The 72,089-nt window shown below is 37.1% G+C and overlaps 1 protein-coding gene across 1 annotated transcript; it reads right to left on the bottom strand.

Moving 5' to 3' along the window:
- Positions 1 to 29,233: 29,233 nt before the first annotated feature.
- Positions 29,234 to 52,406, bottom strand: EDNRB (endothelin receptor type B). The gene is made up of 7 exons (XM_084877131.1): positions 51,643 to 52,406; positions 36,000 to 36,112; positions 35,666 to 35,870; positions 34,648 to 34,797; positions 34,130 to 34,263; positions 33,488 to 33,596; positions 29,234 to 31,756 (listed from the first exon to the last, which is right to left on the bottom strand). Exons 1-7 carry the CDS (start codon positions 52,135 to 52,137, stop codon positions 31,622 to 31,624), a joined length of 1,341 nt encoding a protein of 446 aa, XP_084733257.1. The 5' UTR covers positions 52,138 to 52,406; the 3' UTR covers positions 29,234 to 31,621.
- Positions 52,407 to 72,089: the final 19,683 nt, after the last annotated feature.

The following is a 72,089-nucleotide window of genomic DNA, read 5'->3' as shown; positions in this document are numbered from 1 at the left end:
AATTGAGTCACTCTCAGAAAAATTAAGAACTTTTTTCTGCATGAACAAAAGACCTCACAACCCATTCTGCCCCATTTGGGCTCCTCTAGTCCCACCCTCTATCTTTCTCTCTTTGATCACTGTATCTCACCATACCAAACTGCTTCCAGTCCCCTAATACTCCAGCAATTCAGCAGTACTTCAGAATTCACTCTAATAAGCTTGGAGCCAGTCAGATTTAGAATCTACATCCTGCCATTTACCCATTATTAGTTCAACTTTTCTGAACCTTGATTTCCTTGTCTATAAAATGGGACTAATGTTGTCCTCCTGGAGTTTTTTTTTTTTTGTTGTTGTTGTTCTTTTGTTTTTTTTTTGTTTGTTTTTTTTTTGTATAAGAGGAGACAATATATAGAAAACTCCTGGCCAAAACCGGTTTGGCTCAGTGGATAGAGCTTCAGCCTGTGGACTGAAAGGTCCCAGGTTCAATTCCAACCAAGGGCTTGTACCTTGGTTGAGGGCACACCCCCAGTGGAGGTATGCAAGAGGCAGCTGATCAATTTGGGAGAGATGTTTCTAATTCTCTATTTCTCTCTCTTCCTCTCTGTAAAACAATCAATAAAATATATTAAGAAAAAAAAGAAAACTCCTGGGATAGAGCCAGGTTACTGGATGTGCTGAACAAAATTTTCTTCTCTTCTTCGATCTTTTAACTTTATCTTGGTTAATTTTTCCTGTATGTATAAAATTTAAACTAAAGGCTCTGAAATTAAGCTTCCTGAGAATTTATCTCCTCTGCAAAACATACTAGTAAGTAAGTAACTTAGTAAACTAAGATTCAGTTTGCTTATCTGTAAACTAGAAATAATAAAACTATCACCTCATAGCTTTGTTGAGAAAACTACATGAAACAGTGTCTACTTCTGTAAAGGTCTGTCAATTTGTTATGGTGAAAAGAGGCCAACAGATGTCATCTTTAGGGGCTCCTTAATCCAGTGTTTCCCAACCTTCTCTCATGATGAGAATCACCTGGTGGAGTTGTTAAAACACAGATTCCTGAATGCCAACTAAGAAGTGCTAAACTAGAATTTTTGGGAACATATAGGTAAAATTGTATACTTAACTAGTGCTCTAAGACAGATTTTATATACAGAGCACTAAGTTAGGTATGCAATTTTACCTATATGTTCTCAAAAATTCTAGTTTAGCACTTCTTAGTTGGGATTCAGGAATCTGTTTTAACAACTCCACCAGGTGATTCTCATCATGAGAGAAGGTTGGGAAACACTGCCTTAATCAGAAGAAATACAAAAAGAGAAAACGCCAACACAAAATAGCAGGTTATACAAACAGCAATAGTGGGGGTAATAGATTTTAACAGACTGAACCATTTTTACTACTGTTTAAAAAGCCTAAGGGTGTTATAGAATTGGTACTAATAGAAAGATAATGCATGAGTCTGTCTATGAGAATGTTTTTATTATTATTATTATTTAAAAATATATTTTATTGATTGTTTTACAGAGAGGAAGGGAGAGGAGTTAGAAACATCCATGAGAGAGACACTGATTCAGCTGTCTCCTGCACATTTCCTGCTGGGGATGTGCCTGCAACCAAGGTACATGCCCTTGACCAGAATTGAACCTGGGGCCTTTCAGTCTGCAGGCCAATGCTCTATTCATTGAGCCAAATCTGTTAGGGTTATGAGAATGTTTCAAAATGAAACTGCCATTTTATTTTTATTTTTTTTAAAATATATTTTATTGATTTTTTTACAGAGAGAAAGAGAGGGATAGAGAGTTAGAAACATCGATGAGAGAGAATCATTGATCAGCTGCCTCTTGCACACCCCCTACTGGGGATGTGCCCTCAACCAAGGTACATGCCCTTGCCTAGAATTGAACCTGGGACCTTTCAGTCCACAGGCTGAAGCTCTATCCACTGAGCCAAACCGGTCTTGGCTAAACTGCCATTTTAGTCATGAATGGTCCACTATCAGTAATTTGGTCTAGTTAAACATATAAGGTGTTGGGAGCCTTATATTATCAGGAGTATGAAAATTTTTGAGAATGCTTCAAATCTCATTAAATTTAACAATTCAGATGAAGTAATGAGACTGGCTTTTTTATTGGGAGACAGTGTACATGCAGTACTTTAGAGATGGGAATCTGGAGTCAGTTGCCAGGGTACTGGCTCCACTTCTTACCATATACTTTTTGGCAAATAATGTAGCCTGTATCTGATTGTTGCTTTATCCATAAAATAAAGGTATTAATCAATTATATTTTCATGTGAGTTTTAAACTTTGATATGTCCTTTTTTAAATAAAAAAAAATCATTCAACAAGTTTGCACATTTTAAAATTGGATTGTTTGTCTAACTATTGAGTTATAAATGTTCTTTATATACTTTGGATATAAATGGTTTATGAGATGTATGGCTTGTAAATATTTTCTCCCAATCTGGGGCTAATATTTTTTCTTTTTTTATCCTTACCTGAGGATATGTTTATTGATTTTAGAGAGAAGGGGATGGGAGGGGGAGAGAGAGAGAAACATTGATTGTTTGTCTCCTGTGTGCACTCTGGCTGGGGATTGAACCCCCAACCTAGGTATATGTCCTGTCAGGGAATTGCACCTGCAATCTTTTGGTGTATGGGACAATGCTCCAACTTTGCTACCTGGCCAGGGCTCTTTTTATTTTCTTAATAGTGTCATTTGAAGAGCATAAGATTTTAATTTAAAGTTGAACTTATCAAATTTTTTAATGGATCTTGCTGTTTGTGTCATATCTAGAAAATTTCCATATTAGTTGTGCTTGTTCCTTAAACTGTTTAGTTTAAATGTATTGTTAATTAGATAACTTAATCAAATATCTAAAGTGATTAAATGTGAGAAGAAAGATATTTCCTGTGCAAAATCAGTCAGAATATTGGAAAGACAACACAAAAGAGTGATTTTAAAAATTATATTGAGTTAAACATTGGTGAGATAGTTGTCAAATATTGGAAAAAATTAAAATTTATGATTCTGCATTGTTTGCTCTTTGCAAATACTGGTAAGTTCTAATTTGCTTAAAAGAATTTTAAAAATAACCCTGAACTTCTTAGTTAAGTCTTTGTGGAATTATGCAGAGAACAGGTTCAATCAGCACACCCAAATTAAAAAATTCTAAAGACTTTTGTTCTACAACAGAAAACTGGAAAATGAGTGCACAACAATATTAAAGTACAATGTGTGTGTATAAATACACATATATTACTTATGTTAAATAACTTTCTATTAATAATAATCTATTAAAGTACAATGTGTGTGTATATATACACATATATTTCTTATCTTAAATAACTTTCAATTAATAATAATCTATAAATCCCATTTGTGTCATTGTGTCAGACAAAATCTCCTGGTTGGAGGTTGGGAAATTATTTAATTATATCATGTCACTGGCTCCAAAATATGCTTTCATATTGGACATAGAGGCAATACTACAGCATGTGATTCAGAGAAAAAAACAAAAAACTGCGTTATTTCACTTTAATAAGGAAAAATATATTAGGAGAAGTAAACAACTTCTGAGATGTAGCCATGTTTCTCTTAAGGTTAGGGTAGGAGGGAGGGTGTTTTATGACTATGATGAGCTACTGAAGTTTCTTTGTTCAGTCAGTAGTTTCTGGAAACTGTGACAGGAAATAAAATAAGAAGATGTAAAGACCTGAGCATGTGAATAAATGATAAAAGATAGGGTCAATTTTTAATTCAAAACAAGAATCCATAAAAAAAAAATGGCAAAACCAAGTGATAGTCAAGCTACCTATGGTAATAAATACTGAATGAAAAGGAGAACTAGTCCAAGAATCCATTCTTGCATCATTGCCCTATTATGTTGAGAAATATTCATCTGGAACCAGTCCTATTTTCTATGGGTTTGAGCATTCTTTGGCTTTTTGGTAGGGGTATACGCTGGAGGAAAAGACCATTTTGTTAGATGATTTCCTTCCATTTAATTAGGAACCAAGTCATTAGTCTCATTGCAATCTGATTTGACTACTGCCTTAATATGATAAAGATTGGAAATTACTGAAGAAAAAAAAAAGACAAATTGCTGGAGATAAGGAAAGACCCCTTTGCCTGAGTGAAACTTCCATTAATAATGTGTGAAGGAGCAGTAACAAAGCACTCAGTGTTCCCTTAGGGGCTCCTTAAGAGCTGAGTCTATCTGTAAGAACCTCTGTGTGTGTGTGTGTGTGTGTGTGTGTGTGTGTGTGTGTGTGTGAGAGAGAGAGAGAGAGAGAGAGACAGAGAGAGAGAGAGAGAGAGAGAGAGAGAGAGAGAGAGAGAGAGAGAGAGAGAGAGAGAGAGAACGCTGAATAGCTGACAAAGGCTAGTGTTAATGCTTGGTTTCAAGAATCTACAATATTAATCCCTGGAAGGAAAGCATTTCCTTGGATAGCTTTGTAATGTGCTTGTCAAACATTTAAAACCATTTAACAGAAAGAAGCATTGTGATGACAAGACACAACATGGCCAGTTCTTTGGATGCATCTGCCAACAGAGTAATGCGATGATCCTTCGGGCTCCAGTGGCTCAGGCACAAAGGCAAACTTGTGTGAAGTATATCTTTCGACTTGGTTTTGATGTTTTGCCTGCTAACTAATTAGTTTTGACTGGGCTTATTGGCTTCTTTTGCATCTGTTTCCTTGCAAAATATATTATTAATGTTTTGTCCTAAGTAATATCTCCACTAGTTAATCTTGGACTTCTTTTGGAAGGCTAATAAAGTCATGTCATGGTAAGAATGTCTTTTTCCAATCTCAAAACAACACTGGAACATTGAAAAAGAAAACCGGATGGAATCTCCCTTTCTCTTGCCAGTGGAAGATTCATTTTCAGTTATGTCTTTCCAAGCCAAATGCAGTAACTATTCATCTAGAGCAGTGTTTCCCAAACTTTTGACATATGTGTACCCCTTCTATAATTTTCGTAACACTGAGTACCCCTCGTACTAATGAGAACATAGAATTAGGCACAACTAAGCATGGTGCAGTGCATATCCCCACCAAACTCTGGTGCAACGCATACCCCCACCAAACTCTTCCCGTATCCCTGGGGGTACACGTACCACACTTTGGGAAACACTGAACCAGAGTACTGAATCTAATACTAATTTATTCAGGGGATCAATGTACCTATTATTCTGATTTTGCAATGCATTTGCTTTATGATTATCAAATGCTTCTTCATAAATCTATGATGATTGCTGGGCTCAAAGATACAACTCGCCATACCAAATGGCAGTCACTCCTAAGAACTAGAGATGATAAACCTTTTAACCCATCTTTTAAATAAATTGAAAGAGAAAGGTGAGAGGAAACAAAGACTTTGGATTTAACTCAGACCAGGAATTCAGTTCACTTAGACATGTCTATTATCTTGGATATTCTCATATCATCTGTCAGAACCTGTGTTATCGATGGGAAGCCCTCTGTGTCTCCACCTATGACTGGTGGAAATGAAGTTCTTGGGGTGCCATGGGAACAAGAACTTCCTGAGGCCCCCACAGGAGAATTAGGTATTGTGGAAAGCTTTGTTGATGATGTAAGATTAAGGGAGTTCCCCTCCAAGTTCTGGTCTCTCTTTGTTTCTCTTGCCTTCAACAGGGCTAGAATTAAAGCCATTGCAAGTCTTTGCTCCATATAAAGAACAGTCCAATCCAGGATCTGGCTAGCTTAGCTTGTATTCCCAGTTGCAGTCCACTGGATGTGATGTCTGCATGCCCAGGGCCATGTGGCTTTTTAAAGTCACATGGCAGGCGGGTCAAGGTCAAGGTGCAAATGAGTGCAAGGAAGCAGGAGCCGAGCAAGAGGAACAAGAGAGTAAGAACTCTTTGTTTGGGGATTATAATTGGGAGTCTAATCTACTAATTATTCAAGATTTCATGCACTTATCATAGTTCTGCCCCTCCACCCCCCACAGCCAATGGCATTTGTTTCTCAGGCTAATCTGACAGCCAAGCACCTTCCCTATGGCACCCCGACTTCACTGTGCATGCTCCCATCTTCCTTTTTGTTGGATCCTCCCCAAGTGATCTGCAGGGAATGGATTGGTGGTTTCTGGGGGAGTGTAAAGTTGCAGCTTCCTGGTGAAGCTGCCCAGATGACCAAGCTTATAATGTGCAGCCTCCCCTTTGTTCATTTCCTATTATTAATATTAATACCTCACTAAGTATTATTTGGAGGGGGAAGGTAACATTTATTACTTTGTGCTGTTGCTTTCAAAATGCAAAATTAACAGAATAGGGAAGAGGTAGGGGTAGTAAACTTCAGAGTCACAGAGTTTTCAGAAATGCCCTAATATCTGCATTCTTTTCTTTTCTGTGTCCTTCCTTCCTTTTCCCTCTTCCCCTTCTCTTTTATTTCCCCTATTTCTTTTCTTCCCTCCTTTGTGGCTTTTCTTCCTTTCTTTTTTTTTCCCAATGGGACCCCCCTCCACCACTATGTTGCCCATGAGCAATGAGTATTATTTCATCCTTAGTAATACTTAAGACTCAAATGGCCACTGACACTAAGGATTGGACAGCTGTGTACTCTCCTCCTCTTAATCAAATAATCTGTTAACTTTACTTTATGACCTAACAGTTATCATTCTTGCAATTGAGAGCAGTAGGAAAAAGTGCTTTGGGGTCTTTCTAATAAAAGTTTAGTATAGATGTTGGGAAATTATTTACAACTAGAGGACCATTGCATGAAGAGATTTGTGCAACAGGCCTGCCTTCCCTTGGCTTCCAGGACTGGTTTTCCTCTGGAACTTTCATCTTTACTGCAGACTCCAGCTGGAGTCTGCCATCTTTGTCTTTGCTACAGACTCCCACCAGAGTATGCCATCTTCGTCTTTATTGCTGGGCAGGAGTGCTCTCCTATAGATCCCCTAGCTCCTGCCCTCCCTCTCATAGCAGGCATCCTGCCCCACCAAGCCACTCAACACCTGGTGCAGCTAGGCGGCCACAATCTTTCTCCTTCTAATTTACATATTCCCCCCTGATTGGCTGGTGGGCAAAGCGGAATGATGGTTAATTTGTATGTTTCTCTTTTATTAGTGCAGATTGAATGATTAATACTATATCACTCACTAGATTTCTCTTATTTTCCCGAGTAAGAAGCAAGAACTAGAGCTTGAGGACAATTCACAGTTGACCTTATCTATGCTTGAAACCATTTGAGAGCCAGCTACTAATCCATGGCTTTGTGAATATCATATTTTTAAAAATTAGCTTTATTCTCCAAAATTTGCAGAAATGTCCTCAAGATCATAGGGAAGTGCCAAATAGAACCTAGAACAGTTTTGCTTTAAATAGTAAATACTCAATACACATTAACTGATAAAATGGAGTCAACATTCATGTGTTTTGGGGTGAGAATCAAACATGGAGAACTCCTGCTCTATTATGTATCTTAATCATACTTGACTCACATTTATATTAATATCAATTTAATATTCCAAAAATAGACTGAAATTCTAGTTTTTCAAAACTGGGATTGATAGATCAGTGAGGGTGTCACTTGAGGATGATGTCTTCTCTCCCCATCACTCACCAGTGTGAGTGTGTGTGTGTTTTTATGTGTGTGTGTGTGCATGTGGGCACTCTTGTGCGTCTGGTTCATATGCATAGACATAGAACCTGAACTTTGCTGTGAATCCTTTCATGTTTCTTTGTTGGTCTCTTTTGTTAGACTTGGTAGCAGTTTGGGGACAGGAGATGTCTCATTTTTGTATTCCCAAAGCCTACAAGCCAGAAGGAACAGACATTAGTGGTTCATAAGCACTTTATCTTAGAGCCACCTGGCCATATCATTGCATATGCATTTCAATGCATTCATGTTCCACATAGAAATCATTGTTTGTTTAAATTTTTTTTTAAGTTTAAAGTTACTTGGTTATAATAAAATCTAATTTATGGTCGGCTGATAATATTTCCTGATTATCACTGAATTGTCAGAAAGTTGGGTGAAGTACGAAAAACCAATCTGCAAGTTTTTGCAAGTATAATGAATTTTTATGCATATAAATGTACTCGAGCAATTAATTTAAATAGAAACAACCACGGGAGAGAAATGGGCCTTTACTTTAAATTTTATTACTTTAATTTTGGTTTTCCTTTTTGTATCTTGGAGTTCATGATTTTTTTTTCAGGCCTCAAACATTTTTGTAGGTCTTAGCAAGTTCATTGGCCTTAGGCACTGAGCCCAAGGTGCCCAATGGACAGAAGGGGCCTTCGATGCAGGATTTAACAAATAACTGACACGCAAGTTGCTAGCTAGCTGCTCACCAAGGCAGAGTGCTCATGTGTGGTTATTGCTTTTGAGCAGAACATTTGGTGATGGGGATACTCTCTGCACTGCCTTTGAAGCTGGGAGTTTTCAAAGAGATAGCAATTAGTGATGAGAGTGGAGACAGACTTCATTGTCAGAGAAGGACAGCACAATTGCTGAGCATGGATAGAATGAATGGGAAGGAGGTTGGGGGGTTTTCAGTTCCCATCAGGAAGCAATTTCTATAACCACATTTGGATGATGAAATAGCTATGCTATACAGAGAAAAGCCCATCACTGCCATTATTGTTTATCTTAACATCATCTGCTACTTTCAGGATTAATAGAACAGGCTGGGAAGTTTACACTGATGCTTTGATGAGCTTAGACTTTGTTTTATATGACAAATATTAATTGCCTAGTTATTTTTTAAAAATATATTTTATTGATTTTTTATAGAGAGGAAGAGAGAGGGACAGAGAGTTAGAAACATTGATCAGCTGCCTCTTGCACACTTCCCTAACTGGGGGTGTGCCCGCAACCAAGGTACATGCCCTTGACCGGAATCAAACCTTTCAGTCCACAGTCTGACGCTCTATTCATTGAGCCAAACCAGTTTCGGCTAATTGCCTAGTTATAAGAAAGGTAGTACCACAGTTTGAAAAATCTTTACCTCATATCTGGAGTAATGTCATTTTTCTGTTCTTTTTGTTCAGATTATAGAGCTTCATTTATATAGTGATACACTAGTAATTTTAGTTACTATCCAATACTTACTATATGTGAGACATCACAACATGCATTTTACATTTACTTATCTAATCATTACAGCAAACCTATGAGGTAAACAATGTTATTTTCCCATTTTATTGGTAAGTAAACTGAGGCTCAGAGAGATTAAGTGACATAATATCACATAACTAAGAAATAAAAGCAGGGATGCCTATTTATTTATAATAACCAGACCTCTTTTGTTGAAGTAGCTATTATTTATTATTTTTTTTATTTTTAATATATTTTATTGATTTTTTTACAGAGAGGAAAGGAGAGGGATAGAAAGCTAGAAACATCGATGAGATAGAAATATCGACCAGCTGCCTCCTGCACATTCCCCACCAGGGATGTGCCCGCAACCAATGTACATGCCCTTGACCGTAATTGAACCCGGGATCCTTCAGTTCATAGGCCGACGCTCTATCCACTGAGCCAAACCAGTTTTGGCCACTGAACACTTTTTAACACTTAGTAATCACTCAATAAAAACTAACTATTTTTGTGATCATCGTAGATTTCATCATCTTTATCATCACTGTCACTATCATCATCATCATCATCATCATCATCATCATCATCATCCCTGGACTATACTGCAAAGGTTTCCCAGGTACCAAATGAGATAGAACATGTATTTTTGCAGATGACATGATACTGTTACTTAGAAAACCCTAAACACTCCATCAAAAAAATTATTAGGCTTAATAAATGAATTTGGCAATGTAGCAGGATACAAAATAAATGCCAAAAAATCTCTGGTATTTTTATATACCAGTAGTGAACTTACTGAAAGAGAGATTAAAAAACAAGAACCACAATGCCATTTAACATTGCACCAAAAAAATTAAGATACCTAGGAATAAACTTAACTAAGGAGGTAAAAGACCTGTACTTGGGAAACCACAGGACACTGAAAAAAGAGATAGAGGAAGATGTGAACAGATGGAAGAACATACCATGTTTATGGATTGGTAGAATCAATGTCATTAAAATGTCCATACTACCCAAAACAATCTATAGATTCAATGCACTCCTCATTAAAATACCAATGGCATATTTCACTGATCTAGAAAGAACTCTCCAAAAATTCATCTGGAATAAAAAAAGACTCCAAATAGCTGCAATAATCCTGAGCAAAAAGAACAAAGTAGGAGGAATCTCAATACCAGATATCAAACTGTATTACAAATCCACTGTTCTCAAAACTACTTGTTACTGGCACAAGAACAGACATATAGACCAATGGAATAGAATAGAGAACCCAGAAATCTACCTAAACCCTTATGCTCAATTAATATTTGACAAAGGAGGCAAGAGCATACCATGGAGTCAAGACAGTCTTTCAATAAATGGTGTTGGGAAAATTGGACAGATACATGCAAAAAAAAAAAACTAAACCAGACCACCGACATACACTATACACAAAAATAAACTCAAAATTGATAAATGACTTAAATGAAAAATGGGAAACCATAAAAATCTTAGAGGAATCCACAGGCAGCAAAGACTCAGGCATATACCGAAGCAATATCTTTACAGACACAGCTTCTGGGGCAATGAAAACTAATGAGAAAATAAACAAATGGAACTACATCAGAATAAAAAGCTTCTGTACAAAAAAAGAAACCATCAACAAAACAGCAAGAAAGCCCAGTGTATGAGTGAACATATTTGCCAATGTTATCTCTGATAAATGTTTAATCTCCAACATTTATAGGTAACTCACACAACTTAATAAAAGGAAGATAAACAACCCAATCAAAAAATAGGCAACAGATCTAAATAGATACTTTTCAAAAGAGGACATAAGGAAGGCCAAGAAACATATGAAAACATATTCAAAGTCACTAATCATCTGAGAGATGCAAATCAAAATGACAATGTGGTACCATCTCACACCTGTGAGAATGGCTATCATCAACAAATCAACAAAGGAGAAGAGCTGGTGAGGATGCAGAGAAAAAAGGTGTGAGTGCAGCTACTGTGGAGAACAGTATGGAGTTTCCTCAAAAAAAACTAAAAATGGACCTCCCATTTTACCCAGTGATCCCACTTCCAGGAATATATCCCAAAAAACTAGAAACACCAATCAGAAAGGATATGTGCACCTCTATGTTCATAGCAGCACAATTTACAATAGCTAAGATTTGGAAACAGCCCAAATGACCATCAGCAGATCAGTGGATTTAAAAAACTGTGGAACATCTACACAACAGAATAATGCATTGCAGTAAAAAAGAAGGAATTCTTACCATTCACAACACCATGGATGGAACTGGAGAGCATTATGCTAAGTAAAATAAGTCAGTCAGAGAAAGATAAGTATCACATGATCTTTACTCATTTATGGAATATAATGAATAACATAAACTGATGAACTAAAACAGATCCAGAGACAGAGAAGTATTGTTCAGACCCTCAAACCTCAGAGGGAAGGTAGTGGAGGGTGTGGGGAAGAGGGAGAGATCAACTAAAGGACTTGTATGCATGCATATAAGCCTAACCATTGGACACAGACACAAGGGGGGTGAGGGCATGAGTGGGGGGTGGTGGAAAAGGGGTGATAAGGATATATATGTAATACCTTAATCAATAAAGAAAAAAAAAGGAAAAATAAAGTTCACAACAACAATATAAAATAGAACAAATGCCAAATTTTTGTCAACTCATGAATGGCTAAACAAAATTTGGTATATTCATACAAAGGGATGATATTTAGCTATAAAAAGAAATGAAGTACTGATAAATGTAGTATAGCATGGATGGGACTTAAGAACATGCTAAATGAAAGAAGATAGTCACAAAATGCCACAAGTTTATGAATGAATTTACATAAAATAACCAGAATAGGCAAATCTATAGAGACAGGAAGGAGAGAGGAAAGGGGAGTTGTTTCTAATGAATGTGAGGTTCCTTTGTGATAATGAAAATGCTCCGAGGTTATACAGTGGTAACAATTCTATGAATACACTAAAAGCTGTTGAATTGTATAATTAAAAGGAGGTAATTTTATGGAATGTCACTTAACCTCATTAAAACTGTTAAAAAAAATTATAGCATTCCAGAAACAATAGAGTTCTAGAAACTCCAAATTTATTGGCATTTAATTAAATTATTGTGTTTAAATAAACAAAAGAGTGCTTTTCTTTAAAACATAATTCATACTGATTTTACAAATTACTCTGGTAGTTATATATAAATCAATTTTGATACAGAGTATTCAACTAGAACGTATATCTTTTATTCATATTACTATTTAGAAGTTCTAGAAAATGGTTTACTGATCTATTTTCTGAGAAACATTCAATTTCTGCTTATCTATTGACCATCCTCATTCACACCCTTCTGTCCTCATCCCTCCAAAAAACTGTTGGAAGCCTAAAAAAAGTGCTTTTGTTTAATGGATGTATACATGTTCAAACAATTGACTAATTGTTTTTGCTTAGGCTTATTGTTATTTACTTGCTTCTGCATTGTCTTCTACTTCCCTTTCTACATTCTTCCAACAGGGGCAGTGTTGGTGGAAGACCAATCACCTGGATCTCTTTTAGCCAAGGGATAGGATAGGCATTAACTCTAACTCCGTTGGTTAGACTTTACCTCTGATATTTGTATCCAGGGACTGTGATGGAAGGACAGAAAGTCATTGGAACTGATTTGTCCCACATGAAAGAATGTGGCCACTATTTTCTGCCCTCATTCCTGTTATTTCGAAGTCTTGGATCTAAGCTTTACTCACCATTTTGGGAACTAGTTATATGCTTCCCTTAATTTCAATTTTTTGCTTAATTACTGTCAATTTCTGTTGCTTACAACCAAGAATCCCCAACTGATCCAATACTTTGCTTCCCTTTCTGTTTTGCTTTCCTTTCTATTTCTTCCTCTTTCAGCCTCTGAACAAAAAAGATCTATAGTCTGAGCACAATTTTCATGTTCTTCCTTCTCTTGCTTGGAGGCTTTCAAGGTTGAATGAAGAATAAAATAAACGAATACAAAAATAGAAAAATGAAAATATTTGGAAGGTGCTTAATCATAACCACTTTATTTTTCTTTTCAATTTAAAATTGAGAGTTCTTTGAGCATATATTGTGTATACTTCCAAGTATTATCTGAGTACATAAAAATACTATTAGCAGCAATATAACTTAATTCCCCCAAAAAACTATGCAGTGCCTCCAACAATTTTAGAGTTTTGGTCCATTAAAATTCATTTATGGCTTGTTTAAAATAATTAGATGATTTGATTCATGCAGTATTTATTTTCAAGGGATCTGCTGCAAGATCTATGTCTTACTAATGCAATTACAAAGTTATTTTTGGAAGAAAGCATTTAATGTCTTCTCTGCAGCAGGCTGAAAGAATTTAAGTTCTAATGTCTAGTCTTTAGCTATAATTAAAGATAAAATTAAATATTTAACACAGTAGTAGAGGAGCTATAGCTACAAAGTTTACTAAAAAATGAAGTGAGGCTCTTCATTGAGTCATTTATCTCTTTTGCTTGCAGGCATATCAACAGAAAAGTTTGTGTTTTGTCCTTAATTCCCTTTGCCAGATATCCAACAGCTGTTGCTTTCCACCAACTATAAACCCATCTTTCTGTTTTACCTTAATAGTTTTGCACAAACTGCGTTAGATATAATGGCAATTAAAAAATCTGGAAAGTTTTTGTAAATGATAGCAGTGACCGTTGTGAGTCAGAACTACTAGGTAATATTAGGAACCAAAGCCAAGTCAACTAACATCAATAAAGTTAATTTATACATAAATCATTTAAAAAGAAAAGAAAAAACAACAACAATAAAAATCTAGGCTAGTCTAGAAATTGTGTTTTTTAGGGATGAATTAAAGGATTTTCTGTTTTGAGGACAAGGTAGCATATTTATATAGTTGACATCTATCTGAATCTATAAATTATCCCTTTTATGTTATCATACCTGATTTGTCTACATTATACTCATCATAAGAATTAGCAAGTACATATACTTTGTTTCAGGTTTTTAAAAAATTGTTAGCTTGGTGGTTATACCTCTGTAATTGTTTTTATGTCTTATACGTTTTGTGGTAATGGTCTAAATATTTTGGCTTAGATTTTATGTATTATAACATAATACTTGTTGCAGATTTTCAAGTGGAATATATCATTTAAATCCAATCTTGCACTTAGGATAAGGTCTTAAACCTTCTTGTATATAAACATCTCTTGACAGATATATCCATTGCCTCGGGATGCATTATAAACATTGTGGCAGAGATGACAAAAAAAAAAGTAATATTTGAGATTTATCACTTTAGTTTTAAAATGGTGAGCAAGTTTTCTTTCTTTTAAACTAAAAAACAAAGAAAATTATGAATGCCAAGGCTTTTGATTTGCAATAACTAGGCTTTTTGATAGACACAGTTTTTTTTTTAATTATTATTAATTTCAGAGAAAGAAAGGGTGAGGGAGAGAAAGATAGGAGCATCCATGATGAGAGAAAATCATCTATTGTCTGCCTCTTACATGCCTCCTACAGGGGATCAAACAAACAACCCAAGCATGTGCCTTGAATCAAACTGTGACCTCCTGGGTTCATGGATTGACACTCAACCATTGAGCAACATTGGCCAGGCAATACAAGGTTTTTTTGGGTAGTAAAAGTTTGGTTTTGAGTACTAAGATCATAGCCCAAAAAGTTAAAGTAAATCCTCGATTTTTTAGGCCTCATTTTTATAACTAAATATCAAATTCCTATTAAAAATTAACAATATTGTTTTAATTTAGCTATAAAAATTAGAAGATTTGAGTGAACAATTGATAAAATAGTCAACAAATGAATGAAATAGCATCATACCCATGTTTATGTAAGGATTTTGTTGAAGTCATAAGTCACTATTCAAGACTTTATTATACAAGATGCAATCCAGGAACATTCTATTTTAAATTCAATTTCAGAAATATGTCATCTCTAATTAAGAGTTATGTGTACTTAAGTTAGAAAATAGAAACTATAACATTTTCCCCTTCATATTAGTTGACAGGAACTTTGAACTCAATTTAAAATCCAAATGAGGTAATGAGTTTATTTCAGGTTCTTGGTAGCATCTATTTGAATATCTATATATATAAAGAGGTAATATGCAGCTCTTTATCTGACCTTCGATTCTGATTGATAGCTTTGCTGGACAGATTATCTTTGGCTGTAGGTTCTTACTATTCATCACCTTGAATATTTCTTGCCATTCCCATCTGGCCTGCATGGTTTCTGTTGAGAAATCAGCTGACAATTGTATAGGTGCTCCTTTATAGGTAACTACCTGCTTTGCTCTTGCTGCTTTTAATATTCTCTATTTGTCTTTTGCTCTTGGGATTTTAATTATGATGTGTCTTGGTGTGGTCCTCTTTGGATTCCTTTTGTTTGGAGTTCTGTGAGCTTCCTGGACTTGTAAGTCTAATTGGTCAGATAAAGAGCTTCACTAATAAAATAATAAAAAAGCTAAAGGAGTTCATCACCAGAATTATATGAATTGCTGAAGGGGGTTCTTTCAGAAGAGAAAGTAAATAAAGATAAAAATTATGAACAACAAATACCTAACTATCAACAAGTGAATCTAAAAACCAAGGAAATTAAAAAAAAATCTGATGAACAATATTAACTGTTGAATATAATAGAATCAAAAGTATGGAAAGGGAGTGAACTGATGATTCATGGGGAAAAGGGGAGAGGGGGATGTGGAAAGAGACTGAACATAAACTGTGCATCTATGGATGAGGACAATGGGGGGGTGGGGAGGTGGCAGAGGGTGGGGTGGGAACCTGGTGGAGGAGAGCAATGGAGGAGGGGGGGGAAAGGAACATTTGTAATAATATGAACAATAAAAATTTATTTAAAAATAAAAAATAAATAAATAAATATTATGTAAAAAAAAGAGGTAATATGCAAATTAGGCTGGGATGCCATTAGAGTCATGACCAGGCAGGAGGAGACTGAGTGTAGGTGATGCCCAGAGTGGAGACAGAGACAGAGATGGGAGCCTTCCCGAGCCTCAGGGCCAGCTAAGGCAGTCTTGGAGCAGACACAGACAGGGGGGCTTGGGGCTGCTCCAGCTGCAGCGCTATGCATGAGCTGCAGAGAAAACACCTTTTCTGACTGCTCATTGGCTAAGCTCCCTGTACGCTGCCATTCGTAGTGTTCTTGGTAACTTGGGTAATAAGAATCCAAGAAGGTGATGTAGGATTTTACCACCTCACTCCTGGAGGATAAAATGAAGGTCCACTGCTGGAGGGCTAAGAAATGTCATAACCTGCCCTAGCTGGTTTGGCTCAGCGGATAGAGTCTTGACTTATGGACTGCAGGGTCTGGGTTCGATTCTGATCAAGGGCATGTACCTAGGTTTCAGGCTCCTCCTGGCCAGAGCCCAGGTCAGGGCTCATGCAGAAGGCAACCAATTGAAGTGTACCTCTCACACTGATGTTTTTCTCTGCTTTTTCCTCTCTCTTCCATGCTCTCTAAAAAACAATGGAAAAATATCCTCAAGTGAGGATAAAAAAAAGGAAAGAAATGTTATATACTATGAAAGAGACATTTTGAGAATGCCTAAAGAAAGTTGTCATTTTTTTGTGGTGAAAGGACTGGAGTCCCAGTTGATGAAAACATCTTGGTGGCTGTGGAGGCTGGCAGTGGCCGCAGCATTGGGGTAATGGGGGTGGCACCTTCCCCTGATTAGCCGGTTGCCTCCTACAGAGGGAGGCCAGACTGTGGGACATTCCCTGAGGGCTCTCAGACTGTGAGAGCCATCAGTAGGATATTCCCTGAGGGCTCTCAGATTGTGAGAGGGGGCAGGCTGGGCTGAGGGACCCCCCAGTGCATGAATTTCATGCACTGGGACTAGATTTTTTATAAAAACCTATTATGAATGTAGAGAACATTAATTGGGTCTGTAAAGAAAGTTTTGGCCAGGTAAAGAAGCAAGGAAACCTGAGAGAGGAAGGTCTTTTCTTACTATTATAATTTAGATACAACCCAGTTATCTCATTAGAATTAGTTTGCATATCCAGCTTCAGAAATCATAGAGTGGCCAGGAATATTCCTGAGACCTGATTTACACAGGTACTTCAGTGTTTCTTGAAGAAGTAATATAAAGATCTATCTTAGCTTTAGCCAAGTTCCTGAGTTATTTAAAGTTTCATCCATTGTCTGAGAGGCTGATGAAAGAAGAGTGAGCAACATTAAGGAAAAAGTCTACCTGTGAGGTAAAGACCTGAATGGACCGGAGTCATGTCTCAGGACGTAAGTAAAAGGGACCTGAGTGGCCACCCAGCAGTGTGTCACTAAGTCTTACCAGAGAACATGTGCCTCAGAGCATATGGCTCTTGTAACTAATGGAGAATACCTGCTCTACAGCTATCAGAAAGAGAAATCGTTCATGAAATAAATTTCTAATCAGCACTTAGTAAGGATTCAAATTATTTGAGAGTTGAAAAAGAATCTAACACACAAGTTTATTTTGGAATTGGTTCTGTCTATAAGTAGCCCTCCTGGTAATATTGGTTGGCTCCTTATTGTTGGCTCATCTCTCTAAATTGGTTTAAGTCCTTCCTGAATTTCTGGGTACCCAGCCCCGCTGAGATTCATGGCAGGAAATTGTTAGTCCCTTTTCTTAGGGAAGAATAATAAAAAGAAATCAATAATTCCCACCACTCTGGGGTTTCATATTGTGCATCCTCAACCTTTCAGCTGAAAGTTTATAAGTGGCAAGTTGTTTAATTTCTTTGTCTCCTTTAATCATCTAACAGTGTTTCCCAAACTTTTGACATATGTGTACCCCTTCTATAATTTTCATAACACTGAGTACCCCTCATACTCATGACAACATAGAATTAGGCGCAGCTAAGCACGGTGCAGTGCATATCCCCACCAAATTACGGTGCAACGCGTATCCCCACCAAACTCTTCCCGTACCCCTGTGGGTATACATACCTCACTTTGGGAAACACTGATCTACAAGATGGGGATTCTTGGTAACTGATATGGTTGTAAGAATTAAATGTTTGCCAAGGGCATTGAACAATTTCTAAAACTTAGTAATCACTCAATAAAAACTATTTTTGTGATCATTGTAGATTTCATCATCTTTATCATCACTGTCACAATAATCATCATCATCATCCTCATCCCTGGACTATACTGTATAGGTTTCCCAGGTACCAAATGAGATAGAACATGTATTTTTGGAGTGGCAATTTTACTAAAAGATTGGAATTGGTATGGGAAGAGAGTCATTTCTCATTAAAACAAACATAAATGTATCATGAAATAAATTTTTTTAAATCCCACACATTTATAGGCTTAAAACATAAGACATCTAAGAAATTTTTGCCTGCAAAGTTTCATAAGGCTATGCAACTTCATGTTAAGCTTCAAAATCTCAAAGGTCACACGTCCTCTCTCTTCTGCCATCAGTGGAATTTCTGTGGAAAATTTGGGAAGTGTAATGGTGTAGCAAAACTCTAAGATCAATTGAATTTTAAGTATTTTCTTTCTCTTGAAGAGATATGCACCGCTGTAATCCCCACTAGAATATATTGGCACTTTGTATTTTCAGTAATATTGGTGTTGACATTGTTGGCTTGATAGTTGATAAGTCAAGTCAAAAGACAAATGAACAAACCAGGCCCCTATATGTTGGCAAGAGCTCCCACAGGGAAACAGCTGCTGAAGATGTTTTTTTTTTTTTGTTTTTTTTTTTTCAAAGAATAGCTGGGATAAGGGAAACCACCAAACCCTGGTACTAACTGTCAGGGCAACAGCTGTTGACCTGCTGACCAGGCTGCTAAAGGGAGCATCAGATGGGATTATTACTGAGATATGGTCTTTCCAGGGTTCTCTACAACTCTCCATTACCTCAGTATGAGTCACTTGAAGGAAGAGAGAGAGAGAGAGAGAGAGAGAGAGAGAGAGAGAGAGAGAGAGAGAGAGAGAGAGAGAGAGAGAACATGTGCGTGCAAGAGAGAGAACAGGAAAAGAGTTAAAATTAGATTTGGATTTGTGGGAAGTGATATGTTGTTCTTTTTTAATCATCGAGGAGAGGGACTAAGGGTATTTGTGGTGCATCCCAATGGGACTAGCTCCTGAGAATTCAGAATGGACCCTTGAACCAAATGGAAGATAGTCAACAATAAGTAGGCACTCAGAGTGTTAAGTGTTGGTGTCCTCAGCAAAAGGGCTTAGGGTAGAACTTGGAGGAGCTAAATGATGTTAGAATTAGTTGTCTTGGAAATATATATTATTTCTAGAAATTATATATTCCTATAATATATTCCATCAACAAAACAACAAGGAAGTCCACTGTATGGGAGAACATATTTGCCAACATTATCACTGATAAGGTTTTAATCTCCAAAATTTATAGGAAACTCATACAACTTAACAAAAAGAAGATAAACAATCCAATCAAAAAATGGGCAACAGAACTAAATACTTTTCAAAAGAGGACCTAGGAAGGCCAAGAAACATGAAAACATGTTCAAAGTCACTAATCATCTGAGAGATGCAAATCAAAACGACAATGTAGTACCATCTCACACCTGTCACAATGGCTATTATCAACACATCAACAAAGGACAAGTGCTGGAGATTGTAGAGAAAAAAGAACCCTCCTGCACTACTGGTGGGAGTGCAGCTACTGTGGAGAACAGTATGGAGTTTCCTCAATAAACTAAAAATGGACCTCCCGTTTTACCCCGTGATCCCACTTCCTAGTTCATAGGTCAAGGCTCAACCATTGAACCATGTTGGTCGAGCCATAATATAATCTTTTAAAAACACTGATATGGCAGGAGCATGCCCATAGGACTCATGTTTTTGTGGGGTTTTTTTTTGAGCCCTGCAACTCTAACCAGTTTATGGGTAGTTGCCTAAGGCATTCAGTTTATGAATTATAGTAGTATCTACTTTATGAACAAGTAATCAAGTTGCCTTCCTTTTTCCACTTATATTTGCAATTAGAAAACCTAGTAATGAAGAGGTTAAATAAAAAAAAAATAAGTTACATAAACTGGATTAAAGTTTTACAATTTTTCTAAAATTGAATGGAAAGGAAATTAAAGTCCACAAAATACTACAGAGGCAAATTCTTGTTTTCATTGAGTTTTTCTATTTTGGTTCAAAAGAATGCAAATAATATCCTGTTATAACAGAGGATTGTAATGAATGAGACAGGTATATAATTTTGGCTTAAGTATACTTAAGATGGCTAGAAAAATATGAACTTCTATAGCCTAAAGCTTAAAGCATGAGCCTCCTAATATTAAAAAAATGTAACTAGTAATTTCAATAAGAATACACTGAGAATTGATAGAAATGAAATAGTCATTGTACAGTGAAGGGATGTTGCAAGGAAACTTCTGTTTTATCTCATTTCATTTTCAGCAACATTGCTCCTTGACTAGTGGGCACTCACAGCCTGGCAAACGTCTCCTCTGACATCATTGTTCTTTTTAAAATTGTAAAGGTTACAATTTTATATCCTTGAGTAAAGACCACTATAACAGCTTACTTATGCTAAGCTATAGAATATGAATTTTTAAACCAATGACACTGATATTTATCATTACATTTGAGAAATTGACACATTTCCATTAATGACTGGGTAGAGGATGGTCATAAAACCATTATCTTGTAAAAACTGGTTCATGTAAAATTTGTAGTCAAAATACTATGAAATGTCTTTCTTTTTCAAACTATAATTAAAAAAAAAATCATGTGAGTTTCCACAGTTACCTTGTTTGGGAGGTGGGGAGATCTATATGGATAGTCTCTTTGTTTTATTTCATTCAAAACATTGGTGGTTCTTTGTGGTAATTGCTCTTTTATGAATATTGGAGAAACATAATTTCAAGGATCAAAAGGTGAAATCATCATATGAGCCTCATTCTGCACTTGCTCTTACTGGTAAACTGTTTAGGATTTGTCTCCTCCATTAGTCAGTGTCTGTTAAATATGTTCCAAATAAAAAATATGTTCCTCTAATTTAGGACCTATGAAAACTTTTTCTTCTCTAATAAAATCTTATGATTTTTGTTTTCTAATACTGAAAAATAATATATTGACATATTAGCCAGTACATAATCAATTATACCCTTTCATAGAAGAGATATAGATATACATTAATTTAAAAATATTTTTAATATGGTCTCACTTCTAAATTATCAACTTTTAAACTTACATTCTTTGTTGTGGACTGCCTCTAGTCTCAGATGGAAATGAAGTTGATGTAAGTAGACTTTATCCATGACTTCCTCACAGTCCATCCCAAGGTGTGGCTGGGTTAAACCAAATTCTTGATGCTAGCTGGCCAAGTCATAGTAAATCTCTCATGTTTGTACAAATGTATCCCATTGGGGATATGTGTTTAGATCTCAAGTGGGTGCTTGAAATTACAGATATTCTGAACCCTATATAGACTATAATTTTTTTCCTATAGATATACACCTATGATAAAGTTTAATTTGTCAGTTAGGCACAATAAGAGATTAACAACAACAAATAATAATAAATTAGAGCAATTATAACAATATCTATATATATAAAATCCTAAGCGACAGGTTGCTATGATACACACTGACACTCAATGCAGGAGCTGCCCCCCTGGTGTACTCCCATAGCCAACGTCCTGCTGCTGACCAACCTTTCACAGTCCCTTCCTTCTTTCCCCAGCTGGCCATCCCTGATTGGCCTCGATTGAGACTAGGCTAGCTGACCCAATTGGCCCTATCCCAATCGCTGGTCAGGCTGAGGGACCCTGCCCATGCACAAATTCAAGAACTGGGCTTTTAGTGCTATAATAAAAGTTATGTGAATGTGTCCTCTCTTTCTCTCAAAGATTTTATTGTACTGAACTCACCTTTTCATATAAAGGAAGTTCATTCTGGCTTCTTGTTGGCATATTCAAGTCACCAGCATCACTTCACTTATGCTTTGGGGCCAGTATTAAATAAAATAAGGATGACTTGATCTCATAACCTAGGTGGCTATTAAGTAACTAACAGTCAAAAGAGTCTACAAAATGGAGACACTGGATGATTCCCATCAAGAAAGCAAAACCGTGGGTAAAGAGGACAATGACTGTATATAGAAATAAAGTATTTTAATGTTTACTGTGCAAAGTAAGTTTTTAGGATAACCAGGCCGGGCTGGTTCATGTTCTTTCAAGACTTGCTCCCTGTCACAAGAAAATCCAATAAACCCATCTATGTTAATTACTATGGTCTATCTGACATGGTGCCTTATTCCAAGAAAATTATGGAGACAATACTAATACCGCAAAGTATAACACCAGCACAAAAATTGTAATACCTTGCAGACTAGTGAAGGAGCTACTTTAGGACTCAGGGCTTTGTTTGCCTCAAGCCATCTCCAAAGTAATTTTCTCTCAGATACTTTGATGACTTAACTGGGTCTCCAGGGGTTCACAACAATGTAAATTATTCCTATTTATGGCGATGCAAATGAATTTAGTCTGGTGCAGAAAATAAATCTTTGTAACTATAAATCTCCTTATGAATGAGTTTTAACATTTTCTTTAACTTCTACTTTGCCTCTTTGCTGCTTGAGAGGTTTCATATCCAGTTTCCACTCATTGCTCCTGGAATCAAAGTGATTGTTCAGAAGGCTGGTCTGAAAGTAGTAAAGAACAGCTCCAAATCCACTTGTGTGGATTGGAAGGAAGGGTGGGTGAAAGAAGAGACAGAGTTTGGAGAGACATCTGCCTATATGCTGTGTCTGTTTAATCTGCATCAGGAACACTGTGAAGAGCCAGCCTTCTGGCTGAGGACAGTGATGCTATCTCCTAGGCAAACTCAAAAAGAGAATAAACAACACATTCCTCTTCATTAAAGTACGTCACACTGCTGATTTTTCACATGTAAGAGTTTACCGAAGAAATCTGGAACTACTAAATGTTACTTGCTCAACCGTTCCCTGTAACCATAACATTTAAAAGTTCTTTGGAAGAAGGAAGGAAGCAAGACGAGACATATTTTAAATTATCCAAAGTCCCTCTAAATATGCGATGCACCCGTCAGAAAGTCAACGATGTTTGTCAGTTTTAGGTCAATAACTCAGTTTTTATTTTTATAAACATGAAAATGCTGTTTTTCCAGACGTATGAGAGAGGAGGTGAGCTAGCTCCCACAATATCAGTGTCTGCTCATTCTATCAAAGATCGCCTAGGATATAATACAAACCCTGGGAAAGTACGGTTTTTAAAAATATATTTTTATTGATTTCAGAGAGGAAGAGAGAGGGAGAGATAGAAACATTAATGATGAAAGATAATATTTTATCGTCTGCCTCTTACATGCCGTCTCCTGGGGATGGAGCCCACAACCTGGGTATGTGGCTTGATTTGAGAGTCGAATCAGTGATCTCTTCATTCATAGGTCAACACTCAACCACCGAACCACACCATCTGGGCAGGATTTTTTAATATTGAAAACAATAAATATCACGTTGTTAGGATCTTTGTCAAAATCTGTGTCCCTTTAAATCCGTATGTTGAAACTTAATCCCGATTGTGATGGTTTTTGAAGGTGATTAGGTCATGAGAGTAGAGCCCTCATGCATGGGACTAATGACCATATAAAAGAAACCTCAGAGAGCTCACTTGCCTCTTGTGCCATGTGAGGACATTGGTTGAAGATGGTTGTCTATGAACAAGAAATCATCTCTCACCAGACATCAAGTCTGCAGGTCTTCATCTAGAACTTTCCAGTCTCTAAAAATAAAATTCTGTTGATGATAAGCCATCCAGTATATGGTTTACTGTTATAGAAGCTCAAACTAAGATGGGGGATAGAAAATACCAGGGAAGGGGTGGTTGCTATATCATTTAGAGTAGTCTGGAAAGGTTTACTTGAGAGTAGATGCCTCAAGGAAGTGGGAAAAAATGCATTCCTTCAGGGAGAACTGGGCAGGGGTGCCCTGGGCAAGATTGTTAAAGGTATGTTCCATGAACAGCAAGAAAATAAAAAAACCGGCCAGAAATTTTAATAGTGAGGAGATTGACAAACCTGTTGTATAGCATTCCACTATACAAATATGCTACAACATTTTAGCTATTTAAATGATCACTGACAGAATTTGAGGGTCCCCCCCCCCATTTTTGGCAGAAACAAACAACACTTCTATGAATATTGTGGTATCTGTATCCTGGTTACATATGCAGTTTCTCTATAAGTAGAAATTTTGGTCATAGGAAAAGCGTATCTGAAACTTTACTAGGTAGTTTCCAATTGTTTTCTAAAGTGGGTGCTAGATTTTTACCATAGAAATTTAAGACTTAGCTTTCTTGCATCATAATCATCATGTATACTTTCCTTCCCCCTTTTCTCCAATTTACTTACATCACAATTTTGGTTCAAATAATCATCCATGTTTATTTTCAGAAGGTAAATTGACTTATATCCAAGTAATGTAGCTATGATCACATATCTTATTTCTCTACAAGAAAAAAAAATTGGGAGGGAGAAGATTAATAATCGCCTAAATTACTTTTTGTTTGCTTACTTCCTATGTAATTATCATTCACTTGTACTTATATGCTTTCATGGAGCTACAAACTCGTATAAATATGGTCAAATATGATAGACGATCTCTGTTCTTTTTTTTTTTTTTTTTTTTTTTTGGTAGAGATATCCTTCCTTTGCTCTTCCACTCCTAATCAGATTGATTGCATTGTAGACAGGTTAACAGTATTTTTCTCTTTCTTGTTATCTTGGATATAATTTTGATTCTTTCCTGTTTGGGATTCACCTATTACCCGGATTCTTTCATTTCCTTCCTTAGTTTTGCTTAAGCACATGTTGGTTGGGTAGCTTTCCATTCTACTTTCCCTCAACTTTCCCTTTGAAATTCTCTTATTGTATTTTATTTCTCCTAACATATTTTCAACCTTTAAGAGCACTTTTTCAATGTTTGCAGGGCCCTTTTGTTTATATAGCATTATGTTTTTGCTTCTTGTTTCTCTTTGCTTTGGGAGAATGAATTATAAATACACTAGAGGCCCGATGCACAACATTTGTGCAAGAGTAGGCCTTCCTTCCCCGCCTGCTGGCACCAGCTTCCCTCCAGCACCTGGGACTCTGGCTTCCCTCACAGTGTTGGCTTCATCTGGAAGGTCATTTGGAAGGACATTCAGTCTAATTAGCATATATGTTTTTATTTTTATAGATGGATTTTTTTTATTATGCTTCCTGTGATTTTTCCGCTTTCTCAATCTCCCCACTATTTTTGTTCTGCCTTTTACTTTACAGGGTTTTCTAAAATGTCCACTGGCCTTTGCCTGCTCATTCAAATCTAAAAGTGTGGCACTAAGAGGCTAATTCTATGTATGTGGGAACCCTTTTTCACTTCTAATATTGGTATGTGTATGTATTTTTTTTTTTTTTCTTGAGCTGCTTTTTTCTTGCCTGGTACACATAGACTGCTAGTCACTTTTCTGGGTGCCTAGCATGGATGAGAGCTGGAGCTCTTGCACTCTATGAGGTAGGTCTTTGCTTAATCCTTTTGATTCCAGAAAAGGGCCTCATTTGAACCTTCAGTTGTCCTTCTTGTGAGAAAGTCCCTGGATAATCTGGCACAGTCTCTGCAGATAATAAGCCACATGTCATTTGGCTGACCAGGGAACAATCTCCAGTTGTACAGGATGCTAGAATTTGATCTCTTAGATTTTTCATCAGTTTTTTTCAATTTTGGCCTCACTTCAATCCCTTGCCTTCAAGGCCACCTCCAATTCCTGAGTCACTTCTGGGCTGTGAAACACATCAAACTGCCTTCCTGGCAGACATTTATTAGACAAAATAAAAATCTGAACAAAGTCCCTCATCTATCTGATTTTCACCTCACACAATTTTATTAACATTTCTAGTCCACTGACGCCTACTTCTTCATCTCTATCTTTGTCAGTCTATACCAGTGGTCGGCAAACTCATTAGTCAACAGAGCCAAATATCAACAGTACAACAATTGAAATTTCTCTTTGAGAGCCGCAAACTAACTTCTGCTCATGGGCCACAAAGTTTCAATCACACGCCCTCACATGGTATTTTGTGGGAAGAGCCACACTCAAGGGACCAAAGAGCCACATGTGGCTTGTGAGCTGGGGTTTTCCGACCACTGGCCTATACCATTTTACTTTTTTTCTGTTTTTTTTAATGGAGTTTTGGAAAGAGGATGAGGAAAAAAACTTATATGTTTAATATATAATACTTATCTTTAACCAAAAGCTTAATCCTCTTCTATTACTAATGTGATATGATACATGATATATAAAATATAGGTTCATGAATGAATAAGAAATGAGAAAATAGACATATATTGTCATTATATCACACACATACACACATTGCTCTAGTTGAAATTTCTGATATTTTTTGAATCGGCAGTTTTTTCTTTTCACTTTGATTCTTAGCTTCCTCCTTCATTTTTGCATTACCTTATCCTTGACTTCTGTGACACCAGTTTCTTTGTTCCTTACAATCTCTTTCTAATTTCTCTTCTCTGTCCACTTCTCTTATATTTGTGACCTCTGTATTTTATTCTCCATCCCTCCTTTCCTTTTTTCCTACTTCTCCTTGAGTATCTCTATTCATCCTCTTTAATTAGCATTTCTAAACAAAATTTTGTCTGTAGCCTAGATAGATCTAAATTTTTCTGTGGATGCCTATGGCATCTTATACTCATATCCAAAGTAGAATTTATCCAAAGAGAATTCATTACATCCCAGAACTTTTTTTTCTTCTTCAATTTGATTGCTGCCTCTTTTCCCTTAATATTGTTTATAAGTCAGGGATTGGCAATGTTTACTCTATAAAGGCCAGATAGTAAATATTTTAGGCCTGTGGGCTATTCATTTTTTGTTACAATCACTCAATTGTGCTATCCTAACAAATGAGTGTGACTGCATTATAATAAAACTTTACTTACAAAATCAAGCTATAAGGCAGGATTTGGCCCTAGGGCCATAGTTGACTGATCTCTGTTCTAGGTTACTGGTCATTTTAGCCAGAAGACTCTTAATTGAGCTTTATCTTTATCTGGTCAATATGTTAAGATGACTGTGTCTTTCCCCATGACCTGACCTGTTTGAACCATCCCACACACTTTCCTCTCAGGCTCTCATCTCTTTTATCTGTCAGCTGCAGTAGCTGTTTATCCAGTCTCACTGCTCTTCCTGTTGTAGCCCTCTAATCCCTGGCCCTGCTGCTTCCAAGCCATCTTATGAAAAAAAAACATTTATTATGTTATTCTTTGTTTAATACACTCAGTGCTATGCAAATAGCTACACTACAGGGCTTCCCCAATTCTAGGTACATAAGAGCCCCTTGAAGTCTTGGTTAAATCAAATACTTCGGGTCCCCACCTCAGAGGTTCTGATGCTATAAACCAGAGTTAGAGTCCACGAACCTGCATTCTAAACAGACATCCCAGATGAGTCTGTGGCAGGTAGTCCTCAGACATTTGAGAAACATGGGCTATTATAAAGGGAATCCCCATGCATGGAACATAAGGCCCCCCCGAGCATTCTGGGATTTAATTTTTTTCCTGAACTGGCCAGGCTATTGAACCCTTCAGTATTCCAAAAGATAGTCATTTTGCTAACAATGCCATTAGCTTTTTTGTTTACTTACTAAACTTCTTTTAAGACTCAACTCAAGCACCATTTCTTCTGATGAGTTTTCCTAAACTTCTTACCAAGTACCAGTGTCTATAACATTAACTGCTCTTACATATGTATGTATGTATGTACATATGTATTTATCTCTCCTATTAGATTGTGAGTTTTTGGAGAGCAGAGACTATTATTTCTGTATTTTCGTATATTTTAGAGAGTACACTAAATAATATAGTAATTCAAGTCAACATTTGTTGATTTGATATAAGAATGAAGCTGTGGATATTACTGTTTATATTTTATAGATAATTAAACTGAGGCTGTGAGATATTAACTGACTTGAGGTCAACCACATTGCCAAAACAATCAAGGATATTGTATGTCTTTTACTTAGCAAGCTTTCTCTATTCAAAATACTCTCTTCCTAATAAGAGGCATTATTCTTTGTGCTCAATTAAGCCATGAATCTTTGATGTGTCCAGCAGGATTTTCCAGTCTGGGTATACTTACTTGATCTGCTATTTAATGTTATCATTTCTGAGGCTGACCAATAACAGAGAGCAAGAAGTCCAGCGTCATTGCTCTTCACAAGCTTAGTCTCTGCATTATTTGGATTTCTAGACATTTCCATATTAGGGCTACCACACTTAGTTTTCTTCCAAGAATCTACATTACAGTTATTCTGCTTAATTTACTGTAATAAATTGGATGGGCATCATTATGATTGTTAGTTGACATCCACTTTTTGGTGATTACTTAAAGAGAACACTACCTATGCTTTCCTTTCCCATACTTCTCAAAGAGCCTCTGAAATTCAGAACACATTATCTCCAAGTGCCGGCTGAAATTAGGGAGCTGAAATCTAGCAAAGGTCAGGAATAAATCACAGAAACTTTTGAGTTTAACACAATTACCTGGGGGAAAAAGTTAACACTAATTCTTGATTATGTTTGGCAGGTGAAGAAAGGGGTATGTGCGGCAAGACATAGAAGTGATCTTCAAGAGTAGTCAGTATTCAGTTATGTGGTTCGCACTTCATTTTTGCTTGAGTTAGCTTTTGGTATCATTTGTCTCTTGCATTTTATTAATTTCATCCTACCTTGAACAGAGTGAAGACTCAAAAGAAGCTTGTGAAATAAAACGAGTAACCCCCAAATCGCATTTCAACCTTTCACCTTTGACATGTGGTACAATACTGATTAGCCAGTGACATGCTTCAGAAGCAGGCCACCAGAAAAAGACCGACATAAAAAGCCATTGAAAACTATCAGCCACGTAATCAGCCTTGGAGAACTAAAAGTCTGTATGTATATCTGGTTACTCGAAACAATGAAATATACAATAGCAACAACACAGCATAAAGACCTGGAATTTGACATTTTAATTAAAAAACTTTCATATTTCTTTGCTAATTGTATTTTTGACATAAATATTGTCTACTTATAATGTTGATATTTCCTTTAAACACTTATTCAATTAGCATTTAATAAATTATTGCCTGTACAATGAAAAACAAGTTGGTCTTTTTAAAAACAATTAAACTTTTATTAATTTTGTTTTCATAATAAGTAATCCATGATTATAGTAGTTGCCACTTTAAGTGACTACAGAAAAACAAATATATAATTATTTTACATGATCATTACAATTTTCTAAAGTTAGTCACAGCATATACATGCTTTGCTACAAACTATAATCCTTTGGCCATATATAAGCTGTCAATACTAAAAGGTGTTTGAACATGCACCCCTATTAGTAATGTATAAAGGAGAAAATAGGCTAAAATTGCTTATAAATATTTTATATTTTAATGCCCTTGTTAACACTATTTTTGTCTGTTGCTATATTGTACAATTAATACTAGGAAATATGTCTTAAAGTTAAACAGTGGTAACTTTCCTATCTTGATCTTAATTATGCCAAGAAACCATGTTCACATTTTGAACCAAACATTTTTAGAAAAGCTGGAGAACACAATTTCATGAAAAATAGTGTCTTTATATACTCTGTGTGAAATTTTAAAATATGGCAAAATGCTTACAGACCACGATTCTGACACATTAAAGATGTAAATGAGGAGAAAAAAACAAAACTCAGTTTATGATAATAAAAATGAACTAAAACTTAAATAAAAATATATTAACCAACTGTGAAAATATTAGTCTATTTTTTTTTTTAATTTTGCTTAAAATCCAAAGTTTGAAATGTCTTTTGTGATAACAGTCAATGGAAACAATGATTGGGAAGAAATTAATTAAAAAAAAAAAGACAGGGATTTGTAAATAGAATTCAGGTGGCATGTGAATTAATTATTGTCCTTTCTTTGGGGCTACATCGTTGGGATTTGGTTTGCTATAGCATCCGTTATATGCTGGGAGAAAGCAACATGGTTAGTTTATTTCCAACATGTGGCCTGGATTACCAAAAGAAAATAAAGTGGAAACTCTGTTATATTTTAAGAATGAGTTAAAGCTCTTGGGTCCAATTTGTTCTTGAAGTCACTCTGAGAACATTACACTGTGTTTCACTGGGACTGAATCAGGACCTTTTGCATTCATGTGACCGGGCAGTGACGAAAGTCAGGCTAAGAATGGGACTCTGTCCCCAGGGGTTACATCCCATCCCCACCTCATTTCCTCTCTCTTTCATTTTCTCTTGTGCTTTCATACACATCTCATCCCAAGTTAATATAAGGCATTTTGCTACAGAGATGAAAGAATTAAGCAAGAATGCACAAGGTAAGACATTCTTATTGTCTCAAAAAGACAGTTTTGCCCATGACAGAAAAGCACCACGTCAAGAACTTTTTTCCTATTGGTTATTTACAAAAATAACATAAAAATTAGTAATAAGCTGTTAAATTGACTAATTTGTGTGATCTTAAAACATATTATTCTAACTCCCCTATCATGCATAAGCCAGAGACCATTTTATCTACAGCAGGTGTGAGAGAGGATGCTGCCTTCTCCGTTGGCATGTGAACACTGCTCCAGGCAAGTCACATTCTGTCTTTCCTAGGGTTACTAGCATCCCTCCATTGTAAGGATAGGGACCTGGGACCAGCCCTTAGTTAATCATCTACACATTGTGTATTATAGCAAAGTATTTACTGATGAGAAAAATAAACAAGTAGTCTTGAAACTACAATAGTGATATTAAAAGAAGAATGTTTTGAGAATCCTGAAAAAATTGTAGAGTTCTTTACAGAGTTCTTAAGTGAGAGATTTTAAAGTAGCCTTTTGGGATAGCATTCTCAACTTTCTCTCTCTTTCTGTTTGTGACATTTGATCTCACCTGAATGTAAAAAAGTTAAATGACTCTCAAAAACGTGTGTCTCTCTGATACTTTCTTCTGATCATTTAAATGTTCCCAATGTGTAAAAAAAAAAAAAAAATGCACCAGCTAAACTGCTTATACATTTTGTATCCAATAATAGTCCAACCAATCGTATGACACTATTAATAAGAGTTTTTAAAATAGAGTTATTAAAATTTTTAATGAATTTATTTAAACTTCACTTAAAAATTCTGTTTTACAGTGACACATTTTTTAGATCAGATTCACATTAATTTAAAAATAAATCTCTTTAATAGAAATTCTGAGTGAGTTCAATTTAAATGTAAGTAATGTATGAATATACTGAGAGTTATTAATAGCTACATTGAAGTGCTGACTGTAAAAAATTAAGAGCTTTCACAATGAAGCTTTTTTCATTCTCACTGCTTTTCTTTTAAGACTGTAAACAGCTTTAGAATGTCATGTGTAACTGTGAGTAAGAAAATAATCACTCTTAAGTTTTTACATTTTTGTGTGCAAACACAGAGTTTGTTTTGATTTGGCAAATGCCTCATTGTCTTAATTACTTCTGTCCAAAATGAGGAACGTGAAATTAAGTGATGATTTCTTCCTTCAAGATGAGCTGTATTTATTACTGGAACGGAAGTTGTCATATCCTTGGTCATTGGCTTTGGACTTTAAGCACGACTGCTTTTCCTCCAGAGACTGCTTTTCTTCAAATGACTGGCACCAGCAGCATAAGCATGACTGCACAAAACAAAGTCACTCATTATATATTTACATCAGTTATACTGTCTAGACTCCTCCTTCTCCCTAGAGTTCTGACTTTCTTTGCATGATTGGGAATTCTTGGACCACTTTCATTCCATCCTCTCTTATTTTTTCACTTAAAATATATAATTAGCCCAGTAGGCATGTCTGAAGTTAATAAAAATATATATTTAAAAAACATACAATTACATAAGTAGCATATGATAATTATTTTAAGCTAGAAGATACAAAGAAGGAAAATGTATAAAATTAAAATTCCCACCTTTTAATTAACATAAAAAAGAAAGCCACTCTTAATTCTTGATATTTACTCTTGACTACTTGAGAAATACTCTTAATTTTTTATAAATATATAAAACAAGACATTCCTATGCAAGCAGAAATATCACCATATACATATACATATATCTCTGAACACATAATAATCTGGCCACTCAGTGTATATTCTATATAATAAAAGGCTAATATGCAAATTGTCCCCTCAACCAGGAATTAGACCAGCAGGCAGGCCAACAGCCTATGTCCCCTCACCCTGGCCAGGCTGTCAGACCCCACCCATGCACGAATTCATGAACCGGGCCCAAAATGTATTCAGAGATCATAATAATCTGGTCACTCAGTGTATACATGACTGTACATGAGCATGTGTGTGGAATTATGTGCATAATTAATTTTAATAAAATTGTACTATATGTACTATTCACAGTTGGCTTTTTCTCACTTGATAGTGTCATAGACATCTTTCCATATCAATGAAGTTAATATAACATTGCCAGTGTTTTCATCCACATGCTGTTCTCATGTGCCTATTCAATACTGTTACATGATAAAGTGAGTAAGTGCCTCAGTTTTATTTATCCATTTTTTCCTGGATTTTTAAATATTCAAAACTTTGTTTCTTCTTTTTGTTTTCTGAGAATCTATATGTATAAGGAAATGGAAGGCCCATGTTTCCTGTTCTATTGATCTTAATGTACATTATCTCCTAGCTCTAAAATCTATGAGTTTATGAGTGGGCAAGGACTTTTCTAGACTGCCTTAGAGTTTACAAGAAAGCTAAGTTCTTGACTTTCCAATAATGAACTACCAGGGACAAATGGATCATTCCCATTGAAGGGGAGGAAATACTTTCTTCTGTGCTAGATTGTTAAAAGAGTGAATGGATGGACATATGAATGCAACAATGCAAGCGGCCAGATGAGGAATAACTAAACATATTCCACATCAAGCAGCACATCTCTGCTAAGAAATTGAAAAAGAAGAGATGGAACCTGAATTCAATTTCTTTGTTTGATTTGCTCTTCCCATGTCCGTGTGAAAAAAAAACCCCGATGTAGTTATACTCCAAATTGTGCTGCACAGTCAGTTCAAAACCTACTCCAAGTGAGATCAGTGCATTAAATTCATGTTTAGCTCTTATTCATCACATGATGTCTACTAGACATCAACGCATGTAATTTTTATTAATTTTATAAGCAATTGTAAGTACAACTGATTGGCTAAAGCAGTAAGGAGTGGTTGACTAGGCAGAAATCAACTATAGTGATATGTAAGCAAGAGTCATATTTTAAAAAGTCATCCATGGTCTAATGACAAGGGAAAACTGTAAATTTACTAGAGCTCCCTGAATAGAAGTATTAATAGATTAAAAGATATACATTTGAAGCCAGATTAAGAAGACCTTTTCATTTTGGAATATTCTCTTACCTTAAAGCAGTTTTTGAATCTTTTGCTCACCAAATACAGAGCTATTGGATTAATGCAGGAATTCAGGGAGGCTGTGTTGATGCCGATGTAGTCCAATACCAACAAAAAGCTGCAAAAATAACCCAAAACGTGTCTGTGAAAAATACGCTGCTCTGAGCACATGCTCTTTTCAGACTTACGTGTTTTTATGAAGAAAAAAAATTACACATATACACAATGGTTTTGACTTTATGCTGATAGTAACTTCTCTGGCCCTCTGTCTCTCGTTTTCTTATTCTCTGTCTCTGTCATCCCACACACCCTCCTTCATACTGTGTCCAATTATCCCCTTTAAAACAAAATTGTATTTAGAAGTGCTGGGACTGGCTGAAAAGGGAAGTTTTGCAATGTGCAAAGGAGAATCAGGCTGGCTATTTCCAAGCATGCCACACACTTATGTGGATAATTCTGGCTTTCTGTTCCCAGTGTTCTCCTAAGTCTTCTTTACTCTTTCCTTTAAAACAAAGTGGATGTAAAAAATGGGAATCTCAATTGCTCCCTAAGGATCAGAAAAATACTACTTTCTCTTTCTGCCTATGAAAAGGTTCAATGAACACTTTCTGTGTGGCATTTATTTAGAAAAATATATTTTACTTTTCTTACCTTAAAAGTTCACATCTATTGGGGTCATTCGGATCATAGAGAGTGAGCTTCAAAATCCTGCTGAGGTGAAGGGGAAGCCAACACAGGGCAAAGACAAGGACCAGGCAAAATACTGTTTTGGCCACTTCCCGTCTCTGAAATAAAAACATAATCAAACCCATAGAAGATGGCTCATTGTAATCATAGTGTTCTCCTTTCCCAACCAAATATTTAATATTGTATACAGAGGTCAGTAGCATTTGTAAAAATTTAGCACACTGAGCTTTAAATTGAATAATTAATATGAATTAAAACTAAAATAACTAGAGATTCATATTTAAAAAGTAATAGCTCTATCTAGATTCTTTAGATTACACAGACTATATCTAGATAGGTAATGTAAAAAAAAATACCTGAGCAAGAAAAAAGGAGATATACTCTAGTATATAATAATTTTAATTTATCATCATAATACTTTTGTTATTTATAACCATAATCATAATTATAATCATGAGTTAGAAATAGTTCTACTTTCTTACCTGCTTTAAGTGATCGTTCAAAGCAATTTGCATGCCACTCTTCTTTCTCAACATTTCACAGGTCATCAGGGTATAAAAAAGTGCAGTGATGGCCAATGGCAAGCAAAAATAGAAACTAAATAGCCACCAATCTTTAGCTGTCTGGTAAAACTATGGGGAAGAGAGAATTTCTTATTTTATTTTATTTTATTTTATTTTATTTTATTTTATTTTATTATTTTTCTCATCACCATTTATCCCCCCAAACCCTCTTCTACCTCCAATAGCCCCCCTTACTCCCCATTACCACACTGTTGTCCATGTCCATCAGTTTTTCTCAATATCTCCAACCCCCAACAACCCTCCTACAAGAGCTGTCTGCCTGCTCTCTATCTGAGTTTGTGAAAAGAGAGGATTTTGATTAATATTCTCTCTAAGAAACTTCTATATAGCAAATCTCAAATTTAAAAAAAATCATCATGTAATAATTATTTATTAAAGTACTGTAGATCTATTTTATAAACACTATATAGACTTTTTGGTCACAAATAATTAAACACTGATATTAAATAAAACAGACTTTTCCTAAAAGGCATTTCAGTTCTTGAAAGCAATGGGCTATACATATGTTTTAAACTTTAATCAGTTAGAATTTAAAATATTTGGTAATTTAGATACTTTTGTCTCCATCTATACCAGGGCAACTTCTACTTGATCAATCACTGAACTATCTAAGTAGTAGTTGCTGGTCCTTGTGGAGATTTTAGTAGAAAAGCTATAAATTCAGATTGATTTTCTCATGTGAACCTGGTTTATCTGTATCTCTGAATGCCAGGGGATTCTTGGAGAAATAGGCACCCAGCTTCTTGCAGCTTGGGTCATTAGTCATTGTTAACCCTGCAGTCCTGGGGCCAACACTGTTAATTTATGCCAAGGACAGTCACAAATCAATAACTTCCAAGGAGGAGAAATCAGGGGGAAAATAGCTAAATATTTATAAGGCGAGAACAGAAAGGGGTGGGGGGAGAGTAAAGTTTACCTGCATGAAGGCTGTTTTCTGAACGGGATGAAGCATGCAGACTCGCAGAGGACTTCCTTTGTAGTCAGTGATAATCATATCAAAACCCACAGCTTCAGGGATGGCCAGAACTACAGAGACCACCCAAATTAAAACAATTTCTACTGCTGTCCATTTTGGAACCCCAATTCCTTTAATTCGACTCCAAGATGCAACGGCTCGATATCTGAAGAGCAAAATAGAAGTGTTTGTCCATCAGGCAGAGCCTGGTTTTCATGAATTCCATAGCTATTTTCTAACATAGCAGTTACTACAGAGTGCTCAGGATATACCTGACTTAAATATATGCCCTTACCTGTCAATGCTCAGAGCACACAGACTGAGCACAGTGATCCCCACAGAGGCCTTCTGTATGAAAGGTACCAGCTTGCACATCTCAACTCCGAAGGGCCAGTCCCTTGCGAGTAGCTACACGGGGGAGACATAAAGCTCTATTAGGGAGATTTTCATGAGGCACCCTCTGAACTGCATTATGTAGCAGAGAGTACTTAACATGCAGAGTAAGATAACAAATTTCAGTTCTTATTATTTTCCTCGTGGACTACTCCTTTGAAAAGCACCAATGTTTGATATATGAAACAGGAGAGTTTGCGGGGAATAATGAATATGCAGCTGACCCAGCTGGTGTAGCTCAGTTGGTTGGGCGTTGTCCCATGCACCAGGAGGTCACCAGTTGGTTTCCCGGTCAGGACACATGCCCAGGTTGCATCCTCAGAAGAGGGCATGCAGGAAGCAGCCAATCAATGTTTCTTTCTCATTAGTTTCTATCTCTCTTTCCTTCTCCCTTCCTCTCTCTCTAAAATCAATAAAGATGTATTGAAAAAAAAATAAAAGAAAATGCAGCCAGTTCACAAGACTTTGTTAGACATCTATAGAAGCTTAGGGTCAGGATTTTCACTGAGAGGCTAACAGGGGCCAAATCACCTTACAATTGTGAAGCTAAAGTTCTAAGAATGTCTCTTACACTGTTATGTAGTACCCCAATGCTTAGGTCATGGTCAAATCAAAGTGATTTAATTAAAAATAGGTGATAAATGTTCTTTAGTTAGGAAGAACACAGTTCTCCTATTGGTCAATTTACCTAATAATTGACTAAAGTAAAGAACAAAGAATGTATTCTTTACCTTAGTCAATTACTTGACTGCATAGTAACTCAGTCTGAGTAACTTATGCTGCTGGCTGTGGGCTTTGCTCTAGATCTTTCCTTATCCCGAAAGTCTCTTTTCCCACAGATCCACTGGGAAAACTCCCTTGCCCCTTTTGGTTTTGCTCAAATCTCATCTTTTCAACATGACCTACCCTAACTACACTATTAACAACAGTAACCAGTCAGACATCTCCTTCTTCCTTACCCTACTCCACTTTCTTTCTTATCTATAGTACTTATCAACTTCTATGTCATAATATTTTCTTGTTTGTTTTGTTTAGTTTTTGCTATCTGGCACTTATAGAAATTTGACAGAATATGGGTTCTGCAACTGCTAAATCCAGTTGCTGACACATAAGAGATGCTTACTATATATTCAAGTCCCTAATATATACATAGGCACTGGTTATGCAATGAGGAAAAAGACATAGTTATTGCTCTTATATACATATATGTATTTTCTCAATCTGACTTCAGACTATGTAACCATCTATTGTTAAACTCGGTTATTTTCTTTCTTAGGACAACTGGGTGTGCTCCACATTGGTAAATGAATCACTTTAGGTAAACATCTGGATTGAATGTTCATGAGGTTTTGAAAATAAAGAAAAATATTTGAAATCTATGTTTTCTTTTTTAATGTTTTTAAAAATAACCTTCTAAAAGTAAAAACTATTTTTGAAACATAATTGAGTCTTTCCTTTCTTTTATTGTGAAGTTCTTTATAAAGTTTGTTAAGCTGGGTGATTTTTCTATAACCAGAATGGCACCAAATATGTGACTCAGTATGAATATGAGTTGGAAATCCAACATAGGAGCAATTTCATTTATAAGTCTTACATGAAAAATTGCACTGATTTATAGGATAAATATTAGAAAACTTACCACAAATATGCTTATTCTAGGGTTCTAAAAGCCTGTAGGGCCAGGCAGGTAATACAGAGGAGTGAAGGGAACCAGAGGTAAGAAGGTCATTGGTGTCAAGAATATAATAGAGAGTGGTGGGTTCTGGGGTAAATCTTGTCTAAAAGGAGCAGCTGTTAGTAAACATGACATGATTTTTGCCAAAGGACTCTAAATATAAAACAACAACCACAAACAAACCTTAGTTTTTAGCCCCAATGGGGAATCCTATAAAATAAAAGCCTAATATGCTAAGTGTCTGGTCATCCATTCAACCAATCAAAGCATAATATGCTAATGATATGCTAAGGCTGCTCAACTGCTCACTATGATGTGCACTGACCACCAGGGAACAGGTGCTCTGACCTGTAGGTTAGCTTGCTGCTGAGGTCTAGCTAATCAGGACTGAACAAGACAGTCTGGACATGCTGTGGAGACCTCCTGTGGTCCCTCCCAACCTCTTGCATCCCTCCCAGGTCCCAATCATGCACCAGAGGGGTCTCTCAGCCTGGCCTGTGCCCTCTCGCAATCTGGGACACCTCAGGGGATGTCAGAGAGGATGTCACAGATCAGGCTGAGGGACCCGACTGGTGCACAAATTTGTGCACCGGGCCTCTAGGTTTTTTTTTTTTTTTTTTTTTTTTTTTTTTTTTTTTTTTTTTTAATATGAAATCCCATAGTTTATAAAAGTTGTCAGCTAAATAATATTTTTTAAAAACATTCTCAGATAGTATTGTATTAACAAAATATATCTGTGGGTTTGACTAACAGTCTCTTGTGATTTCTGGATTAACCAATTGACTCATAACTGTGTGCCAGGCACCATTCTGAGGACAGAGTGCATATTATATCAGTGAACAAGGCAAAGTCCCTGCTTTTATGGAGTTTACAGTCTAGTAAGGGAGGCAGACAAAAAAACACATAAATATTAAAGATGATAATACAGGGGGTGTCATCATATTAAGGAAGTATAGCAGGATTTGAGATGCTTTCTTGTCAGGGATGACCCGCAGACCCTAAGTCATGGATGAATGATTGCTCTGACACATGTTTTGGTGAAAGAGAGGGCAAAAGGACTGCTTGGCTATAGTAACCAAAGAGCCCAATTTACATGCCTCCTTAGGCTTTTATTATAGCAAAAACTTGAAGTAAAATTAACCTCTAGAGACTATCAGCAAGGTAATTATCCTTGAAAAAAGTGTTCTTTAAGTAAGGATGTTTTGAAGTCTAAACGTAGAGATCCCAGTAAAACACCTGGGGGCTCATACTTGTTTGGAAAAGTTAAGGCTTTTAGCAAGATCCCCAGAGAGGCCACTGACCTTTCAGAGATTCCTCCTTACAGACTTTCCAACCAAGTCCTGTGCTTCCCCACACTTTCTGGTCGGCCTTTCAGAAAGTTCTATCTGAAGAGGCAACATTTAAATAGGATCTGACTAAAATAAGAGAAAAAGCATGCAAAGAGCATTTGAGGCAGAGGAAAGAGCTAGTGCAAAGACCCCAAGGTCAAAATAATTTGGGTGAGCTAAAAGGGGCAGAAACTCTTAAGGAGTGATCCAGAAGATGAAGTTGTAGAGCAAATTGTTTTATTTTGTTTGTTTGTTTGTTTTGAAGAAATTTATTGCAAGGTTTTTAAAAAGGAAAATAGAATGATTTTATTTATGTTTTTAAAAAGATCACTCTGAGTGCTCAATGTAGTATTAAAAGGGGTCAAAAAAAGAAGCTTTGATGAGAGGTTGGGGTGAGATGGACTGTGTGGTGCCCGGGGGCTAAGGAGAATGAGTAAGGGACTGGGTACATTTTGAAGGTAGAGCCACCAGGACTTGCTGACGGGTTGGATGTCAGATGTGAGGAGTCAGCAAACTCAAAGGGGTTTATCTTAAATGGGGAGGACTCAAAGTATCACAGGTCTGAACCAACAATGACCTCAAGATGCTTTGGAAGAACTGCCAATTGCCCTCGGAAACATAAGAAAAAATAGGTTCCAGCCAGTTACAAGGGCTCTGCCAGACTCAGCTTGGTATAAATTATCCAGACACTATTCTGTCTAATCATACTGATTGTCCTTAGATGAATCAGGAAAAAAAGAAGAAAGCAAAACTCCCTTAAAAAATATGAAGTACGATTTCCCTCCCCTTGATTGCGGGTTGAATTTAATGATTTGCTTTTAATGAACAGAATGTGGTAAAAGTGATAATGTGTGACATATTAGTTCATAAAAGGCTTTCTCCTTGCTCTCTCTTGGATCGCTCTTTCTGGGGGAGGCCAGCTGCCATGCCAGGGAACATTCACTTTTACAGAGAGGCCAACATGATAAGGAACTGAGACCTCCTGAAAACAGCTAGCGCTAGTTTGCCTGGTATGCAAATGAAAAAGATCCTTCAGCCTGGCCAGTGTGGCTCAGTGGTTGAGCATCAACCTATGAACCAGGAGGTCAAGATTCTATTCCAGTTAGGACACATGCCTGTGTTTCGGCCTCTGTCCCCAGTGGGGAGCATGCAGGAGGCAGCCGAACAATGATTCGGTCTTGTCATGGATGTTTCTCTCTCCCTCTTCCTTTCTCTCTGAAGTCATTAAAAAAATCTTTTTAAAAAGAAAAGATCCTCTAGCCCTAGGCAACCCTTCAGATGACTTCAACCCCTGCCAATATCTTGACTGCACCCCATGAGAAGCTCGAGTCAGTGGCTCCTGAATTCCTGAACTACAGTCTTGGTGTAAGTTATAAATGCTTATTGTTCAAGCCATTAAGTTTTTGGGTAATTTGCTATTCATCAGTCGACAGCTAATACAGTTGTCCTTGGTCACTCACTTAAGTAATAAATCCACATTTGAACCCACATGGTCTGATTCTAGAGTCTTAGTGTTTTGAAGAAACTGATCTTAGAAAAAAAGAATGTTTAGAATTAACATCACTATTAGTATTTTTAAACCCAGGGCTATGTGTCAAACAATGGTAAAATACCTAGATACAGAGTAAAACTTTCTAAGAACCTATTGTATTCACATAATGTCCAAAATTTTTGATAGTTTCAAGTATTTTATTGTCTCAAACTATTTCCAAATATGCAAATATTAGTATCACAGAAGTACAGCCATCAGACGGATCAGGATGAATGAGCGGCCAGGCCACTGAAGGGAAAGAAGTCTGGCCAATGAAAATGAGCTCTGCACCGAGTCCAGGCCCAGCTTTGCGGTTACTATTGTTTTTGGCTCAGCCTCGAAACTAGATTATTGCTCTTCATACCACCGGGAGGCCTGTGGCTTAACCTCTGACCCAAGTTATCACAGAGGATAGGGAAACACAAACTGAAAATTGTAACAATTCTCCTCAAGTTCAACACAGAGATAGTCAGAAAACTAATCATAACCTGGAGATTACAACTTTTCTAATCTGCTATTGCAAAAAGAAAGGAATTACAAAATGAGAAATGGTAGTAGCCTTTATCAGCTTTCAGGATTTCTGCCTCTCAGACCTGAATGCTGTGGGTCCTTGGCACCCACTGTCACTTCTATTATTTTGTGGTGAGGAGGAGGATGACTTTGACAGTCTCAGCCTCTCTCTGATCAAAAAGCTTTGTGGACCCACTGAGAAAAGTCAGATAGCCTATAGCAGAAATCATTCCTGATTCTCATATCTTTCTTAGTGGCCTCCATCAAGAAAGTATTTAAGCAAGTTAGTGCTTGGAGCTTATTTAAAATGCAAAGACAATAAGTTCTTGTTTCATGATAAACAAGCCCTGGGTGAAGGAAAAGCTGTGAAGTTAAAAAAACAAAAACAAAAATACTCTCAATCAAGATGCTCTCTTTAAAATTTGGTTTAAAAATGTTCTTATAGATTTTTTTTATAATTTCTGGAAATTAATTATTTCACTATTTAGTGACAAAAATAATGATATCCAATGCTTAACAATTTGAAGTCCAACAATATAGCTTTCCTTTTTGTGGAAGAGATTGATTTTCTTTATTGCAAGAGGGATCAACTGTGATTTTAAATCCAACAATGACATTTTCACTCTTTATAGTTCTTCTTTTTCCCTTTTGGGTTTATGCAATTAAATTAGCTATCTTAAGGGCAAGGTCTGAATTCTAAAAACAAATCAAACATGTAATCAAATAAGTCTCTCTGATCAAGAAAAAAAAATATTAGAGTTTAATATCTTTTCTAGGTCCCTGCCACATGAATTAAATTTTTAGATCTTGTTTAAAATTAGGGTTGGTATCTATCATCTATCCTTTAACATATGTGAACCAGTTAGAATATGCTCCCATAATTGATGCTGGATTTCCCATTGTGATGGATATGAGAGTTTTTGTTACTTTGGGTCCTATAAGCAATAAGATGTTCATGTGACAAGTGATAGCCTATGCTTGTGCTAACTACTCCCCCTAGGCTAACGATTGAGAAAAGACATGACCGAAATGATTATAAGGTTTCTACTCAAGGATGGCTATAATTTCTTAACTTTAGCTTGGAATAGCTGCTTAAGAAAGGAAGAAAAGAAAACAAAATCCAAATAAATTATTTTTATATTACATTATAAGATTATTTTTAGGTAACAAAATTGTTTATTTTTATTTCTAAAGGAAAAAATAACATGATCGGGAAATAAATACCCTTTCTTTAAGGGTATTAAGTGAGTCCTACAAAATCCTTCCAAGTAGGGATTTACATTTTTCAATTCTCTTTTTAATTAAAAATTACATTCTTGAGAAATCAAATGGAGAAAACCATGTAATACACACCACTCTGAATGTCCAAAGGAATCAAGCCCCATAAAATTTGGAAATTGCAAAGTTAACCATCTTACACTAACAAATGTTCACTTGCCTCATTAACTATATATACCATTTTCTTTTTTTAAAATTAAGAGCAAACACTGAGTTTTAACTGCTTGTTTCAGAATATTCTACTACATTTTAATGCCTAGCACAGTGTCTGGCATACAATGGTTACTCATTTAAATGGTTGTTGAGTGGGTGGATGAGTGAGTGAATGGATGAATGAATGAATTTTATTTGAAAGCAAATCTTATGTGTCATGAGCTTTTCAGTTCTCATATTTGAAACAAGTTCTTTAGAAAATTGACAAAACTTTGCATTTTTGTCTTGTCTAATTTATGTCTTCTCCCCTTTGAGATGATCAGGTTTTCTTGACACAGACAGCCAGGGCTTTGAGGTGCAAAGATTGGCTGTTCTATTGTTGGAGTTCTGCCTTCCAAGTAGGCTGGAAAAGGTCAAAAGTAAAAATTCCTCTTCTTCCTTCTCTCTCCTCAAACCTGTCAAGGAAATGACTGATACAAAACAGAACCCAGTGTTTCTCACTATTTAATGGGATTCTATGGGAAGCTTTAGTTGCAAATTTGGTGGCGATGGATGCAGAAAGCATAGGGACCCTACAAGAGATGATCATTTAAGAGAGTGGGTGAGCAGTGTATTAATGAAGACAAACCAGGATTACTTTGCCAGATTGCTATTCTGTTCCACCTAGTGATGAACTGTGAACAGTTGTTTCAAATGACTGTATTATGTTTTTACAGTAAGAGTCAAAAGAGAGAAATAATAGAGTAGTTGTGTTTCGCAAGGTTGGAAAAGGGTGTATTCTTCTGTTTTTAAATCTCTGCTTCCTGAAGCAGATAAGAGTTTTTCTGCATTTGAACTAGCATTTTAATAATGTAGGGCACTCTCATTCAAGGATTTCCTTGTCAGAGCTCCTTTTCTTTTTGTATTCATGCCTACAGAGAGAATTAAGGGAAGCTGCTAGTCAAGTGCATAGAAAATAGTTTCTTGACATACATTTTACCAGGACCCTGAGGACAAATATCAATTACAAGTTCCATCCTGCATCCCTTAAAATGCATTTAATCTCTTACAGATTAGGCCATATGGGTTAGAAATATGTGGGTCAGAGATAATGTCAGCTTATTCCCCAGGAGTGCCATTTAATAGACGAGAATGTGAGCAGTGCCCCCTGGAGTTGTGCAAAACAGAGGCTCTTTCCCTAGGAATCTCTTGCAAGTACACCCACAAAACAGGGCTTTCCACAACTCTGAGAAGAATCTTATGGTTGCTGAAATAAAGTGATAACTCCATGTATATGTACTAAGGTTCTTAAAACAAAATCTCTAAAAGTAGCAAAGAGATAGAAAAAAGATAAAAAATAGAGTTGTCATAGGAGAAATTCAAATTCATTTTAAATATATTTCCCCATGAGTGTTACAATAAAATGTATTCTCATGTCTGTAACAGGTTAATAGATTTCTACTCTCCTATCATCCAAATTAAAATATAGATCTACAGTTTGTGCTTAAAACTTTCATTGATACATTAAGTATTTCAAAAGAGCATTAGAAATGCGGTTTACAAACCTAACTTTTTATTAGAGTTTCTTATTTGTGCCGGTTCTTCTGAGATCACCATGACAGTTGAAGAAACTGAAGAATTATAATCTGATTGCCTCATAACTCAGAAAGAGACTCAAACTTAATGAATTCAACAGACCTTATTAAGGAATTGTACATCTTATTTAAACTTTATTCTATTCAGAGATTTCTTTATGAAACACTGTTAAGTTACTAAGATAAAACATTTGATTGCCGTAGCATCCAAAACCCCTTTAAAATAATTTGAAAGCACTGAGTGAGAAGAAAGAAGACACTGTGCAATATAAACATTCAGAGCAGGTTTTCCTCCCTTCTGGAAACTCAGATGGGGCTAAAGAAGCGAGAAGGAGAGAAGGGACACCGGGCAGAAGACAGGACTATGGCTGTGAGTTCCAGGGACAGAGAATTTGCTTGAGTAAAGTCAACTTTGCTAATAAATTTTGGACTCAAGAATGATCCTCTTTCTAATGTCTATCACCACATTTTGGCCATTTTCTTATTTACATTTTCACCAGTGGATCTATAAGGAAAGAAAAAGAAAAAAATGTCTAAAATAAAAGTACTGAAAGAAAAGAAGTCTAAAATTAGAGAAGTTGTTGGCAACTGTATACCCACACACTATACTCCGCTATCTTCTAAACATAACCAACCTCTTTTTAACTTTGTCAAGGATTGAAGGAGAATGTTTCACATCATAAATTATATCTTGAATCTTATTTCAGCTCAGGCTTTATCTGTCAACACCCTTTAAAGCACTTAATCACTTATTAGCATTTGGCATGTTTCTTTAAAAACAGTCAACTATAGCATATTAGCCACCCAGAGACAACCTTATATGGTTTTCTTTGTGAAATGAAGAACATGTTGTCTTGGCCCTGAAACAACAGTCTTGGCTATGTCTTCCTCTAGTACAGCAATGGAAATATCTTCAATCTCGAATGACATTTTCAAAAAAAGTTTGTAAAGCCTTTGATATGAAGCCTTACCTCGTTGAAAGAAACGTTTCCTCAACATTTTAAAAGGCTCAGATTTATTAAGTGACCAAGCTACAGATCAAAGGCAAACACAAGAAGCACCATGGAGTTAACCTGAAGAGCCTCTCATTGCCCAAGGCCAAGTGTTTGCCAACCATTTTGTCTCGGGAATCCATGTGTGAAGCAGTAAGTTGGGAAGATGAAGTCTTGTGTTTCTGAATTATTTTTATTCTATTATTGACCAGTTATTCACGTATGACCAATATACTCATATAGAAAGGGGAACAAGCTTCCCCCTTCTTTTTCATCTGAACTGTTATTAGAGAAACTGGGGTTTCTCTAATAAAAATATATTAGAGAAACCCCACTGTCATAATGTCTAATGTATAATATCTTTTGTCAACCAGTCCTTGACCTGTATTGACCAGTGCAGTTACTATGCTAGGTGGGTAAAAATGTTAGTTTTATTTGACAATTAAATTGAGGTCACTCAAAGTATTACTCTTCCTCTTTATTAATACCTTTTAAAAGCTAATGCTATAAATGTGATTAATTGGTTCTCCTTAATTTTTTTTTTTTTTTTGCTTTAAATAAATGAATCTCAGAAGTAGTATATAGATTTCATTTTGGGTTCAAAATTATTCTGCTAAAGCATTTCAGAATATTAAAATATTATTGTAGTAAAACATCTTACTTACTTAACTGGAAATAGAAACTGTTATTATCCTGGAAAAAATGCAGCTTCCCTTACTGATCCGATAATTATAACTTCAAAAATTAAATTTGAAGTAGTTCCATTAACTTTACTTCTAACATATGAAACTAGTTAATACACGAAAACTTGTTAAGTACTACAAGTTATTTAAGACGAAATAGTGAGAAAGGTGACTTTGCTCAGAAAGATAGTTTGGATCATGTCCCAAGAGGAAATATCTGATTACCTGACAAGGTCACTTGATTCAAAACTCATTTGTGGGCTCAGTGAAGCAATTCAACATTTTGACATGCTAGCATTTTAATGTTAGGTGTATCCCTTCCTAAACTGGTTAAACGTTAAACATCAGCAGTTTTGCTTCTTAGAGCTATGAAAGCAGTCTTTTGTTTCTAAAAGTAGCCTACAAAGTTAACAGCAAAGCCATCTAAACACACTCCAACAGGTCACCAGTCTACTTTTAAAAAAACTCTCCATCTCCATCCAGTGAACAACTGATTAACTCAGATCCTTATCAAACTAATGTTCATATCAATATTTGCCTTATCAGTTTACAAGCAGATTTCTTTTCAAAAGCAATTTGCTTACTGGCAAAGGAAGCTATATTTGAGAATTAACTACATTAATTCAGTTATTCATGTAAATAGAGTACAGTGACATCCTATATAATTAAAGCCCAGAGGCCATATTGCATAACAACCAGAATGACTGCTTGACCAGATGCTATGAGGTGAATTGACCACCTCTTGGTCCCTCCCCTCCTCCTGGCCAGCAGGCTCTGATCACCAGATGGCAAACAGGGAACTGGAGTGGGTGGTGGTGGGGCGGGACTAGGGAATAGCAAGGGGAACTGGGTGGGTGGCAGCAGCGGGTTGGGACTGGGGGCTGGCAAGCGGGTTCTGATCACAAGCTAAGCCTAGGGACCCTACCCGCACACAATTTCATATTCTGGGCCTCTAGTTGTTAAATAAAATCCATAAATAATTTAAAAAACCTCATCATTTGCTCAAGAAACTTTAACTTCTTATTAACAAGTTAAAAAAATTAAGAAAATTTTAACTTTAAACCCCTACCAAGGCTTGTTGAATATCACTGTTAAACCAAATTAAGACAAACCAACTAACCAACCAACCAACCAATATAAAAACCTTCACACATCCACAAGTGCACTCAGCTCTTTTGCTTCCCACATAGCTTTGACATTAGTACTAACCTCATAGTCAGATAGACCCTCACAGGCAACAAGCATCTAGATTATCCCATTCATTTTAGTCTATACAGGAAGGACACAAATAAGTAGCTTGTGAATAAAGAGAGATGCATCCTCACATCAAGGACTTACACCCTGGCTTTTGGGTCAGATACATACATAGGCCTTGTCAATAATGATATATATATATATATATATATATATATATATATATAGTCCCAACAAATGTATATATATACTCTTAATAATTATTAATTTCAATGGGTTTAATCTGAAAAGAAAGAAACATCAATTGAGCTATCAGCTGTAAAGTGTGTATCCATTTTTTGAACACTCTATATAAATATTAGAGATAGGCATTAATACTTGTATATCTCTATGGAGATGTTATATAAAATAGTGATTCAAACTAAGAGTATAATAACTTTGTAGCCAACATGGTAATACCTTCAGAATTACAAATATACAACCCTTTGATGCAGTAATTCTAATTATAGAAATTTACCTTTAAGATAGAGTCATAAATGTGTATAAAGCCATATGTACAAAGATGTTATTTATAGGCATGTCTATAATGACAAAAGCTGAAAGGAAATTCTAAACAAATCTCCATTTTTATTCAAACACACACACACACACACACACACACACACCAGTTAATTTGCTTACTATGTGCCAGGCACTATTATATATTTATGCATTTTATATTATATATATATATATATATATATATATATATATATATATATATATATATATATGGTATTAAATATTTGGATGACTGCATTTTTCACTTTTCATCTGCATGGTCTTATTCAATACAGTGTGTAACAGCCCTGCTGTGTGTTGCTGAGAAGATAAACAAGGCTTTTATTTTCAGCATGTTTATATGAATATTGGAAGCACTTTGGCAGCTTCAGTTTGCTGATTGTCCTACAGTACTCTCTGCCTTTAACACAGGATTTTCTCCCTGGCACAGAAGACCTGGTGAGAGGACTGACTGTACCTACAAGTTTCCAGAGTCCTAGGTCCTCGAGGGAGTCAAGGTAGAGCAGACCTACTTCCTAAGGTTTGCCAGTTCCTCACAGCAGCACCTCCCTGTGATGTCCTGCCCCATCTATAGGGTTCTCAAGGAGTAGGGCTTCAGCAGGATCCATGACATTTTGTGATTTGTCTACTTTACTGAACTCCAGATTAATGGAATAGATTCAGTCCATTTGGTGTGCCAACAAATGGGTTTGGGGATTCTATGAGTCCCCAGAAATTGTGTGTGCATATTTATGTGTATGATATATCAATTATAATGTATATGTAAATTATATATAACATATTATTTATATGTAATATAAATAATTAGCTGGATTCTCAAAGACAATTGTAATATCCCACAAGAAAACAGAAAATTAGAAACCACTGGTTTAGAGATTCAAGTCTCCACTTAAGGACACATTTAAATGGCATTCGTAATTCACTTAAATTACTTTCTGTGAAGTAGAATACCTGGCTACTCTGATATTCTCTCAATGCATTTTTAAAAACTTACTTATATGGTGCCACAATCATTTAGTGCATTAAATGGCTTTTAACTAGTCCTGGATTAGGTGTTTTGGTAAATAAAGCCTCTGGTAAATAGCTATTATCAGGATTATACACTCCACCATTAGAAGGGGATTTCAGTAGATAGAAATTCTTGCATGACTCACATTAAAGCAGAAAATGCTTGTTGAGTATCCTACTGTGTGGGAATGTGTCACAGTTCCACCAGTACTCTCCAATGCAGCCATAACAACACGCCAGGTGGGAGAAAGTTGTAGGTGTCTGAGCTCACTCAATGCAGGGGAACGAGGAGGACCACAGGGTCCAGGGCTAGATGGCCTGGGTTCAAGCCTACCTTTATCATTTTCTTGTGGTGTGACTGGGCATGTGACTTCACCTCTCCAACAGGTGATTTATCCATAAAATGGGGGGTGAGCACATGAAATAAACCAAGTACCTAATGCATAATAAATGGTAGCCGTTATTGTTATATGACACCTATTTATGCATACTATAAAAGTCAACCAAAGACTACCATGCAGAATTCAATGATGGCAAACATATGATAGGTCCTAATTCTTTGGGATGGATTTATTTATGACCACGATAGAAGACCAGATTTGTAATGACTCATTAGTTTATTTCAGAAGTAAAGTGACAGCTTTAGCAGACTAAATTGTATTCTCTAGGGAAATCATGAAGGAATTTGAAATGAAAGTAAAGTCTGTGTGTGTCCCCCCGCCCCTGCTCCCCACCGGGGGTTGAATATTCCCTGGCTTATTGGATGTAATAATTTGACCAGATGGGGAAAGTAGGCTGGTCCTGGCAGAGCTGACTTACATCTTGTCGGAAAGCAGCACACGGAAGGAAAATGTTCTCAGCCCAGGCTGCCATAAGTCCGGCAGCTGCTGGCTGACAGGAAGGTGTCTAACATGTGGGGCTGACTGGAACCTCTCTAAGCTGGCTTTTTACAAAATTCTGTGCAAGCCTAGCAAGACTAGATGGAATCTCCCCTTTTGAGAGGGATTCTATTTCACAGATTTAAAAATTTCTCACAAAACCTTGTGCTGTACAGTTTCTCAAGTCACTTTGATGAGTTGAATTAAAATTCCTCTGCCAAGATGGAATGGTAAGATTTGGTCAGTGGGACTCCTTAAGAAATAAATCGGTCACTCCTGGCCCAACTGGAGCTGTGACTGAATTTAAGGGGCTCGATTCAGCCTGTGCTTCTCCCAGAACACTCTCAGAGTTTATAAGCACTAGTTGTCAGCAGAATTTTAGAATTTATTCTATTGTTCCTACTTATTTCTGATAGTATGTCCTTCTAGGGCCTGGATTGAAATCTGAATCCTATCTCTATACCTCAGAAGTCTCTAGAATGGCCCTTATTATATGGTTGTTGGGGTTAGGATTTTCAGAGACTCATGAAAGGCAATTTAAAGGCATGCCTTATGATAATTTCTCCTGCCACAAGATCAAAGCATCCCTTACAAATCTTTCCCAACACTACATCTTCCCACCCCCCTCCTGTATTGAATCTAGGGCTAGCTTTAGGCAAATCTGTAAAACACATTCCCATTCCTTACACTTCGGCTCTGTTTTTATGTGGGACTTTCTATTGCTGATCATGATGGGAAATCAGTTTTACATGTTGGCACTGTCCTTTAAAAATTTCCAGCTCTTTCACAGCTACTTGTCTTAACACCACCCCCCCCCCACCCCCCAATAAGTGGGCACCAACAACCTTATTGTAGAATTGAGGAAACGGAGGCCCAGAAATATTGGGATGTGTCTGGAGTTCCAAGGCCACCCAGAATTAGGTCACGTGGGAGTTTATGTCCTCACCTCACTCTCCATGCCTGATTTCTCTGATGTCCGTGGTGACCACGTAACAATGTTAGCTACCGAAACCATTCTCTACAGACTTTAACTTGAGTGCCCCTGATCTGATCCATGAACTAATCTGTAGGGTGCAGCTATCACTTTGGAACCTGATAGATTAGCCTGATTCCTGCCTCCACCTCTAACTCATTGTGAGCACTTGAACATACTATTAATCATCTGTAAAATGGAGAAATATTCACTTGTGAGCTATCAGAAGGAGTAAAAGAAAGTGACACACTTATCCCAGTGCTTGGCCCACTGCAGGTATCCAATAAAAAGTAGGAAAAGTAGCTGGGCTTGTGGGGCTCAAGGGTTGAGTGTGGACCCATGAACCAAGAGGTCACTGGTTTGATTTCTGGTCAGGGCACATGCCTGGGTTGCAGGCTCCATCTCCAGTAGGGAGGTGTGCAGGAGGCAGCCAATTGATGATGCTTCTCTCTCATTGATGTTTCTATTTTTCTATCCCCACTCCCTTCTCTCTCTCTCTCTCTCTCTCTCTCTCTCTCTCTATATATATATATATATATATATATATATATATATATATATATATATGGAACAGTATAGTCACTCACAGCAGGGGAATTGTATTCTCCTACTCACCAGTCTAGGTTTTTTTCTTCTAGGCCATTTGTTTCCTAAAATGAGGGTCCCCCAAGAAAATGCTTCCCAAGGTTAGTAGTATTCATGAGTCACATAGGAATCTTAAGATGCAGGTTTGATTTAGTAAGTTTGGGATGGACCTGAAGTCCTAACACACACTTAGGTGATATCAATCCTGCTTTTGGACCACATTCTGGGCAGGGAGAATGTGCCCAGTGAGCTGGACTTAGGGGACAAGATTCTTCAGGACCAGTGGCTCTCAATCTTCACAGTTCATCATAATTAACACTGTGGGCTTTTACAATAAAATTAAACCTATTGTGTCCCACCCAGAGAAGGTCTGAGGCGGGGTCATAAAAAGTCGTTTCTAACAGATTCCCAAGTAATGTTGATGCTGCTGGTCTGAGACTAAGTTGCTCTATGCTTAGCAGGGGGTGCTGAAGACCAGAAGGAAATTTGGTCACAGTGATTACTCTGAGTTTCAGGAGGGGGATGAACCTTCCTGAGTAGGCAAGCTCCTGCCAAAGACTTGCCCATTTCCCACTCTCTAACCAGCCGCCCTCCCCTCAGGATAGCAGCTGGCGCCTTTTACCTTGTAGACATTGATGGGGATGTCAATGATGATGTGCAGCAGGTCTCCCAGAGCCAGGCTGGCTATCAAGATATTGGGGCCGTTTCGCATGCACTTGTTCTTGTAGATAATTCTCAGCAGCGTGGAGTTCCCGATGATGCCCAGCACGAACACCAGGCAGGACACCACCGTGTTGATGTACTTGAAAGTCTCTTTGATCTCAATGGGTCCTTTGCATGGGGGAGGAGGGCGGGCGCGAGGCGGGGCTCCAGCCGGCTGCTTCCCTGCTTTGGGCATCTGCGGAGGTGTGGACGACCACAGCAAGCTGGCGTTGGACCCTGATGTCCTGGAGGTCTTACTAGGGTCTATCACGATCTCTCGGGCCCCCAGGAGCGGCGGCGGAGTGGTCCCGGTGGTCGGTGGGAGACTCTTCTCTTGTCCCTGGACTCCCGCCACGCCGCTGACCAGGATCAGGGCCACCAGGGCGTGTCCGCACAGGCTTGGCAGCGGCTGCATGCTGCCGCCGGCTCCTGTGGGCGTCGGGTGGCAGCCCCGCAGCTCCCGGAGGAGTCTGGAGGTCAGTAAGGGAGACAGGACACGGGTCAGCTCCCTCCACTACGCCCCTGCAAGCCGCTAGCTCTGGCGCCGTTCCCGTCCTGTCCTGTCCGCGCGCAAAAGTCACTCAAGTTTGCGCGGCGGCGGTGGGAAGCTGGCCGGCGGGACCCGCCTGCATCCGTCCACTGTCCTTCCAGAACCAGCTTTCCCCGGTGGTTTTACTCCCATGCGTCACCCACTCCCCACCCCTCCGGGTGAATGACTCGCAGCGGGGCGGGGCCTTCTGGAAGGGGTGTGCCTGGGAGGGGAGGGAGTGTGTCCCCGGACTCATAGCCCAGTTCCTTGGTGGGCCGGGGGGAGGAAGCCTAGAGGTCTGGCTAAGGACATGTGGCGACTGACTGGGGGATCCAGGCACCTAGAGACCAATGGGATGTGCCGGTGTTTGCATTTTGCTCCGCAGGAGGCCCTGGTCCCCGGTCAGTGACAGCCAGGACTCCTCCTGGTGGGGGAAGCCGCTATTCTCTCGGGAGCCCGCAGGAGTGCGCGGGCTGGCTCGGAAAACCTCGGAGACTTCTTTGCTCCTTCGGGAAGACTATCAGCACTAACCTGCAAACTTCTGTCCCCTCCAAGCAGATTCAAACACGCGCGCTCCCTCTTTTACTCCAACCTTAAATCGTGCGTCTATATACGTGTGCTTTTAAAATGTGATATCTATATCCTCAAACTAGCAATCCAAGCTGGCGCCCAGGACAAAGTTTACTCGCTGATTTTAATTCAGCACCAAGCCAGAAGGTTTACCTTGCAAAGGGACGCACCAGGCTCAGGAGACCAGCCAGGACCCCCTTCCAGGGATTGGTTCCCAGCTCGGTCCCCAGGTCCCCAGAGCAGAGCGCGCCTTCCTTCAGCTGCGTGGAAAACGCTGGAGGAGGGAAAACCGGGCCGTGTTGTCTTCCCAGTGGACTCTGGGGTCTTTGCTGTCCCTCGACAAGTACTTTTATTCCTTCATGCCCTCATCATCAATCACTGCCAGCACACCCCCCTCCAATTCCCCCTCCCCCCGCCCTCCCCCAAGAGCCTTTCGACCGCGCCACAACCTTTCCCCTTGGGCTATGCCTGGACAGCATCAGCGGGAGCTGCCCGCTGCAGAGGGAAGTCACGTCTCTGCCCAGACGCGTCCCTAGAGGCAGTGTATTTGTCATCCTTTTGTTTCCCAAACCCGGAGGCTAAGCCCAGGGCGCCTTTGTACGCACCCCGTGACGCGCTCGGGCTCCGCACTGGAGCAGGGCTCTAGACTAAACGACTCAGTCTGGACGTGCAATGCCTACCGTGACTTTCCAGTAAACACCCCGAGTGACAGCGAAGACCTGGCTGGCTGGGCGGCGCAGCTCTTTGCTCCGTTTTTGTTTGGTTCTTGATGTCTCTGGCAGCGACCACTATCTCTTCATGCTGTCTCCTGAAATGTTATTGTCTGGCCATCTCAGGGACCTGACACTTCCAAGGGGCATGGAAATCAGAAAACTGCCATCCAAATCCAGGGTATTTGTCAGGCAGAGCCATAAAATAAATTCTTCCTCTGTCTCCCTGGACTCAGTTTTGTATGGGATAGAAAGTGTTGGGGCGGGCACAGGAGACTTGGTTGGGAAGTTTGTAAGGAGGACATTCTGGTAAAAGGGAAGTGTGTGGAAAGGCGTCTACACTCTCTATCGGAATTCCGATTTAGGGGAGACTTAGGGGAGTATGGAAGGGGGTAGCCCCAATTATTCCTTGACCTTTCCAAACAAGCCTGTGCATGTGCAGACCCCTGGGTGTTTACTGGAATCCTTATGCTTAATCCCTGGATGCCTTTGCCTAGAGGACAATGTAAACACGTGTGTTCTCCCAAGATTACTCACCCTAGGAATTGCATCTAAAGATAAAAATCTCAATAAAGACCTAAGGCGACAGGCAATCCAGGCTGCTTGGACCCTTGAGTCAGGCAACCCCCTTAGCACTCTCCCCCACAGTAAAAATGTGTCCCAGTGATCTGTTCACCGGACGTTCAAGGGCTGCTGGTCAGCCCCAGCAAGAAATAATAGAGACTGAGAGTTTTGCCCAAATACTGTATAAACAGGAGTCAGAAATTCAGGCTGTGGGACGCACACTGGATATTACCCTGCTGTGTTCCAGTCCACTGGCTCCATCTGTTGAAACTTCAGGCCCAGAAGGAAGCATTTCATGTAGCAACTCACCTAGAGACTAGGTGGCTGCTTCTCAGCTTCACAGCTAATTCATGGCATAAGTGGGACCAGGATCTTGAATTTCTGACTTCCATACAATGCTTTCTGGGAAAGAAGTAGAAAATCAATTTCTAATTAAACTTTAAATGTGAAATATGGTCTAAAGAACATGATTAAAAAGTAAGGCATAAGCAATGAGAAATATGGTCTAGGATTGTGGGTGCTAATTCCAAACCTGGCTATTTTGAGTGCAGTACTTACCCTCCCTGTCTGGGTAAAAACAGCATCAACATTCAATTGCTTCAAAGATGAGCCAAATAACAATATACAGTGTTTATGTGAATGAAGAATTATATGGATGCTTCACACATTCATCTGGAATATTTTACTTAGTTTTAAACCTGTCCTTCTTAGGCATGCCTTCTTCCCATCATATATAGAGATCCTACAGATGGGCCACTTTCTCTCCCTCTCCATTCACTCTCCCATCTTCACCACCACCTGTATTCATCTTTCCTCCACCACGTCTTGGATGTCCCTTCTAACTGAGATCTAGTTTCTCTCTTTTCTCATAGCATTGTAAGGCTATTAAACACCACTGAGCACTTGGTCAAATAGAGACTTTTATGGGTCACTAACAATTTCATGTGAATTAATTTCTTTTTTAGGATAAGGATAGAATTGTATTTTGTTTCGATATGATACCAGCCATCAGTTGAATTCAAGAAAAATTTTTAAAGATTTAATAATTACACTTTATTTACTTATATTTTAGTAACTCTGTCTGTAAGACACAAGAGCAAAACCAAATAATTTTAAGGAAAACACACACATCCTTCATTTAAAATTTAAAATACAATATTATAGGGTCTACTACCTGTATTTGTCACCTCATTTACAGGATTTCATTTATTCCTTTCCAGCAGTCTTTGCACTAGGAATTGTTTTTCATTATTTTATAGGTAGTAAAATGGAGTCTCAGAAAGTCACTCAAGGTCACATGGCTGGTTAGTTGTGGTACTATGAATTGGAGAGAGGATTTGAATCCAAGATTATTTAGTTTCACAAACAGTGCTTTGATTAATTTAATTGCATAGAATCTAAATACATTTTTTCTTCTTTTTAAGGAAGCAATGTTTTAGATATCATTAATATTTAATTGAAGTTCCACCTGAAATTGAGTGCAAATGTAAAGGTAACTATAACTATGTGAAAGTTTTATTATTTGATCCTCATGAATGACCTTAATCAAACCACAAGAAGTTGAGTCTCAGTTTCCCAATTTGTAAAATGGAGAACAAGAATTATGATCTCTATAGTTACTTCTTTCTCTGACACACTAGTCTGACAGTCAAACTAACTGATCTTGAAGAGCAGAAAAGTGAGAATAGATCTTAGGTCAGACATTTTTCTTCCTTTTTACTTTCTCTACTCATGCCTTGGGCAATGCTATCACAGGTGCAAGTTTTTCACCTTATGACTTAAAATTTCTTGTTGGTAAACTTTAATTTTAAATTCACCAGTAGTTAAAGTATTGTGTAGATTTTATTTGTAATCTAGAGGCCTGGTGCATGAGATTCATGCACTGGGGGAGAGGGGGTGTCCCCTCAGCCTTGCCTGCACCTTTTAGCAGTCCAGGAGCCCTCAGCGAATGTCAGACTAACGGCTTAGGCCTGTGGTCAGCCATCCTTAGCACTGCTGCAGAGGCAGAAGAGGCTACCATCACCTTCACTGCACTCGCCAGCTGTGAGCCCAGCTTCTGGCTGAGCGGCGCCCCCCTATGGAGCGCACTGACCACCAGCTCCTGCATTGAGCGTCTGCCCCTGGTGGTCAGTGAGCATCATAGCGACTGGTCATTCCACTGTTGGGTTGATTTGCATATTAACCTTTTATTATATAGGATAGAAGCAAAAAGTTGAATCAAAATTTAATAATCCTTTACTGAAAACTTTTGAGTTTGAACCAATTTCTCATTTAGTATATAAGAAGGTTTTCTTTTTGACTTAATAAATGTGCAATCTTTTACAAAGTTGCTTTTAGGATTACACTTTTGAAGTGCTCTAGGAAGTGTATAAAACTTCCAGATTGGCTAAGATCACCCATCAAAGACAGACAGAAAGGGTGGTAAAGGACAATGTCCCACTATCCCTTTTAAATGGTTTAACTAGAAGATCCTGAACTCATGGTTGAATGCACTCCAGAATTCATTCCTCAAAGAGCTTTGCCATGGGGAGCCTGCCCAAAGCAAACTTTTTCCCCTGGTAAGAGAACAAAGAAAAACCTTTTTAGCCACAGAAAAAAAGCTAATTCTTTCATGTAATCCCCTTGATATGAATGTACCCTTCGAAACCTACCTTGCATTCTCTAAATCATGAATGCTGAGGGACAAGGTGTGTGAAAAACACAGAAAGAGTTGCTTCAATTGCTTCTCCACACATTCCCCTAGGAACAGATCCAATGATCAAATAGTGGTTGAAGTAAGAGCATAAAGATTTAAAACGACTGCACAAATCAATAGCGAGCAGCCTGAGCATTTCTAGTTCTTGGATTTTTCTTTTATATTAAGTGACCTTAGATCTTTGAGACTTATGGTTAAAGATGCTCCTTTTCCCCTTTTGTATTAGTAAATTAAAGTATGATTTATAGTTAAATGGACAGGAAATAAGTGCATGGTTTGAAGAATTTGGATAAATGTGTGCAGCCCTGTGACCCATACTCAATGAGGCTTTTATGAATAATCATTTATTCTTCTAATGTAGCGAAATTTGAAAATTTTGGATTTGAAGATTATTTCTATTAAATTTTTAATTAAGGCATCATTTCTGCTTTGGAAACTTTATACATATTATCAGCTTGTCATGGATCATAAATTAGCGGTATGGTTATATATCAGAGAATCTAAGATTTGAAACTTTATCAATGGTTGCTAGATAGTGCCTAGTTTAAATTCATGCTCCTAAAGTTGTGAAATTTTGATAGATTTACAGTAATTAGAAATAAGGTATAATTAGTTATTTTCTTCTTACAGAATATATCAGAAACAGGAAGGCCACCAGTCCTTCTAATAGTTGGCTACGTCTACTTCAATTAAAGGATTTGCTCTCCTGCTTGTGGCTTAAATTTTCTTTTTTATAATCTTTACTTTGATGTATTTTTTTTCCCTTTTTATACCAGCATCAGAAAAGAAAGAGTGTAACCTGGCCTACAACCCTTTAAAACTGTTCCCAAGAACTCTTTGGCACAACTTTAAAAATGTATTAGGAATTCCAGTCTAAGCAGGCAATCCAACCTATGTTTTCTTGCTTTGTCAGTGTACACTTGAAATTTATTTAATTATTCTTAAGCTATGCAATCATAGACAATCATGTTATTTCTTTACATTAGAACAATTCTATCATGTGTAAGGCACTTCTGTGGGATGTTGTTATTTTATATAGAGTATAATTAATGAGTTGATGGATCATCTCTTCTAATTATTTTCTTTAATTTTCACCTTTCTTTATTTTCATTCTCTTATTATCCCAACAGTATGTCTAAAGGGAGGTGAAATAGTCAAAGGAAGTTATAGAGGAGAAAGAGAAGCTTGGGGATTTAACAATCTATTGTTGAATAAAGAAGAGCTATTGCTTTAAAGAAAGGAAAAGTTCTTGGCAGTACAAAATAAGGTATGCTAGGAGACAAGGAAAAGAAGAATTTTCACAGTAAGATTAAAAAAAAAAACATTATTTAGTCTGTGAGATATTTTTATTTCATTTCTGCTAATAGTTAAGATCTGGATTTTAATAAAAATCTTTTCAGTCAAAATCTGCCAACGTCTTTAAAAAGTTTTCTATCCTTTGTGAACTAGTTGTAGGAGAATAAAATTACTTCAACAAAAATATAAATGGAAACAAGGATTTTTTTTTTAAATGAGGATTTTTGTGAAAGTTTACTATACACGAGGTGAATAATTTGCTCTCTAGCTGAATTTAAAACAAAATAGCTCAGAGTTTTGGCATAACTCTGTCACAGTGAGGGATAATCGGGGCTTTCAAAGCTGTTCCCTATTTCATAAAGTTGTTTCTGATCATCCCTTAGAAATGGTGTGCAGAAAATTGCCTCTTCTCTTTCAGTCTTACTAGGAAGAATAGTGGTTGCTACCTGTGGACACCGGGATTCTGAAATGGTTTTATCAGCAATGGATAATCCAAATGAAATTACTCCCATAATCTCACAGGAAATGCGTAGGAGACACACTTCCTACAAGGGCAGCAGGGCAATGTGAGGTTGGCATTTGAGGGGCCACTGCAGAGGCAGTGGGTACAAAGTACCAGGCAGGGAGGCAGGAGGGATACAGCAATAGGGAATCTAGAGAGTGGTTACTCCTTTGGATACCTACATTGTTTACTTTTTATTGTGGTAACAACATACAACATAAAATTTACTATCCTCATCAGTTGTAAGTGTAAATTCAGGATGTTAAGCATATCTGTATTGTTGTGTAATAGATTTCCATATATTTCATCTTACAAAACTGAAATTCTGTATTCATTAAAAAGCAACTCCCGCCCTACCCAGTTTGGCAGATAGAACATCAGCTCGAGGACTGAAGGGTTCCAGGTTCAATTCTGGTCAAGGGCACATTCCTCAGTCGCAGGTGTGTGCAGGAGGCAACTAATTGATGTGTCCCTCTCACACTGATGTTTCTCTCTATCTGTCTCTTTCCTCCTTTCCACTCTCTCTAAATACAAGTGGAAAATATTCTCCAGGAAGGATTAACAACAACTATGAAAAGCAACTCCCCTTTCTGTCTCTCCCTCAAGCTCTAGTAGCCACCATTCTACTTTGTTTCTATGAGTTTGATTACTTGGAATAGATCATATAAGTGAAGTCATATAATATTTGTCTTTTTGTGACTGGCTGTCTCACTTAGCATACTATCTTCAAGTTTCATCCATGTTGTAGCATGGGACAGCATTTCCTCCCTTGAACAATATCCCATCATATTCCATTGTATGCATATACTACATTTTGTAAATCCATGTAGCTGGTTATGTACATTTGGGTTATTTCCACATCTTGGCTATTGTGAGTAGTTTTGCAATGAACATGTGCTATTGACTAAATATTTGTGTGCCTCCAAATTCATATGTTAATCCCCATCGTGATAACATTTGGAGGTGAACCTGTGGAAAGTGGAACCCTGTGAATGGGGAGTGTGCCTTATACAGAGATCTCCCTCACCACTTCTGGGTATGGGGATATAGCAGAAAGTAGGTTCTCACCAGACACCAAATTAGTCAGACTTGATAATTGACTTCCAAGTTCCAGAACTAGGCAAAATACATTTCTATTGTTTATAAGTTACCCAGTCTATGTTTTTTAAAGTATGTTTTTGTTGATTTTTTTTCTTTAGAGAGGAAAGAGTTGGGGGAGGAAGAGAGAGAAACATCAGTGTGATAGAGAAACATTAATCGATTGCCTCTTGCATGCACCCTGACTAGGGATCGAACCCAAATCCTGGGTATGTGCACTGATCAGGAATCAAACGGGAGATCTTTCACTGTACAGGATGATGCTCAACCAACTGAGTCACACTGGCCAGGTACAGTGTATGGTATTTTTGTTCTAGCAGTCCCGACATAGGTACACAAATATATCTTTGAGACTCTGCTTTTAAATCTTTTAGAATATATACCCAGAAGTGAAATTGCTGGATCGTATGATAGATCTAGTTTTAAGTTTTTGAGGAACTGCCATACTGTTTTTCATGGCAATTATACTATTTTATAATTACACTATTTAAATTTTAAAGTAAAACAGCTCTCAGAAAATAGTTTATAACATCATTGAATAGAAAAATAAGAATAGTTAAGTCATAAGGTTATTATATAAACTATTTCTAACTGCATCAGGATTGAAATAGCTGTGTTGTTTTTTTTTGTGTGTGTGTGTGTTTGCATGTGCGTGTGTGCAAGTGTGTGTGTGTGTGTGTGTGTTTGTGTGTAATATATCCCCCCTCTTATTTCTTACTTTGGTAATGAGGAGGATTAATGCTAATGAAAAGAATAAACAAATAACCTTTTTCTGACATAAACTGCAAAATCAATCCTTGATGATCCTCTCATCCAGAGCTTACTCAAGAAAAGAAAATATTTTGGTTGTTGCCATGGGAAGGTATTTACACTTGAGCAGTGTAGTGTGTAACTGGCTTAATAATACGTCAAAACTTCTGTGAAACTTTAGCACTTCTCCTTCTTACCTCCACCAAACACATGCCTTCCCCTTGGCTTCCTGATGTCTGGAATTCCACATTCAGGAACTAATTTGTTCATGGTCATTTCCTGAGAACAGTTTTTTTCCTACTGGGGAGATAAAGAGAATCCTGAGAGTAGAACGGGGCCAAAAAGAATTGATTCCACCCTGGAGATAGAGAGTGGTTTGGTGATGTGAGAATTGTGTGAAAGAGGAACACTCAAGATACTGAACACCTAATACAAGGCAGGAAGGATATAATGGAGGAGGGTCTGGTGATGGGCCACACTGGCTCAGAGTCTCCCACAAGGCCACAGTGAAGTGTCATCTGGAACTGTAGTTATTTTAAGGCTTCACTAGGAGGATGGAACTCTAGCATACTCAGGTGGCAGGCCCCACCTTGCCCACTTCCAAGCCATTCACATGGCTGTAGGTAGGTGACAGATTCTCACTAGTCAGTTTCTTGACATGTAGCTCCTACATAGCATAGCTCACAACCCAGAACTAGATTGGTAAGTGCTCAGGGGGGCAGCAAAAGTGGCTTCAAAATAACACCCTCTCTTCTCTGGGAAGCTGCCCAATAATTCATTACCTTATTAACTTTTGATTCCTTCAAGCTAATTAAAATATAGATGTATAAGATTATCTATCTATCTATCTACCTATCATCATCATCATCATCATCATCATCATCATCTATCAATCATCTATTATATATCATGTTCAATAGAAAGGTTGTTTTAAATTATACAGTTCTCCATTCTTAGTGGTAGAAGTCTGAGATTTAAGAATCACTGTGGGAGCATTAAGCCCTAAAGTCCTTGATGGAAGCTTGATCAAGTTTAGAGATTCCCAAATTGAGGTAAATTGAAGGTGAACTCTTCACGTATCTTTCCTTTTTCTGGATTGACATAGGATCTGGGCAGGCCTGAAATTGTACAAAAAGGGTGTGAGGATTGAGGAAGTCTGTGATAAGGAAATAGGTCAAGGGCCAACAAAGGTGAGGATGCTCAATATAAATTTGATACAAATTCTCCCTTTTGGATGATTTTGTAAGAAACTAGCCCTGGCATTTAGGTGAATCTGACAAATGAGAACTATATAGACATTTTTTTCATGGTATTTTTTTTTCAATTCCAAGGTAGTTGAAAAAGTAGGTGAATGATTATCATCACTGGGGTACTTTGGATTAAATTTATCCTGCATAAGAGCTATAACATCTTTAGACTGACACATTTATTTTTTCTTCTAGAACCTTTATCCACCCATCCATCTAGTAATCCACAATTAATACTTTATATCTGTTGAGGGAGTTAAGTATTTGTATTAAAATATTGTTACTTAATCCTTTATTTTCAAGCAAGTGAAAAGCAATTAATTTTCTATCTTATAAAAATGGGGGGTAAGTAAGGTATCACTTTTATTTATATAAATTTATGTGCTGATTTAATATTACTTATTACTATATTATACCATCACATTTTCAAAGTTCTAATATTACTAAGGGTCTTATTCAAGAACCAAATGACCTGATCTTTGGTGGTCCTCAATTAACACCAAGAAATATTCTGAGAAAAAATTTCATACCTTTTGTTTACCACAGGGTGGTTTTGGTATTATTATCAAATATTTTATGGATTTTTTTTTCATGACAGTAGTTGTTTTGGGATGAGTGTAAAATTAACTAGAGCACATGATATTTTAAGAAACTTTGTTTTCAAGAAGAATGTCTTTTCCTAAAAATATTTACCACTGAAGGCATCAATAATGCGCTTGGCTTAAAATTAGCTCCAAAAAAACAAGTTTTAGTTATTTAATCTGAAATATAATGGATTTGCAAAAAAAAAAAAAAAAAAAAAAAAATTTTCCTTTGGAATTATAGACATAAAAAATTTTTGGACACCAAAAGATCAACCCCAAGAACAATGCCATCCTTACCTTTAGGGAAAAGCTGAACTTACTCTAGGGATAAGAAGCAAAGGCAAAATACCATGTCTTAGTAACATTTTCACCTAATTATTTAAGAAGAATTTTCTAAGTGATTCTTAAAATATTTCTAATGCTTAATTTAACAAAAATCATCTTCTAACCCCTAAACTTTTAAATTAATTTCTATAAGTATCAAATTTATTTAGAGCCTAAGCCATTAGCAAAAGACAAAGTAGTCCCCCAAACAGTAACGATTGATTTAGTGGTAAGCATTTTCAGTTGAAAAACTCAGGTGTATTTCAACACGTATTAGCTTTAGATTTTAAGTTCAGACATTGATAACAGTCAAAAAGTTAGTGTGACTCATTTCCTGTCACTATGCTGCTTGTCACCATTACTGGAAGCGATTGACAATGAAAATAATCACTTAAAGATCTTGTTTGTGTGACATGAGCAAATATAACATAGGCCCAATACTACGAAGTCTTTTGACTATTAGATATCCTCATAGCATAAGATTGAGTGGACCAAAATACAGAAAACTCTATCTAGCAAATATGATGTAAGGGGAAGTGGGGAAGAGAAACATAAACGGTCTGGTCATGGTAGGAGGTACTGTTTCATCCATACATATGTGTGAATATTCTTTGATACTCAAAAATGTTATATTGACTTTAGCTTGGTCTTGTAATGTAGCTTCTGTCCTCTTTATGTAGTCTCTATTTTCTAAAAGTGCAATCATAGACTTCCCCTTCTGTGACTAATATTTACTGTTAATAATCTGGACTAAGATTTATCCATTTTAGAGCACTGAGATTAATTCTTTAAGTGCTTATGTAGGTTAGATATTTGTACACAGACCGATTTGAACATGATAGGCAAATTGTCCAGTATATTCTTGAAAAACAACCTTTTTAAAAAAGACCTTTATTGATTTCATAGAGGATGGGAGGAGAGAGAGATAAAAACATCAATGATGAGAGAGAATCATTGATTGGCTGCCTCCTGCATGCCTCCTACTGGGGATTAAGCTCTTGACCTGGGCATGTGCCCTTGACCAGAATTGAACCCAGGACCCTTCAGTTCATAGGCTAACCCTCTATCCTCTGAGCCAAACAAGCTAGGGAAAAACAACCTTTTTAAAAAACTAGATATAGTTTCTAGTTTTGTCCCTTTGCAAGAGAGGTAATCTGGAAAAGAGAAAAGTTTGGAACCTTGGCAACTCTGAATCCTGGTTACTTATCAAGCTGAGAAGCTTCATGTGAATCATTTTACCTCCATACATTTCCTGGGGAAAAGGGAAAATAATAATACTGCCTTCTTGAAAAAGTGACATTCTATAAAGTTTGTAAAACATCTGTAAAATGCCTGAAATAAAATGACTATCTAGGAAATATCTGAGATCATTTTTTAAATACATGTTCTGGTTCTTGAAGGTAAATGTTAAGGTGGATACACTTGTTAGACTGCATGAGGGAGTCTTTTTAGTAAGGGCTTCCTTTTAATAGACTTGATGCATTTATGAAATGGTTGATAGCTAAGTGAGTGCACTCACTGGTATTCATTCATATATGAACCATGCTCCCAGTAGGTTACTTTTGGAGAGGGATATACTAATATAGGTAACTGGACTACGATGGTTATTAGTTCTAAATTTTATTTCAGAATACTCTTCTTAACCTTATATCTAATACTATTAAGCATCTGTAGCAAGGTATCACAAATTGGCATAAATGATATCTTCATTCTTTGGATGTTTGTTCTCAGGTAGATAATAGTGTTACGATGAAGAAAAGGTTTCAGGTAGAAACTGCCACAATGATGGACATAATCCTCCCACATCATCATAGACCTGAGACCAAAATCGTGTCAGATATTTTGATAGTTTGTAACTTGTTAACTTTTCAAAAGGACATACAAAAAAGCAAATTTTAAATCCAACACTTATTGACTTACCCGTTATGGGACTTTTTGAAATTCTGAGTTGTTCTCAGAAAAAAATGAAACTTGGCGAAACACATCCAGTGCTTTGGCTAAACTTTGGCTTTGAGGATTTTAACACACACAGCTGGGTCTTGTTATTGGTGCCAGTGGAATTTGTAGCACTATCTATTTCATGATACTTTTATACCTACTTTTACCTTATAAGGTAAAGAGTCAAACTCTAAATGCGTAATATACTTAGGCCTATATTTAGCAGCAAAATAACGATTCTTGCAAGCCAAAGAAAAAGAGAAATTCAGACTCCAGATGCTGTTTTTGAAAAGCAGCATCTAAATAGTTGCTGCCCAATGTCATGATAATGTTGTTGACTAAGATTATTCCAGCTTGTTTTCTTAAAGCCATTATATAAAGCCTGATTTCTATTTTTAATACATCTAAAATATTTACATAGATAATTGAGAGCAAAATAAAGTGAAACTTTAAGTATTATAAGGACATTATTGAAGTGGCTCATTTTCATTAGAGCTTATATTCAAAGTTATGCCCACTAACCTGCCTTTCCTTACATTGCTAAAGAATTTCTCAAATTTTGCATAAGAAGTCATATTAAAAAACAAACAAACAAACAAACAAACAAACAAAAAAACACCACATTTCTAATCAACCTTCTTAGAATTGATAGATTCAAGAAACTTCCTGATCCTAAGACTGTCTTCACCATGCAGGTTTGGACCCCGTTAAGAGACCACTTTTGTACCATATGACCGATTTTTGGTGGCCTCCTCCTGATTGGTGGGGAGGTACAGACCTAAACTGTCCTTTCAATATCTTTCTCACAGTTTTGTTGTTATTTATAAAAGTAGGTCAGGGATACAGTATTTCATAGGGGATCTTGGTGGCCTCTATCAAATGTCAGGGGCCAATGCAAAATTAGGATAATGTAGCCAATTAGTCAAGAGGGGTGTGGAAAACTCTTTTGACTTGGAGGCCCTCTCTCTAGGTTGTTGAGGCCTAATTCTAGGCCTCTTCCCCCCCCCCCCCCCCCCCCGCCCCGAGGTTTAAACTAGTGGAGTACTAAAAAAACAAATCCATACCTCTTTTTGAAAATTATTTTTTATTATGGCATCTTTGAGTAAGTGTATTAATCGAAATAGTTATGACTCATAAAAAAACCATGAATACAAACTGCACTAGCTACCTATCTAAAGTAAAACCTATTCCATCACTTGCCCCCCCTTAGTCTAAAAAATTATATACCTTACTAATTAAAAATATTTTTTTTATTGCTTTCAGAGAGAAAGGAAGAGGGAGAGATAGAAACACCAATGATGAGAATTACCAATCGGCTGCCTCCTGTATGCCCCCCACTCGGGACCCAGCCCACAACCCAGGCATGTGTTCTTGACCGAATCTAACCCAGGACTCTTCAATCCACAGGCTGACACTCCATCCATCATGATTTAATTGAGCCAAATCAGCTAGGGCTACATCTTATTATTAGTCTAGCTCACTCCACTAGAATATAAGTCTATAAGGGCACAAACTTTTTCTTTCTTATTCATTACCATAGTCATTGTGCCCAGAACAGTGACAGGCATATGGCAAGCTTTTAGTAAATATTGGTAAGTGAATAAATTACTAAATTTAAAGATAGTAGTCATTACCACATTTCTTTTCCTGGGTTAAAAGAAAGTGTTTATCTCTGTGAAATGTTAGTGGATTAAAAAAATGAGTATGTGTGTGTGAAATAAAAATTAAGAGAATTGGAACTACAATAGAAATCAGCTTTTCAATTAGTTATAGAAGACTCCTGGCTAACCTACAGCCTTTACATCTTTGCTAATATGAATTTTTTTTTTTTTTTTTTTTTTTTTTTTTTAGGTGGAAGACTTCCCTAAGCCCCCAATTAGATTGGGCCTTCTATGTACTTTCTTAACAGAGTAATAATTACATTGTATTGAATTAATTCATTTGTTTGTCTGCCTCAATGCCCTCTACAATTCCCTCTATTTCTAACACCATCACCATCACCACCACACCAGCACCTTCACCAGACAATCACCACCATCACTACTACCACCACCACCACCACCACCACCACTATCATCATCATCACCATCACCTTCATCATTACCATCATTATTTGCAAAGAATGTAATGGTCCCTTGAGATCAGGGGGCCTTGTGCATATAAAGAGGATAGATTTTGAACAAATATGCTTAGGAGTGTGTCAAAGTTTGAAGTATAAATATATGGTTAATGTCTCTAAAACTTAAATGAAAAAAATCCCCTTAAGAAATTCTAGTCTTCTTTTTCTTGGAAAAAGAAATTACCTAAATTCATTGATTTTATATTTCAAATGTATGTGAATGAGGCTGTGATTAATGTGATACAAATCTATTAAGGTAAATTGCAATGAAGAAAAATTAGAAGCAACCTATATGTAACCATTAAAAATTGGTTAAAACATAACTTTATTATATCTATAACTAGCGACCTATTGCAGGAATATTCCTGCAAGACTTCCGGAGGGCTTCCCTCCTGCCACTGCCACCTCTCCTGCTGCAGCAGGCAGGGCGGGGAAGGACAGGCGGGGCACTCCCTGCCCATCCCACCCACCCCACCACAACCATGGCCATCATCTCCCAGACCGCGCCTGTTGCCACCACCACTACCTACCTTGCCCCGCCCTGCCCCACAAGCATTGCCAGTGGTTTCCCTCCAGCAGCCACAACTGCCTTGCTTTCCACTTTCCCTCCCTCTTCCTTTTATGCTGTCTTTAGTCTTCACTCCTCCTTCCTTCCGTGTATGCAAATTAACTGCCATTTTGCTGGGTTAATTTGCATACTCACTCTGATTGGCTGGTGAGTGTGACTGGTGGGTGTGGCTCGTGGGTATAGCAGAGTGATGGTTAATTTCATATTGCTCTATTATTAGGTAGGATGTGGAATATTAGTCAATGATGATTACATAAAGTAGATCTATTTGGGAAGATGTTCACCATAACTTATGTGAAAGAACATACTTCAGAACAGACTATATAGCTCCAGAATATTTTTATAAATTATATATACACATGTGCATGACAAAAATATATGAGCATATATGTAAAAACATAAAGATAAATTTTAAAACACATGTACCAAATAATTTACAATAGTTATATTGGGGTTGCAAACTGTGTAGACAGGTTACAAAAGACTCTATCTTTTTAGTTTTAGAGGTATGTGTGATTTAGTATGTATTTCAATTGGTATGTATTTAGTTACTATGGTAGAAACCCCCTAATATTCCTGCAAGACATTATACTGTCCCTGCTGCTGCCATAATCTGTCTTCTGGTTTAAATCTGTGTGTAATCCTTTTTTACATTGTACCAGGGCTGATCTGTATTACCAAGAGAATATGACAAAAGTCATAGTAGGTGACCTCCAAGATTAGGTCATAAAATACCTTACATGTTCTCCCTCCTCTCCTTTCTTGTTCTTCACACACTCTGGTGTCTCTCTCTCCTTACACTCTGGTCTCTCTCCCTGTCTCATCACTTGATCTGAGAGAAGCCAGCTGCCATGTTATAAATATCCCTATGGAGATGCTATGATGATATTCCTTTAGAGCAGTGGTCGGCAAACGGTGGCTCTTTGGCCCCTTGAGTGTGGCTCTTCCACAAAATACCACGGCTTGGGAGAGTCTATTTTGAAGAAGTGGCATTAGAAGAAGTTTAAGTTTAAAAAATTTGGCTCTCAAAAGAAATTTCAATCGTTGTACTGTTTTTAAAAAAAATATATTTTATTGATTTTACACAGAGAGGAATTGAGAGGGACAGAGAGTTAGAAACACCGACCAGCTGAGGATGTGCCTGCAACCAAGGTACATGCCCTTGACCGGAATCGAACCCGGGACCTTTCAGTCCGTAGGCCAACGCTGCTCTATCCACTGAGCCAAACCGGTCCTGGCATGTACTGTTGATATTTAGCTCAGTTGACTAATGAATTTGCTGACCACAGCTCTAGAGCAACAAACGTTTTTATTTCATTGCACACATAAACTAATTACTAAAGTTCTGAGCATACCACCCTGGCCTGGTGTCTCAGTTGGTTGGAGCATTATTGAAGGTTAGATATCCCATCAAGGCACCCAACGAGGTTGTGGTTGATCCCCAGTTGGCATTGATTAATACTTCTCTCACATCAATGTTTCTCTCTTTCTCTCTATCCCTCTCTCTCTAAAAATCAATTTAAAAAAAAAACAAATATCTTTGGGTGAGGATTAAAAACAAAATTCTGCAGCACACCAAAATATTTTTTGCTGATCTGACAAAAACAAAAAACAAAAAAACAAAAAACAACTAAAAAAAGGTATAATTTTGATTCATTTACATGGAATAGCTATTGCCCTGTTGGCTGTTGTCATTTTTCTTTTATTTGACATTCTAAAGGAAAAGAATTCAGTGCCCATGACTACATAGTCAGGTATTGCACGTCTTAAAAATTCTTGTGGCTCACCAACGTGTCTCTTGAAGCACATCAGTTGAAAATCGCAGCTATAGTGAAACTGAGGCCTCTGGCCAATAGCCTATGGGGAAATGGGACATATTAACAGACATGAGCATGAGCTTGGTGAGTCAGACAAATTTCAGGTAAGGATTAAATTTCCAGTCAATAGATTGACTACATCCTGGTGAGAATCCTGAAGGAGAACTACCCAGTTACACCAGTTCTTGATTTTTGACCTCGGAGACTATGTGCTACAATAAATGTTTGATATTTTAATCTTTGAAGTAATTTGCATAGAAATAGATAACTCATATAGTTAGTAAATATTTATCAAATGAATTCCTAAATTAAATCTGATTTCCAAAAATATATAAATGCATACAAAAAACAAGAAAGCCAGTTCAAAAACCATTGAATTCATAACAGCTTTCAGTCATTATGTGTGATCTCAATCGATGGGCTTGAGAAGCAAAACTACTGTCATAAGGAAGAAGTGTGCATAATAAGAAATACATTAACATCATAAGTATAAATATCATACTTGAAAGAGTTAGAAACATTGCCATGAACCATTGTTTATAAAATTGAAGTGATTCTGACTTAGATTCAAAGAAAGGCAACTACTTTTTGCAAAGTGTTTTTTTACATAGTCATAGATATATATTATATATATTCATAGTGTGTGTATATATATATTTGACATGCTGATAGAAATTACATTGTTTAAAATGAAATATAAACTGAAGCCTGAATTATAGCAAAGAGTGAAAAAATTACAATTAATGTTTGTTTTCTAATTTGGAAGGCATATGGTTATGTTTAGAAAAATCCACTTTTTACTTAAAGTCTTTGGAGTAAAGTCAGCATCTAAGACAGTCTTACCTCCTTCCCAATCTTTACAGTGTTTCTCCCTACATAGTATATTTAATCAGGTTTAATATTTAAATATTTTCCATTTATTGAGTGAAATCTGAATGATATACCATTCACTAAATTCTTTTGTGTATATTACTTTATTAAAATCTTGTCCAAAAAAAAAACTCTGTGAAGTAAAGATGACAGTGGAGAATATGTTTGTGCCTACCACCACAGTGCAAACATATGAAAGATAGAGAAACTGAGACCAAATCTGTCTGACTCCAATTCCATGCTCTTGAACAAATGTTTCGATCAGGCTCACAAGGTCCAGTCACAGCTTCCCCGTCTGCCTTCCAATGACCCACTTATGGGAAAAGACAACGAATACAATCAAAACCCAAAATACCAAGTGAATCTTTCCAATGTCTGGTGTGGGCCAAAGCACTTTTTCTTTCAATCCTTTTTAGACAGAGCTCAAATTTAATGTTTTAAATATACAATTTTAGAATTCATTTCAAATCTCTTCGAGATTTAAACAAATGTATAAATCAGGAAGCATGATGGGATTTGGAAGACATCCAGTTACAATAAATCTGTCATGACCTGCTAAAGAATATGTCACATTAAAGAAGCCAACTTTGATGTTTTTCCAAGTATTAAAAGATGCAAATTTCCCTTGTGCTGCATATAGTTAAGAAATGTTGATGCCAGGGCTATTTTAAAGTCTCTGCAAATATCCTTTTTTGGAAATATTTATTTCTCTAACAACTTAAGATGACAGCAATTCATATACCCATTTTAAAACACATGAGAATATCATGGGTAGGTTGAACTTCATTGGAAATATATCCACTATTCTGAATTTAGATGTCACAGTACTTTTAAAAATAAGTAAATAGATTTTTCTAGAAAGTATCTAGAAAATGTTAACAAAAGTTTTTTAAAAAGATAGCTACTAGCAATTTATTAAGATTCTATAATATAATCCTTTTCTTTTGCATTGAAACAAATTTGAGGAGACACTGAAAATTTCAGAAAACCTGAGAAAAATAAAACTCTTAAAATGGAGATAGTTAGCCTTAGGCTAAATGACCACTTAGCAGAATCAAAGCAGTTAAGCTTAAGGGCTAATCTGTCTTATTTCATACTTAAGCTGTCTGGAGAACAGACTACAAAGTGAAATATCTAAAATTTCAAACTCCCTGATCTTTTGGATGTTAAATTGTCAATCTTATGGGAGTAAACTTTTGGAATATTTACCAGATTTTATGACTCCAGAGAAATGGCCAGTGCTCAGCATGAACAATTACATTTGGCCTTGCATATGAAACCAGTCTAAAGTAGGAGGCTGGATATCAGTAGAATCCATTCCCTGAGTGCATTCATCTAATCTGTTGTCTTGAACATGTGTGATTCCTATCAAATCTGAGACTATATAATTCAGTGAGCCTTATTACATCATTGCTCCTGCACAAACTTAATCTCTCTTCATGCATTAGATTGACAAATTTTTACAATGTATAAGAAACTATGAATAAGCTAGATATTACAAGAAATTAGAGGTCACTTACTAAAGGAGATAAAGTATGTGAATTTAAGTTTAGATAAATGGAAGAGTATAGTAAATGCATATAGAAGTATAAATAAAGGGGTGTGTAGTTTAAAAACAGAAATTCACAGAGTTGAGTAGATTTATGAAGTTGTTATTATTGATTAAAAGATGAATAGAATTTGAAAAGGCAGCCAAAACTGGTTTGGCTCAGTGGATAGAGCGTAGGCCTGAGGACAGAAAGGTCCCAGGTTCGATTCCGGTCAGGGGCATGTACCTTGGTTGCAGGCACATCCCAAGTGGGGGGTGTGCAGGAGGCAGCTGATCCATGATTCTCTCTCATCGATGTTTCTGGCTTTCTATCCCTCTCTCTTCGTCTCTGTAAAAAATCAATAAAATATATATTTTAAAAAAAGAATTTGAAAAGGCAGAGTGGCGAGAGTAAAATTTCTAGTCAGTGGGAGCAGCATGGATAAAGGTGCCAAGACATATGTTAACGAAGAGCAAGTCATCCACTTTACCTAGATATTAGAAGACTGATACTTTTGAGTTAGAACCAATCCTCGAAGATAGAATGAATAAGCCTATCTAGTAGGATGTAGAACTAGATTGAAAAAGCTAGAAATACTTTTGGAATAGTTGCCCAGGATAAAGAAGTGGAAGAGTTGGTAGGCAAAGGGTTGTGTTT

This window comes from Pipistrellus hanaki, assembly GCF_964339955.1.
Source record: "Pipistrellus hanaki genome assembly, chromosome: 3".
NCBI lineage: Eukaryota > Metazoa > Chordata > Mammalia > Chiroptera > Vespertilionidae > Pipistrellus > Pipistrellus hanaki.
This window is presented reverse-complemented; position numbering and strand designations above follow the sequence as displayed.

What these genes read in the sequence shown, in the direction of transcription:
- EDNRB (XM_084877131.1), bottom strand. Translation starts at nt 52,137, where the DNA reads ATGCAGCCGCTGCCAAGCCTGTGCGGACACGCCCTGGTGGCCCTGATC. An exon ending in TGAACGATCACTTAAAGCAG is followed by an intron (nt 34,264 to 34,647) that starts GTAAGAAAGTAG and finishes TTTTTATTTCAG; the next exon opens with AGACGGGAAGTGGCCAAAAC. An exon ending in GATTCAAAAACTGCTTTAAG is followed by an intron (nt 31,757 to 33,487) that starts GTAAGAGAATAT and finishes TGTTTTGTGCAG; the next exon opens with TCATGCTTATGCTGCTGGTG.